Here is a 70,028-nt window from a genome sequence, read left to right as displayed (position 1 = left end):
AAAGCTGCAAAGGGCCGCGGCGGCCGCGGCTGCGATGCGTCCCCGGAGCTCCGCGGAATCCCGACGGCCTGACGCCCCCCACCCAAAACCCTCACCCTCCTCAGGCGCCGCCGCGACCCCGGCCTTCGATCCCTCAGTCGGGACCGGCACCCGCGTTCTCGCCGGACCCCACTCCTCGCCTCAGGACCCCCGCTCCTCCCGGACACCCCCGACCTCTGCCTCGGGCCCTGGCCCTCGGCCCCAGGTCTGACCTTTGCCCGCCTGACCGCAGCCCTCGCACCCCGCCCCTCATCCCAGACCCCGCCTCGGCCCTCGCCCCCATCCCCGACCCCCATTGACCCCCAACTCTGACTTTCGTCCCCTCCCTCCTGGTCCTCGCCACCGATTCTGACCTCTGACCCTCGAACCCAGAACCTGGCCCTCGCCCTCCGACCCAAGCCCTTGCCTGCGCCGAGGGCCCTCGCCCCAACCCCGGCCTTCGCTCCCCGACCCTTGTCCCCCAGCCCTGGCTGTTGGACCCCCTAGACTCCGGATTCTCGCGTTCGAGCGATCGCGGGGCCCTTGCCTCCGGACTGCGACCCTTGCTTCCGGACCCTGAGCCTCTCCATCGCCCTATGCTCGCTCTGCCCGACCCGCAGCCCGAGAAGGATCTGGACCAAGGGCGGAGATGCGAGGCCCAGCTCAGCGGAGGGAGGGTGGCTTCTGAGCCCCGGCCAGGCTAGACTCCGAGGCGCTCCTCCTGGAGACTGGGAGAGAGCGAAGTCAGAGTTTTCAACCTGAGCAGGAGGGCGACCCCGTGCATAGAGTATAGAGGCACCGACGGAGTGGACAGTGGAGTGGTGTTTTGGTGATGCCATAATTAAGTCTGTGCAACACAGGACTCATCCCTTTATAAATATAGGGCGGTGGGCCCGGAGTCATAGCCGAAAACGTTCCATGTGGTTGCAGAGGAGAATTATAATAGGAGGGAGAGGACCGGTGGGGTGGGAGAACGCTGTTTTTCTTTGCATTGTTAGGGCACTGTTTTGTTCTTTCTTTTGAAACTAGTTAACTAGAGAAAGAATCGTTAGTGACATTTAGTAACCCCAAAACCTAGATTTCCTAACAGGCCTACTAGCTGTGTGATCCTGGACAAGTCACTCTACCTTGGGAACTCTGTTAAATGAAACTTCACACACACAGAGTTACCATGAGGATTAGTGACAAGGTGGGCAAAAGTGCTTTGTCAGAGCCTGTGATGGGCACAAACTAGTTGTTCAATGAACCTTATGAGCGAAGTTATTTTAGAATGAATAAAGGAGCTTGCAGCCAAAAGCGGCCTCTCGCCCACAATACCTGGGTGCTGAGGGGCTGGAGTGGATGTGATCCAATTTCAGTGTGGGTTTTTCAGCAGACCAAGGCTGTAAAGGAGAGAGCAATAATAGAGCAGCTTGTGTGAACAACTTGAAGTCTTTTTAAATGTTAATTTGTACCTGGACAGCTCCCAGGTTGTGGAGGCTTGGGGTGAGATGGGGAGAAAGGGAGCAGGATTTGCGAAAGAGACAGAATATGCCCTATTTATTACTGGTATCTTATTAGCAAACAGATACGTTAGGGAGTGAAATCATTTCACCTTGCAAAATCTGTTCCTTACATGTAAAACAGATCACAAGTCCCTTAAGGCAGAATCTTCTCTGGCATTTAAAAACAATAATGTATAAACAAAAGCTGAGATTTTTCAAGCAATTGCTGTGCAGGGTCAGCCTGAAATTAAGATAAAGCAAATTTTCATTCTAATATCCCAAGTAACTCTAAAAAGTTGATGGAGCTGGGACTGGAACCAGAATTTGATTCTGAAGCCTCTTCCATTTTTTCTTTTCTGTGTAAAATATTTTATTTAAATAGAAATTACAAAAATAATATGCCTTTGTTATATTACTAACATACCAAGGTATAAATTCCCCATTCTACTTCTCAAAGGTAATGAATGTGTGAATGGTTTGGTGGGCAATCTCCAAACTTCTTTTATTTTGCTCATAACACACATATACACACATTTAAAATGAATTATACAATAACCACTGTCTTGCAACTTGCCATTTTTGATTTAATAATATGTAATTCCTGTTTTTTCATACACACACTAATTTCCTTTAGTAGTTGCATAGTAAACCTATGTATGGATGTACTATAATTTATTTAACCACATGCCTGATAGACAATTTAGGATTTTTCCAGTGTTTTGCTATTCCAGATCGTGTTTCAGTTACCTTTCTTAGATGTACGTTTGTGTGCTTTTCTTAGTATTTCTGTAAGGATGGATTTGTAGACATTGGAAATGCTGAGCCTTAAGACACATATGTTTAAAATGTTGGTAGAAATTGCCAAAGTGTACTCAGAATAATGCTGATCGTCTTAACCGTTATGCCCCACTGCCCCTCGAACAAAGTAGCGGGTGCATTTTGAAAATGCTGGCTTTCTCTGTGGTAGTAAACAGCTGTGTGGACCCATAGGAGAGGGCTACTAATGGAGAAGGAAAGAAAGATTGTGACCAAGTCCTTGAAGCAGAAAGCCCTTTGCCTTAGATGCTTTGGGTTTACGGAAGCCAGTGGTATTCACCAAAATGTAAAGGGAGAGCTTTAGGTTGGTGGCTCTCTTTTGGTCCATAAATCCTCACTGTTTAAAAGAATCTGGGATTTGAGGGTGCCTGGGTGGCTCAGTGGGTTAAAGCCTCTGCCTTTGGCTCAGGTCGTGATCCCAGAGTCTTAGGATCGAGCCCCACATCGGGCTCTCTGCTCAGCAGGGAGCCTGCTTCCCTTCCTCTCTCTCTGCCTACCTCTCTCTCTACTTGTGATCTCTGTCTGTCAAATAAATAAATAAAATCTTAAAAAAAAAAAAAGAATCTGGGATTTGAATTTCTAACAGTAAATTAAATAAATTTGTAATTTATTTGTAATAAAACTGATAAATAAAAGACTGTTAAAGGTGGCCAGGTAATAATCTATTGCTGTAAATCCAGAGAGTTTCAAATTTGTTTATAGCGAGGTACATTCACACTGTTAAGTTGATTCTAGTTTGCCAATGGAGTATGACTTTAAGGGAAACCAAATGGTTCCAAAGAGAACATTTTTTCCCCTGTACTTCTTAATAAGTGCTCAAAACTTCAAGGGTCAATATCATTTGGTCGAAAACATGAGAAAGCAATCCGCCCACACTTCCACCCGGGACGGCAACTGTAGGAACTGAGTATGGGATCTAGTAGGGTGGAAGGTTGTAAAGAACAGAGACAATTCCTTAAGACACCTCAAGGGATTAGGTCTTATTGTAAGTTGACACAGAGAGCAAGAAGGAGCTTTGAGAGAACTGTAATCAAAACATTTCAAAATGGGACCTCAGTTGCATGAGTTCGTCCCTCCCAGGTGCTCTTAATATAATTCAGTGACTCTGCATTGTCTTCTGGGTACTGTGTTCCTTCTTCTCCCACCCCCCTTCACTCCATGTACCTTTTCCATATTTCCCAGTTTCTACTTACTCATAGTTTCTACTTCCTTACAACTTGGCCTTGCCAAGTTCCTCAAGCTTCTACCTCTGACTCATGGATTCTCTTTGTCTTTAACTCCAACGTTCGCATCAAGTATTTCTTTTTTTCTTTCGAATTCAGAGTCCAAAGAGGGAGATTTAAGGTAGCCCAGTTCTTTTTTTCATGCCAGGTTTTTGGCCAGTCAGCAGATGGGTTGTCCTTGAATTAGGAGCTTCCTTGTGGTCTGATGAGTAATGGGAAATTGCCCAGGGTCAGGTTGTAAGAAAAAAGTAGCTGTGGGTAGATCAGTTTCCTTTAGGAAGGGTTTTGGGCATATTAAACACTGTGAGGGTGCCTGGGTGGCTCAGTGGGTTAAGCCGCTGCCTTCGGCTCAGGTCATGATCTCAGGGTCCTGGGATCGAGTCCCGCATCGGGCTCTCTGCTCGGCAGGGAGCCTGTTTCCCTTTCTCTCTCTCTCTGCCTGCCTCTCCATCTACTCGTGATTTCTCTCTGTCAAATAAATAAATAAATAAAATCTTAAAAAAAAAAAAAAACACTGTGAGTGACTTTTATAACAGGTGTTATGCATAATGTAGAGTTGTTTCTTTTTGGTGAATGTTTTTTGAGGATCTGTTGTTTTCCATTGCTAGATTCTAGGATCTTCAAACATAAATAAGCTACTAATTCTCTCTCTCATGGAAGTCACGGTGTTATGAAGTGTAGGCATATAAAGCCATAGACCATACAAATTAAGTAGTGCCACTATACAAATATTCATTCATTTATTAAACAGATATGTAATGAGCACTTACTATGTGCCTAACTCTGGAGATTGAGCAGCAAACAATTTCAGCTCCATGATTTTATGTCTCAGTGTATGTGTGAGGAGAGATAAATAATAAACACTACTATAGTTTAGATGGTGATCATTGATACAGAGAGGGGAAAAAAGCATATAGAATAAGAGTCATTGAGGGTAGGAAGTGCAGTTTTTTAAAAATATATTTATTTATTTAGAGAGAAGGTGAGCAGAAGGAGGGGTAGAGGGAGAGAGAGACAAAGAATCTCCAGCAGACTCCACACTCAGTGTGAAGCCCGGCAGGGGCGTCGATTCCAGGACCCCAAGATCATGACCGGAGTCGAAATCAAGAGTCAGATGCTCAACTGACTGAGTCACCCAGGCACCCCAGGAAGTGCAATTTAAAATATGAATGGTGTCTTTGAGACAATGACATTTGAAAAGATCTGAAGGAGGTGGGGTAATGAGCCATGAATTTATCTGGGAAAGAAGATTCCAGGCCTAGAGAATTCTAGCCAGTGCAAAGGCCCTGCATTGCCATGTTGAGGGGATAACAAGGAGGCTAATATACCTGGAGTGGAGAAAAGTGGAAAGGAGTGGGAAATAGGGCCAGAGAGGAAAGGCAAGGGCAGGGCACCAGACCATATGGTACTTTATAGGCAAGTACAAAGATTTTAGTTTTTACTCTGAGTCCAGAAGCTACTGCAGGGCTTTGAGCAGAACATGGTCTGACTTATATTTTATGGTCTGACTTACATTTAACTTTGGCTGTTGTTAAGAATAGATTCCTGGGGGCGCCTGAGTGGCCCAGTGGGTTAAAGTTTTTGCCTTCAGCTCAGGTCATGATCCCAGGGTCCTGGGATCAAGTCCCTCTTCGGGCTCTCTGCTCAGCAGGGAGCCTGCTTCCCCTTCTCTCTCTGCCTGTCTCTCTGCCTGCTTGTGAGCTCTCTCTGTCAAATAAATAAATAAAATCTTAAAAAAAAAAAAAAAAAAGAATAGATTCCTGTTCAGAATAGACTCAAGAGGGCCAGGGTGGACGAAGGGAGGCCATCTGGAGGCTAGAGCAAAATCCAGGTGAAAAGCAATGGCGTTTTGCACTAAGATCATAGCAGTAGCAATGATGGGGAGAAGTCATAGTCTGGCTATATTTTCTACAACAGACTGGATTGCTGACAAATTAAATGTGGAGTCAGGGACAACTCTCAGGCTTGGCCTGAGAAACCACAATAAAGGAATTGCCATTAACCAAGATGATGAAGCTGGTAGTAAGAGCAGGTTTGGAGGGAAGAGCATCAGCAGCTTGGTTTTGGACATACTAATTTTGAAATGCATGTAAGATCTCCAAGTGGAGATATTGAGTAGGCAGTTGGATGTACTGGGATGAGTCTGGAGTTCAGGGGACAGTTATTTATTTATTTATTTATTTAGGACATTATTCATTTATCTGAGAGAGAGCGTGCGTGCGAGAAAACACGAGGGGAAGTAGGGGCAGAGAGTGAGGGAGGAGCAGACTCTCCACTGAGCAGAGAGCCTGATGCGGGTGCCCGTGTTTGTTTATTTATTTATTTTTAAAAGGTTTATGGATTGGTGTTATGAAGTCGGCTGTCCAGGGACACCTGGGTGACTCTGTCAATTAAGCGTCTGCTTTTGGCTCAAGTCATGACCTTGAGGTCCTGGGATTGAGTCCTGCTTCGGGCTCCCTGCTCCGTGGGGAGCCTGTTTCTCCCTCTGCCTGCTGCTCCCCCTGCTTACTCTCTCTCTCTCCATCCCTAGTAAATAAATAAAGTCTTTAAAAAAAACTGGCTGTCCAATGTGGCAGTCACTAGTTCCATGTGGCAATTTAAATATATGATTAAATTATATAAAAATTCAGTTTCTGGGGCGTCTGGGTGACTCTGGTATTATGAGGCGTAGGCATTTAAAGACATAGACCATACAAATTAAGTAGTGCCACTATACAAATATTCATTCATTTATTCAACAGATATGTAATGAGCACTTACTTGGGTTAAGTAAGTGGGTTCAACCTCTGCCTTTGGCTCAGGTCATGATCTCAGGGTCCTGAGATCGAGCCCCACATCTGACTCTCTGCTCAGTGGGGAGCCAGTTCCCACCCCCTGCCCCCCCCCCACCCCGGCCTGCTTCTCCACCTACTTGTGATCTCTCTCTCTCTCTGTGTCAAATAAATAAATAAAATATTTAAAAAATTCAGGGGTGCCTGGGTGGCTCAGTGGGTTAAGCATCTTCCTTCGCTCAAGTCATGATCCCAGGGTCCTGGGATGGAGCACTGTATTGAGCTCTCTGCTCAGCGGGTAGCCTGCTTCTCTCTCTCCCTCTGCCTATTGTTCTTCCTACTTGTGCTCTCTATTTCTCTGTCAAATAAATACAATCTTTTTTAAAAATTCACTTTCTCAGTTGCTTTAGCCACATTTCAAGTACTCAATAACTACATGGGGCTCATTGCTACTGTGTTGGACAGTGAGGATAGAGAATATTTCCATCATTACAGAATGTTCTATTAGACAGAACTGAAGATGACATTTAACATTATGGGCCTAGATAAGATCACCTAAAGAATTAGTGAGAGAGGGGAAAAAGATTCAAAGACCAGGCCCTTTATATAAATGTATGTAAGTACACAAATTGTGGTGATGGTGGGATGGTGGGGTGTTAAGGTCTGGCTTACTTTCTAAAAAAATTTTTTTTTTCATGAACTTAATGGATACTAGGATACAAGACATTGAGGTGTAAGAGAATAGTGTGTGTTAACAGAAGTATAAAATAACATGTATGGTATTGTGGGGAAGTATAAGAAAGTTGGCATTTCTGGAGCAAGACCATTTTATTTTAGTATAGTTAAACACTCTCTCTCTCTGTCTCTCAACCTCTTCTTTGCTTAAACAATTTGGGACTGAGCAGCCATGTGGTGCTGAGGCTAATCAGTCCAGGTCTAATTGGAGGACAAAATGAGAAGGGGAAAAATTTTTCCTCATCAACTTGAAAATTGTGAATAAAAATGGATGTAGGAATTGAATTTAGGGAAATGGCTGTTTATCACATACCTGATGTCTCCTGTTTCTTTCTGCGAAAAAAATTAAATGCGGTAGTCACTTTCAAGTTTCTGAAGCTTTGTTTGATAAAGACCTGAAAGTTACTTCAGCAGGGACTGGGTTTCTCTCTGGATTAAGGGCAAACTGAAACAAAGTTGATGTACCTAATCAGCTCTGGCTTTGATGGAATGTATTCATACACAATCGCCAAGCCCCATCCTGGAAGCCAATCATTTCAGAACATGTTTTTTCAGGATGTCAGTTTGTTTTAATAATAGGTTGCTATCCCCAAACTACCATATTCTTGGTTTTCTTTTTGTTTTTCCTTTTTTCAGATTTGCAAAAAGCAATAACTTAAGCCACAAGAAAAAACCCACAAAAATACTTTTCACCAATTAAAAGAAACTCTTTCCATTTACATGTGTTTTGAACTAGAATAACCTAAAATTTTTTAAAAAAGACTTCATTAGAATAAAAAAACTTTTAAAAGTGGAACCTATTAGAATCTCACGTTGTCATTCTACGCTCCTACAGTTAAAGACTATGTCATTATTTCCATTATACTTACCTCCTAATTTTCAGGGCTTATTAGCCCGGCTGTAAAAACTTGCTTCAGTTGAAATTTGGCAAGCTGACAAGGCTGCGTGCCAGAAGTAATTTACTATCCAGTGTGGTTTGCAAAGTAAAAGAAGCTATATATAATAGAAAAAGAAATGAAAAGTTCCTGGTTCCAAATATTTTAATGTGTGTAATGTGTGTCACCTCAAACTTTTCAGCTTTTGTTGTTAGCAATGTGAGATAACATGAAAGGTTTGAAAAGTACAGATGCTTTGCATTCACATCAAACTGAGGGCTCCGATGTTCTTAGGCATCAAAGAGCAGTCTGGGTCTATCACTTCTGTTTGACTTTGAAGTCTCCCAGGGCTCTGTGTGGGAGAAGCGGGCAGAGGACTCAGAACAAGGTAGGGGGAGGGGATTCCAGGTGTCTCACCTCTCATTATCACTGAAATTAGGTTCTTCTCTTTACCTAATAATGATAATAATAATAATAATAATAATAATAATGGAATAAAAAGAGAGCATATTTTTGTTGTTTATAAGCACTAAGCTGTCCATAAACTTAATCTTTGGATGTGACAATGAATATCCTAAGGAAATGTTCAAGTTTATTATGAAGTTTACATGTAAGTACTTTGGGGACAAGAATAGATGTTTTAACTTGATTTTCAAACATCTAACTACTGTTCATCTGTTGGAGTCCTTACGAGATTGTCTTGGGACCTCCCCCTTTTCTGTTTTCCAAACTGGCTCATAAGCACTACAAAGGCACCAAGTGTCTCTCCAACATGGGGTGAGCAGTGTAGGTCCTTCTGGGATTACTCTTACTTGACAATCTGGAAAAAAAAAATCACAAACATTTATATTAAAATGAATACTAGGGCCTCCTGTTTGGCTCAGTCAGTAGAGTATATGACTCTTGTTGTCAGGGTTGTGAGTTTGAGCCCCACGTTGGGTATGGAGATTACTTTAAAAAATAAAATCTTAATGGGGCACCTGGGTGGCTCAGTTGTTAAGCATCTGACTTCAGCTCAGGTCGTGATCCCAGGGTCCTGCGATCTAGCCCCACCTCCCAGCTTGGAGGCTGCTTCCCCTTCTCTCTCTGCCTGCTTGTGATCTCTGTCTGTCAAATAAATAAATTAAATCTTTAAAAAAATTAAAAAATAAAATCTTAGGGCACCTGGGTGGCTCAGTTGTAGGGTGTCTGGCTTCGCCTCCGGTCATGATTCCGGATCATGAGCCCTCACATTGGACTCCCTGCTTGGTGGGAAGCCTGCTTCTCCCTTTCCCACTCCCTCTGTTTGTGTTCCTTTTCTTGCTGTCTCTCTCTGTCAATTAAATAAACATATGAAATCTTTTTTATTTGTTTATTTTTTAATTTATTTGACAGACAGAGATCACAAGTAGGCAGAGAGGCAGGCAGAGAGAGAGGAGGAAGCAGGCTCCCTGCTTGAGCAGAGAGCCGGATGTGGGGCTCGATCCCAGGACCCTGGGATCAGGACCTGAGCCCAAGGCAGAGGCTGTAACCCACTAAGCCACCCAGGCGCCCCTAAATGTATGAAATCTTAAAAAATATCTTAAAAAATAAATTGTAAACCAAAATTATTTAAAAAATTAAAATGAAATTAATATATTGTGGCTAGAATGTAAAATTTGTATGAACTTTTTTGCAGAGGGAGAAAGCTGTGGTCATTTGTGTTTCAGAATTTTGACCCACATAAAAATGATAGTTGAAGCTCTTGAAGAGAAAGGAATCCTGAAAGAGAGGGTCTGGTCATTAATGTTTTCTTTTAAAGTGTAGCTTTCATAAAGTGCACAAATTTTTTTTTTTAAAGATTGTATTTATTTATTTATTTGAGAGAGAGTGTGCATGACTGGGGGAGAGGCAGAGGGAGAGGGAGATAAACAGACTTGCTGCTGAGCAGGGAGCCCAATGTGGGGCTCGATCCCAGAACCCTGGGACCATGACCTGAGCCAAAGACAGGTGCTTAACCAACTGAGCCACCCAGGTGCCCCCATAAAGTATAGAAATCTTAAGTGTGCACCTCAATGGATGGATTTCTACATACGCATACACACACACACATATATGTGTGTGTGTGTATATAATATATATGTGTGTGTGTATATATATGTGTGTGTGTATACACATGTGTGTATATATATAATATATATGTGTGTGTGTATATATATGTGTGTGTGTATACACACACACACAATGACCACCCAGATCAACCAGGAATAGAACATTTCTAACATTCAGAGGCCTCCCCCTCCCAGGTAGTACCTGTTCACCAATCTGAGATCCATGGTGAGTTTTGAAGATCAAATAAAAGACTAAAAGAAATACCAAGTTTTCTAAGATGCACCTTAGAGATCCAGACTCAAGTGCACTTTTTCTCTGGACCTGTGGTTCCTTCACTAGGTGTGCTTATCTAGGAATTCTGAGACTCAGTTGGCATTATTCAAACACAATTTCCTCTGCTATATGGGATTTCTCTAACAGGTGTTGTTGTTCTTGTTTTTCCTCTTCAAAAGCTCCTTGAGTTGTTATTTTAAAATATTTGTGATCAGAGTAGGTGAGTTAATATATAAGGAGCTTAGAACAGTGCACATAATAGCTGGGCATCTAGAAGCCCTAGATAAGAGAGAGCTATTATACTGAGATGCAGAGGAAACAAAAGATAGCTTTGCCATTATTATTATTATTATTATTAATTAAGGATTTTGTTTCTGAGAGAGTGCATCTGTGCATGCTCATACACAAGAGGATGTGGGCTGGGGCAAAGAGAGAAGCAGACTTCCCACTGACTGGGAAGCCTGATGTCAGACTCCATCCCAGGACCCAGAGATCATGACCTGAGATGAAGGCAGGTGTTTAACTGACTGTGCCACCCAGGCGCCCCTGCCATTAACATTATAATAATTGTTAGAGCAAGATAAACATAGAAGCAAAATTTGAAAATAAGCGAGGAGAGTATTTATAGCTGGGTTGATTTAAAAACCATAGTTATCTATCAAATTTGCCTTGAAATGAAAGATTAAAATCTCTCAGCTTGCTGAGTCCCTTGGACCTAAAGAAATCTAGCAAGTGCCATTTGTTATTATGTCATGCATTTATTTATTGAGTGCTTATTATTTTCTAGGCACTGTTCTAAGCTCCCAGATGTCTAGTGAACAAAACAAGTATTCCCTACCTATTTGGAGCTTACTGTATAGCAGCATCCCTACTTTCACTGTTAACACAGGCTGGGGATTTTCTTTACAAGGAAATTTATCCTTTGCTTTACATCCATGAGTTTCTTCCCCTCTACAGCAGAGGGATCCAGAAATGAAGCCGAAGCCAACCTTTGCCTCAATTCTGAGACTAATGGGGTAAAATGTGAAAGGAAAAACAAGAAACCCCCCCCAAAACCCCAACAACCAACCATTAAAAAGGAAAGGCACAGAGGTGGAACATGGTTAATTGCTAAACCTATTCCCCTTTATAAATCACAAGGTGGTAACGCCAATGTTGAAATAAACAGGTCTAGCAAGAACTCCTGCTTTTTTTTTTTTTTTAATCATCTTCCAGAACTTAAAAAGAATTCAGTCATGTAGTTATTTTAGGTTTAGTAATTATACCAACAATGTCACTTCCAGGCTGAGTTGTCTGATGGTACCCTTAGAAATGCTAACTTGCTTGGGCAGTGGTTTAAAGAGAGTCTATACCTTACTGATTTATTTCCGTAACTCCCAAAGTTTTCACTACCAAGCTCCCCTCTTCTAAAAACATATACTTTCTGATACCCACCCAGGGCCACGTGTTTTAAAAGATCTTGGGGGTGAAGGATGAATTATTATTTAAATAATGAAAAGTCCTTCTATTTAAAAAAATTAATCGGCCAATTAGAGATTCTAATTGGCACGTGAAAAACCGGTGATATCACACTGGTTTACCAAGTCTAGTCGAAAGCAGAGCCCATAGTATCACGGACAGTCTGCCAGATACAGCGTCCTTTATGATTTTCATTACTGACATTTTCAGATGTTCGCTATTGGAAAGCGAGGACGGCCGCACAATAAAAGGGGACAATTTTTCGCAGAAAACGCAAAACACGTCTCCCTCAGGTAACCGCTCTGAACCCCCGCAGGTGTTTTCTCGGATCCCCGCCCACTTCTAGACCAGCGCGCGTTTAGGACCGCCCCCACGCCGGCTCCGTCCCTCCCCTCCCCTCCCTTCCTGTCCACGTGAGCACTCCTGCGTCTAAGGGGTCCTGCAGCAACCCCACAATCAGCCACAGAGAGGTGACAGCCGCCGTAGGGGCCAGAGGGCCTTCTTCAACGGTGGAGGCGGCGGAAGCGGAAGCGGAAGAGGCGGGACCTAGGACGCACGTTACGTCAGCACGTGCGAGCGCTGGGGCTGGGTCTCCGGAATAGAAGGTGGGCTCTTCCTTCGCGTGTTGGCGTTGGAGAAGTTCGCCGGTGGCTTGTGTGGGCTTGTGACCTCATGGCGGAGATAATCCAGGAACGCATAGAAGATCGACTCCCCGAATTGGAACAGCTGGAGCGCATTGGACTGTTCAGTCATGCGGAGATTAAGTGAGAGAGAGCTGAGGGGGGGCTGGGACGGGCGGAGGAGAGGGGAGGAAGTCTGTGGCGGGGGGCAGGGATGCGGGGGACACTTAATTGGGTTTATTTTTCTTAACCTGGAAGAACCCCATTTTCATACTTTGTTGATGCCTAGAATTTGTCATTCGGGGCAAGGTGGTCTGTCCACTCACCCACGAAACGCCTGACAGCTCTTCATGGAGCCGGTTCTTAGTGCTCTAAAGATGATAAAACTAGGATGCCAGTATCAGGAGCTACCTGCCTTGCGTGTGCTGGGGGAGACAAATTAAACATTCTGCTTACACTGCGGCGTGCTGTAGGTTGATTGTACTAGAGTGTACTGCCCTAGAGATGCAGAGAGTGCTGTGGGAGCCCAGGAGGAGCGGATAAATCTTCCTAATAAGACATGAAGGTGGGGGGACCATTTAATTCAATTTCGTGTTCTACCTCGGGGCGTGGCCAACAACATCTGGCACATGGTTGGCATTGAGTAATTTTTAGAATTAAGTTTAATGTTTTTTAATGGTTTTCTGTGATTGTTTCTGCATTTTACAATGGTTGTGATTGTAGTAATGTGATTATGGGAGCCTTAAACATTTGTTAGTGAAATGGCACATAGAAGTGTGGACTCTTAATGAGTGTTCAGTAAATGTTATTAACTGTTTTTTTTTTTCTTTTAAAGATTTTATTTATTTATTTGGCAGAGAGAGAGAGTACAAGCCGGGGAAGCAGCATGCAGAGGAAGAGAGAGAAGCAGGCTCCCTACTGAGGAAGGAGTCTGATGGAGGGCTCCATCCCAAGACCTGGGATTATGACCTGAGCTGAAGGCAGATGCTTAACCAACTGAGCAACCCAGGGCCCCTGTTATTATTACTAGAGACAGTTATTGGTCTTGCATATCTTGTGTTAAATTTCCCTGATACACATATTTTGTGTTCTCTCTAGCTAAATACAATGAATCTCTTTCTGTAAGTCCTTTGTAGTCTTATAAACCTGCCTAGGTAGAAACAGCAGGGACAATCTAGGTCTTTTTTTTTTTTTTTTAAAGTCTGCATGTTGAAAACTCATAAGAGGAATTTAGAAAAGATACTTTTTTTTATTAAAACCTAAGTGACCTGAATTTGGAGGAAAGTAAATCTTTACTAGTATCACATATAAATAATGTAAAGTACTTAACATTGTTTGCTTTGGTGGTGGGAATGTCAGTGGTTCTGGCAGTCTATTAAGATGATTTTCATGACAGTTTTAAAATACATCCTGATGCCCCTAAGCACACAGAAATAATGATGTGAGAAAATACTTGCTTACGAAGGTTAATTATGTGGGAATTTCAGGTTTTGGAAAATGTGTTTTAAATATATTAAAAATAAACTTAATGGGCGCCTGGTTGGCTCAGTCATTGGGCGTCTGCCTTTAGCTTGGGTCTTAGTTCCAGGGTCCTGGGATCAAGCCTTGCATCAGGCTCCCTGCTCAGCGGGAAGCCTGCTTCTCCCTGCTTGTGTTCCCTCTCTCACTATATCTCTCTCTGTCAAAGAAATAAAATCTCAACAACAACAACAACAACTAAAAACAACCTAAGAAAACCCCCAAAGTTCTTTAACTTAACGCTCTTTTCAAGTGTTACCTTTTTTTTTTTTTTTTTAATAAGTGTTGCATATTAAGTGCCTTTCTCCTCAGAGCTATCATTAAGAAGGCTTCGGATCTGGAATATAGAATACAGCGAAGAGCCCTTTTTAAGGAAGACTTTATCAATTATGTTCAAGTGAGTGAATAAGTTCATTACTTTTTATTCCCTTCACAAATTTTAAATAAGTTCTAGAATGGTGCACTTGATTGAGTTTTCTATGAAATTCTAGAATTGATGATTAAATGGTAATTTTTGAGCAGAAATAGAGGTGATTCAGGAATAGCATTGCTTAACTACGGCTTCAGTCCTTGGCAAACTGAACTTTTCTTTATTCCTTCTATAGTGTTAGTAGATCAGGTACTGCCAAAGATACTGTGTATCAGGATGTCAGCAAGAGAACTGACATACTATTTCTTGTTGGTGGGGGGAAGGAGGGTGGGTTTGACAACAGTAGGTGGTTGGAAAGTTAATATTTATGTGTGCTGCAAATTCTTCAGTACTATAAATGGATGAAAGATTTGAGTGAATATAAAGTGTTTATGCTGGACCAATTTTCAGATGGAGGAGAATAGCTAATATGTTGGATAAAAAAACCTAGCTGGACCCAGTAGTAAGATGCAGTGTTACAAGACTGAAAGTTCTGACCTAAGATTAAAAAAAACAGGTGAACAAATGAGACCTGACTACAAATCTTATATTTGGAAGAGGTTTGGAAGCTCATAGTGGAGCGTATTACATCACAAAATATAATCTCTATGTCAACTATACTTCAGTAATAAGTTTTAAAAAGGAAAAAGGAAAAAAAATAATCTAATTGACTGTATAACAAAAGTAGAGTATGGAGCAAGTTAACTGAGGACATTGCAAACAGTAGGCACTGAGAAGATGTTAGTTTGAATAAAAGTGTTTTGCACTTATCAGACCATGGCCGAAGCATTGTGTTAGGCTTGACACTACAACTTTAAAAAAAAAAAAGGTATTTATTTATTTGAGGGAGAGCGAGAGAGAGCACGAGCATGGGGACGGGCAAAAGGAGAGGGAGAGAATCTTAAGTGGACTCCTCCCTGAGTGTAGAGCCCAAAAGGGGGCTCAGTCTCATGATCCTGAGATCATGACCTGAGCTGAAATCAGGAGTCAGTTGTTTAAGCCACTCAGGTGCTTCCACCCCAATTTTGTTTTTATTCTTAATTTTTATTTATTTTATGATTTTAACTAAATGTATTTCTTGCATTTAAAAGGTTATAAATGTTATTGTTTTCTCTTTTTTTGTATGTTTTTCTTCCATAGTATGAAATTAATCTTTTGGAGTTGATTCAGAGAAGGAGAACTGTAAGTAGATATTCTGGAAGTTGGAAAAATTTATTTATTTGAGAGAAAGAGAGAATGAGCAGGGAGAGCAATGGAGGGAGAGGGAAAAGCAGACTCCCCACTGAGCAAGGAGCCCAATGTGGGGCTCAGTCTCAGGATGCCGGGATCATGACCTGAGCCAAAGGCAGATGCTTAATGACTGAGCCACCCAGGTGGCCCTGGAAGTTGGAAAATTTTAGAATTAAGTAGTGTGGCTCTATAACTGGAGCTTGGGTTTGGGAAGCAGTTGGCATTGATAAATTGTGTGGTGATGTGCTCATAATGAGTATTTGTAATTATTTGTTTTCTTTATCAGTACTGTTTAAGATCAAGTAGGAATGTTGCTGTAGATAAATGTGATTAATTTGAGGCTTTGTGTATGTCCTTTCTTAGCGCATTGGCTATTCATTTAAGAAGGATGAGATTGAGAATTCTATTGTACACCGGGTGCAAGGTGTCTTCCGACGAGCTTCAGCAAAATGGAAAGTAAGTGATCAGAACATCTTTAATTGTAAGAGATGTGAAGATTTGTATTGTATGTACTGAGATTTAAATATTCAAATGTATTATTTATTTTTGGGTGGGTCAATATTTAACCTAATTATGGTATCATTATTTAAAACCACTTAACCAAACCATTAAGAAAATTGATCTTTCTCTGAGGATGGTACTGAAAAAGGTAGGTTTGATACGTCATTATGGATTAGAAATTTGGGATTTGTTTGGGTAAATCTCTAAGTGAAGTACATCAAAGACTTGGAGGTAGAAGATGAATGGTTAGAGTACGGGCAGCACCTCGCTCACTTGATACTCTTCAGGTTGGGCTCTAGGGCTGCGATACAGTGTATAGGGAGTACTTTGGGAATGGCAGAGTACTTGGGAATGACAAATTTTGGGTTGCTACCCCTGACTGACATCATTTAAGACCTGCATTGAACACATTGGGTAGATAACACATTTTGTCTTAGAGCATGGTAGGTGGGAGTGGTGGCCAGATGGAGTTACCACATTTAAGAGATCTAAGGCCTCAGTGAGGAAGAGCATGTAGACTGAGCGATGTGTTGTAACATTGGCCTTTCTGAAATCTACCTCTGTTTCTAAAAAAAATTAGTGCAAAGTTGTATATGTATAAAGTTAAATTTCAGGCAGCTTACTACATTGTTTTTCTTGCAGGATGATGTTCAACTTTGGCTATCCTATATAGTCTTTTGTAAGAAATGGGTGAGTATTGGGCAGCTGTTTCTTGCTTCCTTATTCCTTCTTTCAGTTAGTCTGCCTTATAAGAAGGCTGAATTTCTGTGTAACCTTTATTTATCTGAATGACTGTATAAATGGCTTCTAAGCCAGAAAATGATTTTTGTGTTCTGTTTGTTCAGTAAAGTTGAAAATTTTTAGATATTTGGAATGTTTACATGTAGTGGTTTAGGTAGAAGAAAGCCATGAATGTATCCTGTATTTATATGTCTCTACAACAGCAGATCTTGCCCCATTGGATTTTAAGTTGGTAAGGAAACAGTACCAGATCACTTAGAGATTAGTAACAATGATTTTACTGGATAGGAAGTAGAATTGCTTTTTCTCTTTCAGGCTACCAAAGCTCAACTTAGCAAGGTATTTTCTGCCATGTTGGCCATTCATTCAAACAAACCAGGTATGGTGAGTTCTTCATCAGTTTTTCTTCTACCCTTTATGTAGACTCAAGCTATTTTGGAATTTATTTTTCTTAATAAACCTAAAAGAAATAATTCTGAGAACTTGAGTGTAGGTACTTTTGGTTTCAGAATAGCTGCCTCTTAGTTCATCGCTGCATATTGTGTGCCACTTATTGGGTCAGATATTGCATTTGTGCATTTGTGGGTAAGAGGGACTAAATTTCCTCTTATTTATTTGTTTGTTTTAAAAAGTATTTAATTATTTTTAAAAAACTATCTTTTATTTTCTGTTTTTTTTTTTTTTTAAGATTTTATTTATTTATTTGACAGAGAGAGAGATCGCAGGCAGGCAGAGAGGCAGGCAGAGAGAGAAGGGGAACTAGGCTCCCTGCCAAGCGGAGAGCCCCATGTGGGGCTCGATTCAGGGCTCGATCTCAGGACCCTGAGATCATGACCTGAGCTGAAGGCAGAGGCTTAACCCACTGAGCCACCCAGGTGCCCTAATTTTCTGTTATTTTTTAAGGGAAGCTCTATACCCAGGGCACCTGGATGGCTCCTGTCAGTTAGGGTCTGGCTCTTGATCTCAGCTCGGGTATTGATCTCAGGGTCATGAGTTTGAGCCCCGTGTTTAGTTCTACACTGGGTGTGAAACCTACTTTAAAAATCAGTCAGTCAATAAATAAAGTAACCTCTGTGCCCAATGTTGGGCTTGAACTCACAACCCAGAGATCAAGAGTTTCATGCTGTGTTGACTCAGACAGCGAGGTACTCCACTAAGTTTGTTTTTAGATGATGATCAAATAAACTCTGGTCCTTTGAGGGACATTCTGTTTGGATGCAGTCACATTTAAGAAGAGTTGAAAGGAGAAAACTTAAAAACATAAAGGGGAATATGTTAATACAGATTTTTCAAGAGTGGCTGGCCCAGGGAAGATACTCATGTTTTCTAAGAGATTTCTCTTTTGAGTACTGTGAAGTGGTACATCATTTTGTATTGGAGGTGCTCCAGTGTCAGGTATTAGGCTCAACCAAGTTCACACAGCACAGGCTAAGGTAGGCTACATATGGTACCAGTTAATTCAGAAGGATACAGCAGGACAGCATTAGGTAGAGTACTCTTAGCAATAGGGAGGTTGGTCTCTAGTCCTCAAGGTGACATTTAGGTATGAGGGAATGAGATCACATGAATCGGTAGAGGAGCCACTCTGGCTTGGAAGACCTGTGGATGGGCATAGATAGCTTCCAGGAATCCCAGAGAGCACTGTGCTCAGCTTCAGGAGTCATATGTTTAAGAAAGCCCAGAGCAGTGGCTCTGTCCCACTCACAACCCCTCTAGTCCAGACGTGGTTACCAACCATGAGTCATTTTTACCAAAATGAGTCTTGTCTGGTGACATAGTTGACTTATATTAAGTTTATTAAGTTGGGAAATAGCTAGAATGTTAAGGTTAATTTCTTGTGTAGAAAGACAAAGGTTTTTGTTTTTTTAAAGCCTTTATTCCCAACAGGTGTAATAAAATTTTTATCTTAAAAATTAAATCATTCAAAAAAAAAAAAAAAACCTATGAACTACTTAAAGCAAAAGAGCAAAATATTTTTATTTCATTGATTCTAAAATACATAATTTTCCAGCATTTTAACACTTCTAAAATTTGTGTGTGACTTTTAATGATGTTGATCTCAGATTGGATGAGGACACAAGTATCCATGGATACTATCATTTACATCTGTGCTTCAGAGTACCTAAATAAAGCAACAGTACTTTACAGATAACCATTAGAAACACCCTCTCTCCATCCCTTTTCTCTTTTGGTAAGATTAAAAAATAATCTTTTAAGTATTAAAATTAGAATTTAAAATTTCTGGTTTTTAAATTTTAAATTTTTAGAATTTAAAATTTTGGTTTTTCTCCATCGATTTACTGAAGTGAAGTCTGATGTTTTTCATTTATAGCTTTGTGGATTATGGCAGCCAAATGGGAAATGGAAGATTGTTTGTCTTCAGAAAGTGCAAGACAGCTATTTCTTCGAGCTCTGCGCTTTCATCCAGAGTGCCCGAAACTTTATCAAGAAGTGAGTTGCATACCTGTAAGATGAGAGAGTGATGTCTTAGTTTTGGACCTACATTCTTTATGAAGTTAAAAAAGACTTTGGACCTACATTCTTTATGAAGTTAAAAAAGACTTTGATTTATGGAGGCTAGGGATAAGTAGGGATTGCTGCTGGAAAAAAAGGTAACAAAGATATTTCTTGGCCAGCAATACATGTTGACCATGTGCAGCTTCCATCTTGTTAGTGAGAGATGGGAACTCTGACCTGCTCATTATGGTTGGGAGGGATAGGAAACTGAACCCTACCTTTTTTAGTTGTGGGGCCAGGGTTCAGCCATCTTTATGCTTTTTAAAAAAATATTTATTTGTCAGAGATAGAGGGCGTGCACAAGCACAGTGAGCGGCAGGCAGAGGGAGAGGGAGAAGCAGGCTCCCCACTGAGCTGGGAGCTGGATGTGGGGCTTGATCCCAGGACTCTGGGATCATGACCTGAGCCAAAGGCAGACGCTTAACTGACTGAGCCACCCAGGCACCCCAAATCTTTTTTTTTTTTTAAGATTTATTTTAGAGAGAGTGTGCGTCATGCATTTGAGTAGGAGGAGAGGACAGAAGGAGAGGGGAGAATCTTAAGCTGATTGTGCTGAGTGCGGAGTCAGACGCAGGCCTTGATCTCATGACCCTGACATCATGCCCTGAGCCAAGTTCCTTTCTATGAGCTGAGCTGAAACCAAGAGTTGGGCGCCCAACCAACTGAACCATCCAGGTGCCCCGGGGCATAAATGTTTTCTAAGAACTTATCATTTTCTGGGGCGTCTGGGTGGCTCAGTGAGTTAAGCCTCTGCCTTTGGCTCAGGTCATGATCTCAGGGTCCTGGGATCGAGCTCTGCATCAGGCTCTCTGCTCAGCGGGAAGCCTGCTTCTCCCTCTCTGCCTGCCTGCCTCTCTGTCTATTTGTGATCTCTCTCTCTTCTCTGTTAAATAAAGAAAATCTTAAAAAAAAACTTGTCATTTTCATATGTCTTATAACATAAAATTCAAAGTCCTAAAAATTCTGGAGAAGTCCAAGTTTATATGTTAGTTGTGCATTAGTTTTTCTTGTTATAGCTTGATTTTGCTATTGATTTTTAATTTTGAAGTAATTATAGATTCACAGGAAATTACAAAGACAGTACAGTGAGGTCCTGCATTCCACTAATCAGTTTCTCCTGATGGTTACATTTTATAATATTACATAATAAGGAAATTTAGTAAATTGACATTGGTAGATGTGTCCATATGGTTCTATGTCATTTTTTTTTTTAACATGTATAGATTTGTGTAACCACTACCACAATCAAAATACAGAGCTGTTTTACCACCACAAAGATCTTCCTCCTCATAAATGTCTGCTAGTTTCATATCAAAATATTATACTGCCCACAGACTTTCCCAGATCTGGTACTTAATAGGTGAAAAATGGCATCTAATGTATTTCTGATTAAAAAAAAATATTTACAAAGATTTTTAGTTTATTATTTCCCTTGTGTAGTATTTTAGGATGGAGTTGATGCATGCTGAAAAACTGAGGAAAGAAAAAGAAGAATTTGAAAAAGCCAAAATGGATGTGGTAAGATCCGAATGTGTTGTCATGCGTGAACAATTTGTAGTGTTTCGAATCTGCTTAGGAGTAAGAGAAAATTTTTGGAATCTATTTTTGTTCCCAATTTAATGTCTTAACTTTGAAACTTGAAGATGAATCTAGAGTGGATTTAATTAAATGGGCTTAGTAGTAAAAATGGAATTTTTGTGCCTTAAAAATAGACATTTGGAGTAATTGAAGTAGTCCTCAAAATTATTTATTACTGATGGAATGGTAAATGGTTTTCTTTACTCCTTTATGGTTTCATTAATGACATATTAACAGGTTGAAGGAGCTTGAGGGTTGTGAAATGTGTGGTTGCTAGCTTCCTTTTTCATTTTACACAATTTTTTTTGTGACAATAATTTTAAAGAAAGAAGTTTTAGAATGTTAGAGCTGAAAAAGGAATTTCGCTATCATCTGTTGTGGTTTCCAGCTGTGAACTTTGTTATTCAAATAAGAGTTGACACAGAGGGGTAAACATGGCATGTAAAACCTGACCTGTTTCAGTCTAAGTAGAGAGTCAGGCCTTAAGCCGTGTGATCTTGCTATCACTCTAGGAGCCTGAAAGAACACAGTTGGAAGATCAGTGGTCTGGTTCAAGCTGCACATTTTACAAGTGAGGGAACTGGCCCAGAGAGAGAGACGTGATTTGCCAGAGGTCATACATATGGCACAGGTAGTCTAGGACTGTTAATTTTCTCCTAGTGCTTTTTCTGGTTCCCGGCTGTATCTTTTAAGTTATATTTAATATAATACTCTTTAGGGGAATCTTGATTATCCTGAAGAAATCCTTAAGGGCGAGTTGGCACGGATCATCTATAAGAATTCTGTAAGCATAATTAAAGGTACGCATGTTTTGAAAATTTATTTATGATGGGAGAGTGAAACATTTTGTTTATAATAAGAAAGACCTTTAGCTAATTTGGAAAATTTCTATTAGAAATTCTGTTAGGGGGCGCCTGGGTGGCTCAGTGGTTTGGGCTGCTGCCTTCGGCTCGGGTCATGATCTCAGGGTCCTGGGATCGAGCCCCGCATCGGGCTCCCTGCTCCGCAGGAAGCCTGCTTCCCTCTCTCTCTCTCTCTCTCTCTCTGCCTGCCTCTCTGCCTACTTGTGATCTCTGTCAAATAAATAAATAAAATCTTTAAAAAAAAAAAAAAGAAATTCTGTTAGAACATGCATAAAAATTGTGTACGAATAGTGCCCTGTTTCTTTAAGAAAAGATTGATTGCCCCTTAGGATATACTTGAACAGTTCAGTAAGTTTACTGAGTATTTTATTCACATGGGAGTTTTATTCACATGGGTGCTTTAGAATAGTTCTTTATGCTGGGAAGAAGTTTAGAAGAAAGGAAATGTTTATGAATACTCCAGAATATCAGTAATGGTTTTGCTTGAGTAGTGGATGATGTGTTTTTCTGTTTTGTCTTATTTCTCAATTAAAAAAAATAACCAAACAAAATAACTCCAGCACATCAAGAAAGTAGTACTTTCTTGTAAAAAAGTGAAAGTGATACTTTAGAGTAAAATGATACTTGAGAGTCTTACTCCCCTCTCCCACTTTATTTAAATTTTAGGTGCAGAATTTCATGTGTCCCTGCTTTCAATTGCACAGCTGTTCGACTTTGCCACAGATCTGCAAAAAGAAATTTATGATGAGTAAGTAAAGTCATGGAAAAGTGAATATGTCTACTTCTAATCTTGTGGTAAAAGTTTGAGATTGGGTGTTTAGAAAGGGGGAGAGAAGATGCCACACTAAATCCTTGGAAGAAAGCGAAGTTTTAGGACTGTTGTATCATAGTAATTTATATTAAAAAAACACACACACACACACAAAAAAAGCCTTCTGGAGAAATTATTTGACTCCCTTATGGGCTTCCCTTGGGAAATAATTGGCCTTTATTCAACAACAAATATCCTACAGCTTATATCAAAATATTTGCTGGCATGTCTTTTGTCCGTAAAACCAGTGGTCGTCGTGAGTGTTTACAGTTGATGCTGCAGGCAGTTACATTCTTCAGTGTTTGAGCTTATGGTTTAAGAATTATTTGCAGCCTGCCTCATGAGTACTTCCCTCTTAGGTAGCCCCCCTTACTTTCACAGAAGATAAAATAGAACTCGGATCAGTTTGCTCTTTGGATTTTTCAGGGCTTTGGTAGAGGGTTAGGTTGTGCTGCTTCTTTGCCTCTATTATAGAAAAATCAAGAGCCTGGATATAATAAGGTTCTGCAGGGTTTGAAGAGTGTTGTCATGTCACACATACCTGTTGATTTGACTTTGAGAGCTAACTTGAAAATTAACATTTGAGAATGGTATCTGAAACATTCCGAAACCTAAGAAATTTGCCACAACTCTGATCAGTTGACAGAATTTATGCAGTGAGTGTGAAGCTATCAGGAGGGTCTTTTGGGAAGTTGTCTCATGGTAATGGGATTGTTAAAGGGGTGTCTGTCCAGGGTACATTTTTAGAGCATAGGGAACTGTCTCTGTTTGATACTCTGAGTTAGTCTTGTGTCATAGGGCTGAATGCCAGTAAACTATTTTTCAGCCTTCAGGCCCTGCACACAGATGACCCTCTCACTTGGGATTACGTGGCACGGCGAGAATTAGAGATGGAGTCACAGCCAGCTGGAGAGCAGCCTGCCACAAAACAAGCCAGAGCAGTGGAGGTGGGCCGGAAGGAGGAGAGGTGCTGTGCCGTGTATGAAGAGGCGGTGAAGACTCTCCCTACAGGTGAACTTCACCAGACCTTGTTGTGGTATAGCAGGGATAGTGTTCACAAACGTGAAACTAAAGCTTCTGTTCCTGTCACCAAAAATCAGTTTTCAGGAATCTCTCTCTGGTAGTTGACAGTGTGCCTGGCATTCCAACTTGTTCTTTTGTGGTTAAAAATGGAGCTTTTATGACCTTCCTTGACAGTAATGATGTTTATATTCATCTCTTTGGGGGAGATGATACTTAGGAAATAGTAATTTAGAAGATTGTCCTTCCTTAATTATCTTTTAACATAGGTTTACTTTCAAATTTTGTAATATAGGGGTATTAAGGTAGAGGGGATGTATAACATGGATGAAGTTTTTAGTTTTTACAGTTCATTGGTTACTCAGTTGCTTTTCCCCCTACTATTTGAGATGATTGATTGGCTGTGATGGGAATGACTAGTTTTTTTCACCAGACTCGTTTAAATTCTTCTTCTGGGGAATATTCCACTCACAGAAAAAATGTATGATGACTGTTAAATGGAGAGACTGGAGATTTGATCAGTGTAATCTCTCTGACTTTCCCAGAGGCCATGTGGAAGTGTTACATCAGCTTCTGCTTGGAAAGGTTCGCTAAGAAGACCAGCAATCAGTTCCTCAGAGACAGGGTAAGGGACTTAAGGTACATTGCTTATAGTGGCTGATGAGAAGGTGACTGTTTTCTGGAAGAAGAGCAGACACATGGCTCCTTTGGGGCCTGGGATAGCTTCTAAGAACTTCATGCTTAACCTAAGGTCTTTTTCTTTGTGGGTGACTAGTCATTCTGAAGGTCTGAGTCTGCTGCATCCTTATTCGGGCCACCTGGTTAGGAGGCGCTCTCTTATTGGACTGTCTTGGTGTGGCTTTTTGACTGGTCTAATTATAAGTGAAACCACCTCAAGTTCCTTCTCTCAGTTTTCAGAAATGTGCAAAACTGTACTTGTTCCTGTCAGAGGCCAAAGACTCCCAGTGGGTTGTTTGTAACTAAGTGAAGGATTTTTCTGATTTCAGAGGCTGGAAAGAACCATGACGGCATTCAGGAAGGCACATGAACTCAGACTTCTACCAGAATTCCAGTATAAGCAGTGGGTAAGGACACATTCACTGCCAGTAACACGTACTTAATTCCAGTTGGTTCGTGCTGGTGTCATGTGTTTTAATATATAGTTATATGACTAACCCCATTTGGAAGTTTGAAAGGGAAGATGTAGAGACATGATGTTTGTCTCTCAGTATTTGGTGAATGTCAAAAATGAAATGTTTACCAGTAAAGGGAGGTATGTTATATAGTGGAAAACACTCGGAACAAGGGGTCACAAGTTGGATTTATTTTGTCTACCCATTGATCTTTTTGTGAATATCCTTTTCTTGAATGTGTGCCTAACCCAGATTAACCATCAGTATGATAACAATAAAGACAAACCAGAAGCTGACATTTCAGTAAGAAGCTTATTAACCCATTCCTGTTCTCTGGGGTGGATAAGGATTTTAGGGGAACTAGGATAATGTGCTCAGGGAATATGTGGTCTAGATTGGGTTTTGTTGCTTAATAGCTAGGTAACTTGGGCAAGCCACTTAGCCTTTCTGAGTTTGTTTACTTGATTTTAAAATAGTGATAGTGATCTTTGTTTTTGACAGCTTACAAAGTTCTTGACATGTGTAAAAATGTTCATTCATTAACATTTAAAAAATATTTTTTACATACAGCTAGGTAATGCATATACTGTGTACTAGTCTGCTGCATTACACCATGACTAAGGTGCCCCTTTCCCATTATGGCATCTATCTGGGAAAAATCCCAGGCTTGGATGAGTTCAGCTGCTCGCATTTGAGCTATCGAATACCGGCAAGATAGTCACCTCCTATAAAGTTAGGTGGACTTTGCTCTGAGTATTGTTTTGGGAGCCCTGCTCTCTTTCTGTTGTGACTGTTTGGTCATTTACCACTCTGGCTATTTAGACATCCTCTGCTCCCTAAATCTCTGATGCTGCCCTTGCCAAGCCTACTACCTCACCACTCTTGTGCCTTTGCCTTTAGTTGAGAGTTCCTCAGTATATGGTTTCTAAACTTAAAATGCTTACCTGACTCCTTCATCCATCGTTTTTCCAGATTATTCTCCACAGAATGATCTTTTAAAATTGATGATCAGATTGTTCTGTGGCTTCCCACTGTCCTTTGGATAAAGCTTGTCATTCTTCCTAATATGGCCTTGGCCTCACCAGCCAGTTCTCTAGTATACATTCTACCTTCTACATTCTAACTTCAGCCAAGTTGAACTTGGATTTCCTTTTGTTTCCAAATTGCCTCTTATCTTTAATTCAGCCTCTTGCATATGCTGGTTGGGAGAGCCTTCTCTAACTAATGCCTAACCTTCCTTAAGCCTCGCATAAATTGTGTTTCCTGTCTCATCGTTGCTGTAGACCGTGTTGGGTGCTCCTGCTTTGTACTCTTGTAACATACGATTCTTTCTTTGTCATGGCAAGTGTTAGACCGTCTCTGTTGCTAGACTAGAGGCCCTCAGGCGGTGGAGAACATGCCTGAGTTCCTCATTATTGAATAAAGCATATATAAGTGTGCGATAATAATGCTTGCTGAATGAGCAGATTACATATTGCCATTTATTTATTCTTTTACAATTTTGTAAAATTAAATTGGTTTTAGGTTTTTTTCCTCTTCCGTTACAGTAGTGTCGATTTAAGCATTTTTTTTTTAAGATTTTCTTTCTTTATTTGATGGAGAGATCACAAGTAGGCAGAGAGGCAGGCAGAGAGGGAGGGGAAGCAGGCTCCCCAGTAGAGAGCCTGATGTGGGGCTCGTTCCCAGGAACTTGAGATCATGACCTGAGCTGAAGGTAGAGGCCTAACCCAATGAGCCACCCAGGTGCCCCAGATTTAAGCATTTTGAACACATATGATTTCCTTGTGCTTTGGGTCATCTTTGTTAAAATAAAATTTCCAAGTTTAGATAGGAACACTTCCATGACTCTTGTTGCATAGTGTCAAATACATTTCAGAAAAATTGTACCAGTTGATTGTATGCCCAACTCCATTTGAATGAATAAACCTGTTACATTATCAACCCATAAATACTGGTTTTGTCTGATTTTTATATTCTCTTGGGTAAGTGAGGGTTTTAGTATATTGAACTATTAAAAACATCCAATCTAAATTATTTAGGCCCTCTATTTTGTACGTCTTCCCTATTTTTTGGTAGCCTTTTAGCAATAAGAGCAGGCGGTGGAAGACATTTCAGATAATTCACTTTGTGCCCTTGTCAGAAGTTAAGTGGAGATGCTTTGAAATAACTGCCTTAAATGAGGTCTCTTTTTTGTCCCCCCAGCCTAGATGATCTAGCTTTCGGTAGTTAATTTTCCAGTGATCTTTTATCTTCTCCAGATCGAGTTGTTGCTGCGTCAGGACTTCTTAAAGGAAGCTCTGGAGGTGGCAGTAGCTGGGACTGAATTGTTCAGAGACTCTGTGACCATGTGGCAGATGAAGCTGCAGGTGCTGATTGACTCCAAGAGCCCTGACATAGCTCGGCTCTTTGAGGAAGCTTTTGTGCATCTGAAAGCCCAGGTCTGTGAGTTGGGTCTTTTGTATTTCATTTTGTTTGGGAAACCTTTTGAGACTGAGCCAAAGCTCATTTGAAGTGTGCTTATCTGATGAGGGCTAACCCCAAAGTACATATGTGCCTGTGGGTCAGGTGTCAGGAGTGGAAGAATTTCCTTCCATTTAATAGCTGATTTCTAGTTTGTTATTTGAAAAATGACTACATCAAATGAAATTACCTGTTTTATTTTGATATCTTGTAAGTAAGAAATATTGAAAGTATGGTTTTCCCTTGCTTCCAAAGCTGTACGTACACTTAAGTCAGAGTTATATTTTTTATTTTTTTAAAGATTTTATTTATTTATTTCAGAAAGAGAGCAGGGCGGGGAGCAGTGGGGAAGGGACAAGCAGACTCCTTGCTCATCATGAGCCTGACTTGGGGGCTTGGAATCAAGAGTTGGACACATAACTGACAGAGCCAGTCAGGTGCCTTTCAGAACCTTTATTTTTTAAAATTGTATCAAAGATTTGGATTTTTTGTTTGTTTGTTTTTAAAGATTTTATTTATTTATTTGATAGGGATGACAAGTAGGCAGAGAGACAGGCAGAGAGAGAGGGGGGAAGCAGGCTCCCTGTTGAGCAGAGAGCTTGATGTAGGACTCGATCCCAGGACCCTGAGTTCATGACCCGAGCCCAAGGCAGAGGCTTTAACCCACTGAGACACCCAGGTGCCCCGTCAAAGATTTGGTTTTTAAAGTAACCTTTACACTCAATGTGGGGTTTCAACTCACAACCCAAGATTAAGAGTTGTACACTCCACTGACTGAGCCATCCAGGTAACCCCTTTTATATTAGTAAGAGGCATGAGCAAAGGTCAGAAAGTTGAGTCTGGATTAGGTAGTACTTGTGTCGTGGGTCCTAGACAGCAGAGATGTGACCTGGGTAGCTGTGGGTCTGACCAGCTATGGACCCTTCAATACTTTATTCACAGATACCTGAGGGTAGTAACTGAAGGCAGTATTCCAACAGATGGGAGCTGGGACTGACAGAAGAGTACCACTTTGGGGGTCTTGGTCACAAGTCCATCTGTGCTCTGGCATGCCATCCCTACTGGGCCCTGAGAATTTGGTTATCATGAGGACAGACTGGAAGTGAATCCATATTTTACATACCGAGTATTTAATTTTATTTATTTATTTATTTATTTATTTTTTAAAAAGATTTTATTTATTTATTTGACAGATCACAAGTAGGCAGAGAGGCAGGCAGAGAGAGAGGAGGAAGCAGGCCCCCTGCTGAGCAGAGAGCCCAATGCAGGGCTCGATCCCAGGACCCTGGGACCATGACCCGAGCTGAAAGCAGAGGCTTTAACCCACTGAGCCACCCAGGTGCCCCCATACTGAGTATTTTAGTAGGAGCCTGTCTTTATGGTAACTAGTTTTCAGAGTGTAGAGCTAAGCCATCATTTTCTAACTTTTATTTTTTTTTCTTTCTCACTATGACCAGGTCTGTCTGCCATTGTGGATTTCTTGGGCAGAGTGGAGTGAAGGTGCCAAAAGCCAAGAAGACACAGAAGCCATTTTTAAGGTCTAGGCCCTATGTTCTGAGTTTTGTGGTGGGTGGGGAGTGAGCAAATAGGTTCCCTAGTTGGCTAGTTGGTTATTTTTATAGCAGATGTTCTTAAAGCACTGTTAATTGAGCAGCCTGGGATGGTTCTGGGAAAATATGCTTTGATACTTATAAATTTCCTCACACAGCTTTTGTCCTTTTTTCTTTTCTTTTTTTTTTTTTTTTTAAATCGTAGAAAGCTCTCCTAGCTGTCAAAGGTGCTGACTCAGTCACTCTGAAGGATAAGTACTTGGATTGGGCTTACCGAAGCGGTGGCTACAAAAAGGCCAGAGCTGTGTTTAAAAGGTGCTCACAAACTTTCATCACCATTACTTGTCTTTCAACCATATATTCAGCCCCCCATACCTAGATTATATGAATGGCATATAGTATCTGAGGAAGTAATCCAAGAGATTTTTTCAAAAAGTCTTTTTTTTGAACAATAAAAGCAGTTCATACCCATTGGTGGAAAATTAAAAAATAAAAACCATTAATAATAATAATAATAACTCTTTATAATCATGGGGAAACACATGCTTAATATATCATTTAAAAACTTTGTTTCTACATATTTGAGATTCTATTATAATCACATTTTGTATACTGCTTTTGTTGGTGAACACTGCACTCGCCTTTCCGCTGTCAGTAACAGTTCTTCATGCACGTCATTTCATTAGAAATGGCTGTGTGGCACACCGCTCTGTAGATGTGCCGTTATCTAGATGGTCATAGTAATACTGCTTTGGTGAACATTTCTGCACCAATATTATTTATCCGTATTAAAAATTACTTCCTTAGAATATATCCTTAGAAGTGGAATTACTGGTCTCCTTCAGAACAACCTTGAGATGTAGTAGAGGGAACTTCAAACTGTAAAAGTGAGGAAGAAGAGAACAGGAAGAAAACTGGATAGGAAAGAGCTTGGTGGGGGTGAAGAGTAAGTCCCTGGACACTGGAAGTGTTGAGAGTGACTGGCGGCCAAGTCGAGTCCTCGTGTTGCCTTCTGGCTGGGTCTTTATTAAACCATGCATTGTGGAGGTGCTGGCGTGGGGATTTAGATTCCTGGGATATAAGAGGCTTTCTGTCTCTGTGGAAGATAATAGTTTTCTCCTTTTTAGTTTACAGGAAAGCCGTCCGTTTTCAGTTGATTTTTTCAGGAAAATAATCCAGTTTGAAAAGGAGCAAGTAAGTATTCTGTCTTTGCATTTTTTTTTTTTTTTTTTTTTAAGATTTTATTTATTTATTTGACAGAGAGAAATCACAGGTAAGCAGAGAGGCAGGCAAAGAGAGGAGGAAGCAGGCTTCTCGAGCAGAGAGCCTGATGCGGGGCTCGATCACAGGACCCTGGGATCATGACCTGAGCCGAAGGCAGAGGCTTAACCCACTGAGCCACCCAGCCGCCCCTGTCTTTGCATTTTTTGTCTGGGAAATTGAATTAGTGGTTCCTCTCCTATATGGCAGCATTTTTGTCATTTAAAAAGCTTTCATATGTAGTATAAATTTCCAGTCCCTTCATCTAACCACTTTTCATAGAGATGGTTAAGGAGTGGTAATCGAGCAAAGAAGAGAAAGTCCGTATCTGGAAAATAGAATACTCAGATGTCACCTCATAGGGGAGACCTTCCCTGCCAGGTGGGGCGAGGTGCTGGTTCTCTGTCTTGGGAGCACCCTGTTTGTCTTCTGTATTGGGTTATGTAAGGTAGAGGGTAGGGAGTAACTCTTTCTGGTGTGGTTTTTTTGTTTTTGTTTTTTGTAAGATTTATTTATTTATTTTAGAGAGAGAGAAAGAGAATTAAGTGTGTGTGCACGAGTTGCAAGGAGGGCAAGAGGGAGAGAAGGCCCAGACTCCCTGCTGAGCGTAGAGCCGGATGCAGGGCTTGATCTCACAACCCATGAGATCATGACTTGACCTGAAACCGAGAGTTGGATACTCAACCAACTGAGCCACCCAGGTGACCCATGTTTCTGGTGTTTTTATCTGAACTTGTGAGTGAGGGAAAATACGGGAAGGTCTCTGTTTAAAAAATAATACATGAGGGGCACTTGGGTGGCTCAGTCTGACTCTTGGTGTCAGCTCAGGTTATGATCTCAGAGTTGTGAGACTGAGTTTCGTGCTGAGTGTGGAGCCTGCTTAAGATTCTTTCTCTCCCTCTTTCCCCTCTCTGTGTCTCTCCATCTTTCTGTCCCTCTCAAAAAAAAAAAAAAAAGTATAAAAAATAATACACGAAAACCAACCATATTTAAACACAGCCAACCATATTTAAGTCTTTATTGTTTACTTTTTTTTTGTTTACAAGTGTACACTCAAGTTTTATTTCTGGTTTATGTGCCATGTGGAGATTCTCTCTTTTTTGCTTAATGTTAATTTGTGAACACATTTCTGTGTTTTTCCCACGATGGTCATCTTGAATGGTTATGGTGTTAATCTTAAATCCACAGTTTTCATAACTAGTCCATTATGTATAGATTGTTTCCAGATTTTTGATACTGGAAACAAGAGTGCTGTAAGCATTTTGTTTATACAGCATTTTTTTCTTTGAAATTCTTAAGATAAATTCGTTTGACTGGAGAGAACAGTTCTTTTTATGGTTCTTTATATATTATAAGATGGTCCTTCAAAAGAAGTGTACTACTTCAGAGCAATAATCAGCAAGTATATCAGTATATTTTATTTCCTCACACCCTTTCTAAATCTGTTAGTTTTAGAAGTTTTCTAAATCTGTTAGTTTTAGAAGTTAGAGAAAAAGTTTTGCTTTTTCTCCTTTATTTGTGTATTTTGATTGGTGTTTATTATTTTTACTTGAATTTTGAAAATTACTTATGAGGTTAAACTCTTATTTTTACAGTTTTAATCATTGTGTGGGTCATTTATCTGTTCTTGTCCTTATAGTGCAAGAGGTAATATAACAAAATAATAACCAGGCTTTGTGTTAATAACATAATAGGTATATGTCTTGGGCAGTTCTCAGCTTTGGTATCACCCTCCATCGAGGAGGTGATAATACCTGTTGCAGGGGTGTGCGGGTTACAAGGCCAGGTACTGCATAGAAAGGACATTCTGAGAATTTAACAAAGTGTGATTCTGGGGCACCTGGGTGGCTCAGTGGGTTAAGCCTCTGCCTTTGGCTCAGGCGTTGATCTCAGGGTCTTGGGATTGAGCCCCGCATTGGGCTCTCTGCTCGGTGGGGAGCCTGTTTCCCCATCTCTCTCTGCCTACTTGTGATCTCGCTTTCTGTCAAATAAATAAAATCTTAAACACAGTGATTCTGCTCTTCATGCATGTGTTTTATAGTATGATAGTCTTAGGGAAGAGAGATTTGAATGAGAAATCGTTAACTTGACTGGACAAAGGTCCTTTTTTTAATTTTAATTTTTTTATGATTTTATCTATTTGACAGAGAGACACAGCGAGAGAGGGAGCACAAGCAGGGGGAGTGGGACAGGGACAGGCTTCCCACTGAGCAGGGAGCCTGATGTGGGGCTCAGTCCCAGGACTCTGGGATCATGACTTGAGCTTAAGGCAGCCGCTTAATGACTGAGCCACCTAGGCCTCTCTGTATAAGAGTATTTTTAAACTGTAGATTTTACTCTCCTTTGAAAAATGAAACAAAAGAGAATACATTTAAATGGAGATGGAGGTAAAGAATGAGTATTTATTGTCTGTAAAATTAGTACCAGCTACTCTGGTAGGTGCATAATTAGCCAGCATTTTGATTGAATCTTTGTAGTTGCTGTAAGAGATAGCATTATCCTTGTTTTATGGGTGAGGAAACTTTTAAGGTCAGAGGGTTAAAAACTTGGGGAAGGTTATATAATTAGTATTTATATATGCTTTGCCTTCATATAAAAAGTTTGAAGGTGCACATAGCTAATATGTGCCAGGGCCCAGACATACAAAAGAAAGAAATCGTTAGCCACAGGGAGTAAACCTTCTCCATTTATTTATTTAAATCCTAGTCTTCCTTCAGGGCTTTCAAATGTATTTCCCTATGAAGGTGCCCATGTTCCCCCAGCTGAGAATCAATTAGGCTATTTTCTGTGCTACCAGAGCAGAGTGCTCTATCACTGTTTGACATTGACTTCAGTCTGGTGACTGCTGCATTTGACTTTCCTCTGGATAAGGGGAGGGGTGTATTAGTCCTAAACCTGAGCCTTTTCCCATTCAGATACCTAGTAGGTGGTAGCTGTTTTAACAGTGTGATTGAAAGGAACTTGTGACATTATTGATTAGCCTTTTGAGTCAAGATTGTCCTTTTACTTTTGTTAGGAATCCTGCAAAATGGCGAACTTAAGAGAATATTATGAGAGGGCTTTGAGAGAGTTTGGATCTGTAGATTCTGGTAAGTAAACTTCAATTATAGACCTATCTGTTTCCAGGTGTGGTGTGTAACCCATCAGTATGATAAGAACAGTCTTTAACTCTTTCTAGCCTTAATCATCAGTATGATTAGAGCAGTCCTTAACCCTCTTTGAGAATAAAACTTGCCTCCTTGCCCTGCCTCCTCCCTTACTTTGTGCATAAATACTGCAGATGTAATTTGGCTTATAATTCCAGGTTCACAAGGTCAAGAGTTCATGGGTCTTCTATTAAGAACTCTGGAGTAGAGAACAATTTGCTTGGTTTGATCCTTTAAAAAACATGTGATACTTGTAAGGGAAAGCTTAATAATATAGGTCAGAGTAAAAGTGGGACTGATAGAAGGGGGAGTGGGATGCTAATTAACATAGTTGTCTTTGGCTGTTGCCATATTGCCCTATTTTTATAGGACTTGTGAAACATATTTCTGAGTATTAGGTATGTTATATAAAATCTGTTTACTTACGAACTCAAAAACAATGTCTAGTAGTTAAATTTAGGTTAAAAAAAAATGTTAGCTTTTACAAAGTTTTAGCAGACCTTCTGGTGAAATTAATGAAAATGGCGTTTTTAATAACCCAGGCAGGTTTTATTAGGCGTTGGTAACAAAGTTACAGTGAACGCATTGAAACTCGGTTTCACCTTCAAAGAGACTCAGCAAAATCTTCCCTCTAAAATATTTAGTATTTTCGGTTTTTGAAATACACAGACTGTCATGATTTATTTATTTATTTATTTATTTATTTATTTTGAAGATTTTTTTTTTATTTGTTTATTTGACAGATAGAGATCACAAGTAGATAGAGAGGAAGGCAGAGAGAGGGAGAGAGAGAGAGAGAGAGAGAAGCAGGCTCCCCGCTGAGCAGAGAGCCCAATGTGGGACTTGATCCCAGGACCCTGAGATCACGACCTGAGCCGAAGGCAGTGGCTTAACCCACTGAGCCACCCAGGTGCCCTGTCATGATTTAAAGTGAAGTTTTCCATTTTAAAAAAAGTTTGATACACCTTAGTGTAAAGAAGCTGAGAGAAAAAAAAAAGGAAGAAGCTGAAAGGTATTGTTTCATACAGGGCTCTTAGGGAAATAATAGCAATAAGTTTCTTAGAAATCTTACATTAAATCAGTATTAAATAGTGAAGTTTATATAATAAAGCCTTGTCAATGATCTAATTGTATGTTTACAGTAACTTTTCTTTGTTCCCTTTAAAGATCTTTGGATGGATTACATCAAAGAAGAATTGAACCTTGGTAGACCTGAGAATTGTGGACAGATCTACTGGCGAGCCATGAAAATGTTACAGGGAGAGTCAGCAGAGGTTTTTGTAGCTAAACATGCTATGCATCAAGCTGGCCATTTGTGAGAAGAGGAAAAACAGAGCCAACTTTGTGAAATCGTATTTTAAGCCCTCTGGCCAGATTTGTATTGTGAGTTCATCTGCAATTTGCTGAGAGATGGCAGACTAGATGGCTGTCTGATTTTGGGACATGTTTTAATTTAGTTAGTGCATTAATCCTTAATTCCAGAAAAGAGAATTGCTATTTAGTGGCCAGAGGCTACTTGTTAAGGCTGAACTTACTGTAAGTCCTAAATGTTTTCCAAGATAATATGGAAATCATAAACTTGAATTTCTTTTGTTATACCTGGTCAAGAATGAGTATCTCTAATCTGGACCTAGGGGCCTGTGAAAGTAGAGGAGGAAGTACATTTGCATTTTTTATTCTCTCCTTATTAAAAAAGTATACATGGTGTCCATTTGTTGTAGGAAATATGGAGGGAGCAGAGTAACGGGAAGAAAATAAAAGTACCCCATAATCTCATCCTTTGGAGTTAAACTTCATTTCCATTATGAGAATTAGATGTATACTATTAGATCATTTACTCAATCATTCATTCGCTGAGTGTACACTATGAGCAGGAAAGAAGAGAAGCTTTCTCACAAGGAGGTAGGGATCTGGACATCCTGAGAGAGCTTGTTGATGCCACAGAAGAGGATTCTGGGTATTGGGGGCAAAAGTTGACCTTTGAGAGAGAAAAGACATTATATTATATGTAAGTGTCTTCTATCTCTGGGACTGATCTTTAGAAAAGTGTCTACAGTGGGGAGACCCAGCAACAAAAGGAGGGCAATGGATTGGGAGTAGATTAGAGCAGCAGAGAAGGCCTTCAGCAGCAAGGGTGGAGGATGGCCTGGAGCAGAGAGGGCATTCTGGGAGCAGGGGAGGCAACTGTTTGAATTTTATATTCCTTAACTGAGCATTGATGTCTCTGGTGGAAGCATTCAGTGTATTTTTAATTAGCATTGTTTCACTTGTGTTATTTTTCCATGTTGTTAAATAGTCTTAAAAACGTTTAACGACTTTTTAACATTATATTGTATAGATGAGCCATGACTTATTTTACTAATCTTTTGTGTTTGGACCTTGTCATTCCTAATTTTTTTCTTATAAATGCTGTTGATGAAAATTCTTACAAATCTTTGTCACATCCCTGGTCATTTCTTCAGGAGATTGACGGTTGATGGTAGAATACTGAATTAAAGGCTATAAGTATTTTAAAGAATATTGACATGTATTCTTGCAATGTAGGAGAATACTTTGAAGCAGCGTAGGAAAATGTCAGACCTTTACCTGCAATGGGTATTATATTTTAAATTTTTACTATTTGAATAGGTGAAAAATGATATGTCATTGTTTTAATGTGCATTTTTTAATATTAATGAAGTTAATGTGTTTTTCCTGATTCTCTTCTTTTTTCATGTTGACAAACTCTTTTCTTACTAATTTGAAAGAATTTTTAAAATACTACTTTTTAGTTTGTCTCTCCTTTATTGCAAATAATTAGCCCTAGGGTTTTTTTTTTTTTTCTTTTGTTTGTTTGTTTTTTTGTGGTGGTTTTGATTCCCAGAGGATAGTTTGGTGTGTGTATGATTTCTTTCATTGAAAACTCTTCCTCTTGCTGAAGACAACTCATTTTTTCCCCCCAAGGAGTTAACTAAATTTTCTGCAACACTGTGGCCAGTCATTTTTCTATTAATTTGTGGTACCTTTTTTAATTTTTTTTTAAAGATTCAATTTATTTGAGAGAAAGCGCACATGAGCAGGGAGAGGGGCAGAGGGTGAAGCAAAAGCAGACTACCTGCCTAGTGGGGACTCCATTTTGCTGCTTAATGCTGGGACCCTGGGATTATGACCTGAGCCAAAGGCAGATGTCCAGTCGACTGAGCCACCCAGATGTGTCCCCCCACCTTTTAAAAAAGATTTATATAATTTGTAGAGAGGGAGCTCATGAGTGGGAGGTGCAGAGGGAGAGAATCTCAAGCAGAACCCCCCATTGAGTGGGGTACCTGTCATGGGGCTCAGTTTCATGACCCTGAGATCAAGACCTGAGCTGAAGGCGTGCAGCAGTTGAGTCAGATGTTTAACTAAATGGACCACCCAGGCACCCTTGTGGTACTGCTTTTACTACATAATAAATTCCTATATTAGAGTCTGTTTTAGGACATTTTAAAAAAAGATTTTATTTATTTGACAGAGAGAGAGATCACATGTAGGCAGAGAGGCAGGCAGAGAACAGGGGAAGCAGGCTGTCTGCTGAGCAGAGAGCCTGATGGCGGGGCTCCATCCCAGGACTCCAGGATCGTGACTCGAGCCGAAGGCAGAGGCTCAACCCACTGAGCCACTCAGGTGCCCCAGGAAAAATTTTTATTTAAAATTATAAATTGAGTGTAGTTGACACAATGTGAACATCAGTTTCAGGTGTACAACACAGCCCATTCAACAACTCCATATGTTAGCTGCGCTCACCACAAGTGTAGCTCCCATCTGTCATCATACAAGTCCACTACAGTATCACTGACTATATTTCCTATACTGTAGCTTCTGTCCCCATAATTTATTCATTCCATGACTGTAAGCCTGGGTCTCCCACTGACCTTCAACTGTTCTGCCCATTCCTCCTGTACACTATGTTTTCAAATGTCTTATGGGTGACATTTTTTGAGGGAGATGAAGGAATAACCTGTCTAATGTCCCAAAAGATTGTCCTCGTGAGCAGGAATCCCCGTTTCTAACTTTCCTGCTACTTCATTGTTAAAATGATTATCACGCCCTGAGCAGGTTTGTTATGGAGAGTTCAGGCAGTCTGGGGGAAGGCAGGGAAGGGTGACTTTGGATTTGTCCCCAAGTCAGGACCTGCCCATCTGCTGCTGCCTTCTAGCCGCAGAGGGTCAGGCTTTGACAAAGGCATTAAAAAAAACAGGGCGCCTGGGTGGCTCAGTGGATTAAACCGCTGCCTTGGGCTCAGATCATGATCTCAGGGTTCTGGGATCGAGTCCTGCATCAGGCTCTGCTCAGCAAGAAGCCTGCTTCCTCCTTTCTTCTCTGCCTGCCTCTATGCCTACTTGTGATCTCTCTCTGTCAAATACATAAATAAAATCTTTAAAAAACAAAACAAAACAAAAACCAGGAAACCAGAATAAGCTACTGTGACAGCACAGAATGTTCAGGGTTATGGAGACTGTCGTATGGTGTGTGCACATTGTTTTCATCATCTGTCCTGATTTCTAATCCATTACCTTTATAAGAACTATCATAATTTAGGGTGGAGAATCCCCGGGCACATCCATTTGTGGGTCGGTTATGGTCCCATTCCAGCCTGAGTTCTACAAACACCTATGATGGAGAGTGAACTGAGGTTGGAGCTCAAATGCATTCAAACTTTTGAGAACTGAGCTTTGTAGACTTAGCAGGTAGACTCGGGTGATTGAATGACCTAACAGGAATTCGAGGTTCGGTGGCCGAAGCACACCCAGCGTGGTGGGGTAGGGATCCCTGCCGGCACCGCAGACCCAGCTAGCCATCAGCTGGGACGGGCACCGGCCGGAGCGACGAAAATCCGATCCCGGGACCCGTAGGTAGGAGGCTGAGGCTGTCGCGCGCGCCCCGCCTCTCCCGCGCCGCCCCGCCCCTGGCTTCCTCGTGACCTGGGTCCCGCCCCCCTCGGCCGCAGCACCCCCGGCTGATTGGCCCCTCCGCGGCGTATCCTCGGGCTGGCAGCCAGGCGGGCGCGTCACGTGGCCGAGCAGCGTCCAGGGCGCCGAGCCGCGGGCCGCCAGGCATGGACCGTCAGGCCGCCGGAGCCCGGGGGCCGGGGGCTGCTGAGCCGCCTCGGGGTCCGCCAGTGCCGAGCGCGCGGGAGTCGCCCCCCAGCCCGGGGGTGAGCGCGGCCGCCGGCAGCAGCGCGGGGCGGGAAGTTGCGGGGCTCGCTGGCCGGGCGAGGCGGGGCGAGGCGGGGCGAGGCGAGGCGAGGCGAGGCGGGGCGGGGGCCGTGGGGCCGGAGGAACGCCGTTTGGGCGCGCGCTGGCGCTGGAAACTGCCGGGCTGCGGCTGCCTAGGGCGTGGGAGGCGGCGGGGGAAGGCGAGCGGGGCGGGGGGGGGCGGGGGGGGCGGGGGGCGGGCCGGCCATCGCGGGGGCGCCTCTGCTTACTCGCTGAATGGGAGGTGATGCTGATGGCCAAGAACTGGGGGCCGCTGCCGGGGGCCTGGGCCGGGGCCAGGTGAGGGCTGCGAGCAGCGCGCTGTCCCCACTGGACTTGGGACCATGGGTGGGGATGCACGGCTCAACCTGAGCACCACATGACGTCTGAGGCGCGCTCTCCTTTTCTGTTTGCTGAAACCCAAGGCCCGGCTTGACGCAGGGGTTCCAGAAACTTGTTTTCATTTGCGCGCCAGACAGCTCCTGCTGTTTCAAAAGACCGTTATTACTGTCATCACCTGTCCCTGTTTACAGTCAGTCAGTCCTGCTGGATGGTGAGCTCCGTGAGGGTAGGAACCCTCTGCTGAGTGCTGTTAACCCGGCGCCTAGTGTCCTGCCGTGCCACGATAGACGCGGCTATTAATGGGAGAGAGGACAGGAAGACGCTGCTGTTAATGGGAGAGAGGACAGGAATGCTTGTTTAAGCATCAGAGATGGTACTAAACCCGAGTAAGATAACAAAAATGCAGTGATAGACATACACAAATTACTTTGGAGTGCGCATAGGATGATAGTGATTCCATCAGGATGTAGCAGGAAGGATGCGGGCTTTTCTCTCCAAGGGGACAGGTTGGTGGCGCCTGCAGAGGTGGGGAGCAAATGGGTGGGAGCTTCGGTGGCACAGCCTCAGGGCAAGGGGAGAGGACTATGCTCAACAGGTTGAGGGGTGATGATGGGTTGGTGTGAATGCCATGGCCAATTTTATGTGCCCACGTGGAGGGCTGTTGAAGATTTTTGAGCAGAGTGGTGGTTGATACTGTTAAGGCTGGGCAGGGTGGGTGAGTGGGGAGGGCAGGGACCTACCGCAGTGGTGCACATGAGAGATGCTGCCAGCTGACCTGTAGCCGTGACCAAGGGTTGTCACTGACTACAGGAGGTACAACTTATTCATTAAGGGAGGACTAGGTCATGAGCTAATTGGGGCAGGTGCCAAGTGCACTTTAGAGGTAGGCACAAAGAAGATGGGTTTAAACTCTACTGGTATTCCATTCCTGCAGGGTGTCAGGTGTTGTCATAAGTGTTATCATAAGCCCCTTGCAAGGTCAGAACAGTTATCCCCAATTTCTGGAGAAATTGGGCATGGTGGTTGAGGTTATCTCTCGGAGGTCACACTGAATGAATGGCAGAGCCGGGATTGAAACCAGATCTTTAATATGCGGGCTGTGAACATTTCTTGTTCTGTTTACAAAGCGATCTTGGAGGGGATGGGATTTCAGGAACTTTTGAGTGATGGGAGCAGAGAAGCAGATGGTTGGCAGTACGGGAAGAAGACTTCCCTTCAGCATCACTAAAGAATTACAGCTCTCTTGCCCCCATGTATCAGGAGACAGAATTTGTTAGAAAATGAAGTCACTGGAAAGGTAAAAATGAACATGGTGCACGTAGCAACTGCAGGAAATGGCTACCAACTGAGGGCTTAGGGAACGAAGGAATGAGGTTGGAATGATTACAATTTACAGGCTCAGAAGGGAGGCTTCGCAGAGCTGAAGTTCCAACTTCTGAGGAGGCGGCGCTGCCCACAGCCACGGCTGGGGTCTCCGAAGGCACAGGAGGGGGCCTGAGGGCCTGGGCTTCGGACCCCTGACGAGAGGGCCCAAAGAGGAGGTTGGCAAACTCTAAACTGGATGGAGCGGCCCCTGTAGGAGGGTGCCACGGGGCCCCGAGTGTCGCTGGGGGCCGAGTGTCACTGGGGTGGTGTCCACAGGAATAAGAGGGAGCAACGCCCTTCCCCCTCAGGCCTTGCCGCTGCTCATAGGGCAAAGCAGAAATGGGGGTTGCAGAGCCACAGCCCCATCCTCACAGAGGTGAGGGCGCGAGATGGTAGTTTAACCCCGGGGACATCCCACACAAATCCAAGTCCTGGGTAACCGTCTCTCCTTCTTGCAGGCCAGCTTTGCCCTCGCCGACCATTCCGGGCAGGAGCGAGAGGCCGAGAAGGCCATGGATCGGCTAGGCAAGTAGCCGGTGGAGACGGTGAGGGTGGGGTGGGGTCGGATGTGGGGACAGACCAAGGGAGTAAGGAAGAGAGGGACCGTCCCTACATCTTGTTGGCCTCCTCTTCCCAGCCAGTTCTCTTTGCTGCTGAGTTGTGTTTTCTGCCCAGTGTTTCCACAGTGCCCCTCTGTGGTAGCCCCGCTGGAGCTTCCATTAAGGAGGTCATGAGCTTGTGTTCAAACCCTTCCCTTCTCCTGAGAAAGGCAGCTTAGGGCAGCGTGGGCTTTGGAGCCAGGCAACATTATTTTCACTTTGAGCTTCAGCTCTGAGTGCTGGGTGAGTTTTGAGGCCTTAGATAAGTCATTTATCCTTTCTTCCTCTTTAAATAATAATGCTTAACTTCAGAGGCTGGTTCTGAGGTTGGGTGGGAGGATCTGGAGCTGTAATAGCCACCAGCTACTGCTACTCTTTAAATCTAAGCAAATTATAATTAAACACAATGAAAACCTCAGTTCCTTATTCACTTTAGCCACATTTCAAGTGCTCAGCAGTCCCACGTGGCTCTTGCTAGCTAGCCTGTTGGAGCACAGATGAGAGAAAATTACCATCATCACAGGAACTGCTTAGTGCTGGTCCGGAAAAGGCACTGTGCCGGCATGTAGGTATGGTCATAACTGACACTTGCAGAGTCAGGGCCAGGGACAATTCAAAGTGTTTCTTTTCCTGTTAGCCTTTTTTTTCTTTTTTCTTTTTTTTTAATTTAAGATTTTATTTATTTATTTGTCAGAGAGGAAGAGAGAGCACACGCGCACGCTCAAGCACACACAAGCAGGCAGAGCGGCAGGCAGAGGTGGAGAGAGAAGCAGGCTCCCTGCTGAGCAAGGAGCTGGACTTGGGACTCCATCCCAAGACCCTGGGACCATGACCTGAGCCAAAGGCAGTGGCTTAACTGACTGAGCCACCCAGGCATCCCAGTTAGCCCTTTTTTTCAAACAACTCTCACAATACTCTTGTCTTGATATTTACAGATGAGAAAACTGAGGCACAGAGTAAAAAATTAAAAGTGTGGTCAAACACATATAAGGTGTACATTTAGCAATTTTAAAGCATACATTTCAGTGGCATTTAGTCCCAATGCTGTGTAACCAGCATGGCTTAGTTCCTGAACATTTTCAGCACCCCACGAGGAAACCCTGTACCTGATAAGTAGCTACACCCGCTTCCCTGAACCTCTGGCGACCATGATCAGCTTTCTGTCTCCATGGATTTCCCAGTCCTGGACAGGTGCATGTGAGTTGCATGATATCCTGTGTAACCTTTTATGTCTGGCTTGTTTTGCTCAGCATAATATTTCCAAGATTCATTCATGGAGCATGAATCAGTACATTCCTTTTTATGGCTGAATCTTTCCATCATCAGGATGCGCTACATCTTGCTTGGTTATTCATCCTGTGGATGGGCATTTATTTGGGTTGTTTCCACCTTCTGGTGGTCGCAAACAGTGCTGTCAAGAATATTTTTGTATCAGTCTTGTTTAAATACCTGTTTTCAGTTTTTTGGGATATCTGTTTAAGAGGGGAATTGCTGGGCTGTGTGCTAGTTCTGTGTTTTAAGTTCTTTTTTTTTTTTTCTTTTTAAAGATTTTATTTATTTATTTGACAGCTAGAGATCGCAGGTAGGCAGAGAGGCAGAGAGGAAGGGAAGCAGGCTCCCTGCTGAGCAGAGAGCCTGATGCAGGGCTTGATCCCAGGACCCCGGGATCATGACCTGAGCCGAAGGCAGAAGGCAGAGGCTTTGAGCCACTCAGGCACCCCATGTGTTTTAAGTTCTGGAGGGCTTGGTGGAGTCCGTTTCCACTCAGTCACACAATAATAATTGGCACAACTGGCATTCAGACCGGGGTAGTCTGGCTTCAAAACCCATGCCCTGAACTATTGTTTTTTTGCTTATAGCTACCATTATTTTACAGTGTTAGTAGCATAGCTGTGTTTAGGCTAATTCTTTTTCAGCTCTGACCTGCCATCACTATAGCTCAATGTGCTGGGAGGCCCATTATCCTCCCCCAAATTTTCTTCCATTATTTTGAGACCTTTTGAAATTATACCTTCCAGCCCTCCCCAGTATTGGGAGGAGGAGACGTGGCTGTCTCTTGTGACTGGATGGGTTCTGCCCTTCTGCCCGCTTTCCTCTTGCTGTCCCCTTGCCCTGTGCTCCCTGAGGATGAACAGAGAAATAGAAGAGTTCAAATTCAAGTTTGTATTGTGAAAGCTTGTCATTTGTCTACATGCCTTTTGCCTCAATTACCTGTAAACTACCAAAACACATAAACTATAATTGATTTGCTTGATTCCCTGTGTGAATTACAAGACTTTTCAATTGCCTCATTTAAGGCAAAATGTTTTATTGAAAAAATGATCAGCCCTTGTTTGAGAAAGATAAACAGAACATTTTATTTTTTAAGTGTTCAGGTGGCTGAGGAACTCTGTACCCTTGTTTCACTCTTGCCCTCTGAGTAAGTCTGCCAGACATTTTCCAAGCACACAAGTAGCCTTGTATTGTTGCTAGTGTTTTTTTCAGACCTTCTTCCTTCTTCCTTCCTTAGCCAGTGGAGCACAGAGCATCCCTAATGGTAGTCCTACCCACGGTGAGGGCACCCACTCGGAAGAGGAAGGGTTTGCTGTGGATGATGAGGATTCTGACGGGGACCTGAATACCTGGGAGCTGTCAGAAGGCGTGTCCGACCGTCCGCCCAAGGAACAGGCTGCTGATCTTTTTAATGAGGACTGGGACTTGGAGTTGAAGGCAGATCAAGGGAATCCGTATGGTAGGTATGGCGTATCTAGGGTCCTAGACCAAGGTTCGGAGAGCCTCCTACTGTATTACCCCAAAGGCAGGCAGTTTGGAAGACGGACCCAGTCTCTGAGCCTATCCTGATACCTGGTACAGGGCTGAAAGGTCTGTGACAGCTTCTCTTCATATTGGGAAAAAAAATGCAAATTTTGCAGTTGACTCTTAAAATATCTGTGTGAATCTAGCAGCTGCAGAGAGAAGTGCTGTCTTCTGCATTTGCAGCCTCTGCACTGCTAAGGGCTCTGCTCTGAGAAGCACCACCCAGGGGGGTCCTCAGACCGCAATCCAAGGAGGGCTCTGTGTGTGTGCTTTTGAACTGCAAATGTCTGTCTCCCCTCCCCTCCTGCCTTTAATTTTTTTTTTTCCTTTAAACTGCTTGCAGATGCTGATGACATCCAGGGTTGCATTTCTCAAGAGGTCAAACCTTGGGTCTGCTGTGCCCCGCAAGGGGACATGGTCTATGACCCCAGTTGGCACCATCCACCTCCGCTGATACCCCATTATTCCAAGATGGTCTTCGAAACGGGACAGTTTGATGATGCTGAAGATTGAGTCTGCAGCTGTTTGCCTGGTGGGTGGGCCTGCCCTCCAGATGAAGGTCTCTCTTCCTTTCATTGAGGTGAGAGGTCACATTTGAGGACACATTCCCAGTGATCCCTGAGTCGGACACACAGACTGGTGTTAACTAAGGCCCCGATGTCCTCCAGTTCTGTTGTTGTTGTTGTTTTTCATGAGGTCCTCCTTGGGACATGTGAGTGTTTGTGTCTGTGTCAGGAGGAGTTGTGTTCTTTATAAATAAAGGTAGAAAAATTTGAAACGCTTTTGTTTACTACCCCCCCTTTTTTAATTGGATACTTACCAGCAAAGCCTTATTTCTTCAGTTAAAGTCCCTAGCTTACATTTTAAGATTGGAGGTACTTGGACCCTTAAAATTACTCTATGGAAGAAAATAATTTTTTGGCCAGAGAGTAGAATCCAAGTCATGTTGGTGACTTTGTGGCTGATTTCTATTCCTGTTGATGAAGAGTTGACCATTTACTTAACAAGGACTTTCAGCGAGCTAGAACACGAAATGGCAAATAAATTAAACCAGCAATTATATAGCTCTCAGTTGATGAAAGGATTTTGAACCTTATTTTACATTTAATTTTTTGCTCTTTACAATTACTACATGAAGTCACATTTTTAAAAAATGGCCTTATTTTATTTTTTCAAGATTTTATTTGTAAGTAATCTCTACACCCAACATGGAACTTGAACTCACAACCCTGAGATCAGGAGTTGCACACTCCCCCTGACTGAGCCAGCCAGGCACCCCTAAATTGTGTCATTTTAGAGATGAGGAAAACAAGACTCAAAATGTTTTGACTTCGGCAGGATCCCAGAGCCAGGAAGTGGCAGAGCCATGCCGTAACCCCACACATGAGTCTGAGGTGTGCTTTCCTCAGCTGCTCAACCCCTTGTGAGTACCATCCTGGAGGTGGGTTCTGGGGCTGTGCCTTGGCAGGTCTGTGATGCACCAGCCTAAGTTGCCTTTGCCTCTCTGGCCAGCTCTGGGATTGCTTCTTCCCTCCCTGCCTCCTTCTTGAAGTTGAATCAAGAACAAAGTGTGTGAACAAAGTGTGTGCCCTACAAAGTGTGTGAGCAGGGCAGAACCTTATGAGGGATAGTGGTGGCTTTCGCTATGAGGGGCCTCCTGACCAAAACCATCCCAGGGAGAAAAAATGTTCCCTCTACCACTGTTGCTAAAGGGACAGTCGTAGACCATATCACCACACAACTCTTTCTTTCCTCCTCCTCCTCCTCCTCTTCCTCCTCTTCATCTCAGTGGCTGGAGCTGATTAGACCAGTGTGAAAATGAGCATTTTGGTGTGAAAACGTGAACTTGAGAAACTGAGCCAAGAAATGTTGGGGGCTTGAGGAGGATAGATGGCAGAACGGCAAGGCTGTGCTGTTGATGGGATGTGTTGGCCCATGCATGAGCTGGAGCAGCAAGGCAGCTGAAACTGAATAAAAGTGAATAGAGGTACAAGTCATGAGGTGAGGGAGTATACGGGTGTTGGAGGGAGGAAAGAAAATGGGGTAGGAAAAGCCCATGTGTGTGAGAGGCTGAGCAAAGGAGATTCACCAGGTCTTGCTGCTGTGATCCAAGGAGCAGCTGAAAGTCTAGGACACTTTCGTTTTGTAGTAGTTAATCTTTGCAGTTCCTCCTTTAGGTTGTTTCCAACAAAGTGGGTTAGAGGGCAGTAGGGTCTACTGGAGGAAGGATGTAGAAATTTGGGTATGTCAGGAGTGCAAGAGAAAGAGGGAGCTTAGTCAGTTGTTCTGATTCAAATAGTGTTCTGGTGCCCCTCACCCCCACCCCTCATTGGGTGAGCCAAGCACAGAGAGATGTAGAAGGTAATTCTCCAGGCTGTGAACATTGGTTATCTTGGGGTGAGGTGGGAAGTAAGGGGGAAAAAGTAATGAGATGGAAAAATACTAATGAAAATACATACCATAAAGCTGCTCTGATAATACTGTAAAGATGAAAACGTTGCGTATGCAAGTGACAAGGACTAACACGAACAAATGGAAACGATTATGTGATGGAATTGCAGGGAGTTCCTTCTTCTTTTTTTTTTTTTTTTTTTGAAATATTTTATTTATTAGAGTGTACGCAAGTGGCAGGAAGGGGCAGAGGGAGAGGGAGAGAATCTCAAGCAGACTCTATGCTGAGTGTGGAGCCAGATGTGGGGCTTGATCCCACGACTCTGAGATCAGGATCTGAGCCGAAACCAAGAGTCAGATGCTTAACCGACTGAGCCACCCAGGCGCCCCTTGAAAAACTTCTAAAAATAAGAACTTTCCAAAAGCCTTTGTGTTAAATTAGATTAGGATTCAATTAGGATTCCTTTTTTTTTTTAATTTTTAAAAGTAACATATAGGAATGGAACAGAGAGAAGTGTCCAGAAGCAGTGAGTTTTCCAGCCATGGTTTTTTTTTTTAAAGATTTATTTATTTATTTATTTGACTGAGAGATCACAAGTAGGCAGAGCGACAGGAAAAGAGAGAGAGGGAAGCAGGCTCCCCACTGAGCAGAGAGCCTGATATGGAGCTTGATTGCAAGACCCTAGATCATGACCTGAGCCGAAGGCAGAGGCTTTGTCTAACCCACTGAGCCACCCAGGCACCTCCCAACCATGCTTTAATGTGAAAGCCTTCAATCAATGACCAAGTAATTTTTGTTCTCTTAAAACTATAGAGTGTGTATGACAAATGAGTTTGTAGGATAAATTGTTAGATAGACAAAATTGTGGTTATTTAAAAAATAATGGAATAAAAGGAAATATTGCAATGATTTCTAACCAGTGTCCTATAATGAAGAATTCCAGTTTTTAGGTACTCAAGAAAATGAAAAACAAAACAAAACACCAGCAAAACTTCTGTCTATTCAAATCCCTGAATGCTGAGCTGAGAAGCGTCAATCTCATGGGGAAATGTGAACTTAGATGTTGCTTAGTTTGGGCTTGTACTATGTGTAGGAATTCTCTCTGCCCACTTCTAGTCGTGGGGAGCTCAGTACCTCAGAAGGGGCCGATCCACTGCTGGCTAGTGCTCTTTGTTAGAAAATTCGCCCTTGTATTAACTTGGAATTTACCCATTTGGTCCTGGTCTGCTCTGTGGTTCTGTCCTTCAAATATAGAAGATTAGCAATCTTCTCCTCCGCCCCTCCGGCTCTTTGTTTCTAGCTAAATAATCAACAGGCAATTGCATATGTGTGTCTGGAATCAGAAAAGGGAGAGGAGGAGAGAGGGCAGGAGGGAGGGGAAGGAATGTGGTGGGGATCTTTGAGGTTTTGTAGGTGTTGCAGCGCTGACAGAAGTTGAACTTGTTCTGTGCAGGCTAGTGGGAAGGAGAGGGCCAAGGACGGGACCTTGTGGCTTATTAGCAACGAAAGGTTAGAGGGAAGGGTGGGATCCCAGAGCCAGGCTGTGGCAGGGAGGAGGAGGAAAACCAGGGGAGGATGGGTGCCTCCCAAACCAAATCTGAGAAGAGAGTTGTAAGAAAGGGGGTTGGCAGGGCGCGTGGGTGGCTGAGCTGTTAAGCGTAGGCGTTTAGCTCAGGTCATGATTCCAGGGTCCCGGCATCGAGCCCTGTATCAGGCTCCCTGCTCAGCGGAGAGCCTGCTTCTCCCGCTCCAGGTCCCCCATGCGCTTGTGTTCTCTCTCTTGCTGTGTCTCTCTCTGTCATAAATAAATAAAATAGTAAAGAAAAAAGGAAGGAGGACAGCGAGTCCTCTTATAGAGAGACACCAAGTAAGGTGAAGGCTTCAAAGGACTTTCTGGGATGCGGGAGTAAGAAAGTGTTTGTGTAATGTACTGACTTGGGGCAGGTGCGGGGTGGGGAGCATGGGCATTTCAGGCTTAAACATTTTGGGGGATTCATGCGGCCACTTGACCTGCTGCCTTTGGTTACTCTGGTTTTTCTTGACTGGGGGGTGGGGGGAGGGTTGGGCAATGGTGTGTCCCAGCCAGCTTCCCTCAGGATGAGATGTGAGCTAGCCTGGGAAGAGTCCACAGAAGTGGACAGAAGCCACTGGAGAAATGTAGGTGCTAAGGGACTGTTAGGAGGAACAAAAGAGAAGCTTTTATTCTGACATGTCTTGCAAGCAGTATCGTTTGCCCAGAAAAGAGTCACAACTGACTGCAGCAAAGTTTTGAGTGAGGGAAAGGAGAGTACAGACGTGTTTTTCAAGTGACTGGAGGGCATTTGTGATGTGCCTTTGTTTCTCTCACGCCGGCCCTCTCTCCGTGCAGGCATGCTGTTCATTGCCTCACTGGGGGCATGTGACAGGGTTGAAGACAACCAAGACATTTTTCTATCTTTTGTTTTACAAAAAGGGACTTACTTTGTTTTTAAATGTTTCTTTCTCTTTTCCCTCCCTGCCTCCCTTTCTTCCTTTTCCTTGTAAAGAGGCAAGGGGATTTTGGATCAAAAGACTATGTGTCTTGAAGAAATTTGGAGGGAAAGAATGATCCTCCACCCCCCTTCCCCAATCCCCTGGGTTGTGAGAAGAAAGATAGGAGAAGACACGTGAGCCCTGCTTCCTGCTGTGTCCCTGGGAGTTAGATCCTCAGAGAGTGATAGATGTTGATGCTTCTGTTTTTTTTTTTTTTTAAGATTTTATTTATTTGAAACAGAGCATGAGCAGGGGGAATGGCAGAGGGAGAGAGAAGGCTCCCCGTTGAGCAGGGAGCCTGATGCAGGGCTGGATCCCAGAACCCTGGGATCATAACCGGAGCTGAAGGCAGATGCTTAACTGACTGAGCCACCCACGTGCCCCTCTTTGTTTTTATATATATATATATATATATTTTTAAAGATTTTATTTATTTATTTGGCAGAGAGAGACACAGTGAGAGAGAGCAGAAGCAGGGGGAGTAAGAGAGAGAGAAGCAGGCTTCCCGAGGAGCAGGGAGCCCAATGCGGGGCTCGATCCCAGGAGCTGAAGGCAGACGCCTAACGACTGAGCCACCTAGGCACCCCTGTTTTTATATTTCTCTCTGGATGAAAATCTTTCAGTTTTTGTACTGTAGCAGAAGAAACAGAACCATGCCATTCACAATTTGTATAGATAATTCTGGGTTTTTTTTTGATGACTCCACTATATGTCTGTTACGACTTTCTTCTCTGTGGGAAATTCTGGGGGGAATGTACACTTTCACTCTACCCCTAAATTAGTCTGGGGACAGTTTGGTCATCATGAGACCACAGGATGCTATGGTAGGTGGAGCTTCCCCTAGCTTTGCTTTTTTTTTTTTTTTTTTAAAAGATTTTATTTTTAAGTAATCTCAACACGCAACATGGGACTCAGACTCACAACCCAGAGATCAAGAGCTGCACGCTCCATGACTGAGCCAGCCAGGTGCCCTACAAGCTTTGCTCTTAAATGTCTGAATGGCTGGGTGGATTGACTGTAGAAGCTGCAGATGACCTCTCTGTGTATAGAAGTAACCGGTGGGTCTGCACGGAGGACCTGCCCTGAGGAAACCCGAGAGCCCCTTCCAGGGAGATGGAAGTGCACTCATCCGCTAAGTAAATACCGTGGTGCTACAGTACCCGTGTTTTTCCAGACTTTGCCTTCTTGGACCCAACTTTTTATAAGATGGTTGGAATATGGAAAAAGAAAAAAAAACCCCTGAACCCTGGCTGGAGCCTATCTGGATTCTGTCTCCCAGTTCTCCCCAAGTAGACTCCCCACCCAAATAGCTAAAAATGCTGGATCTGGAGGGCTGTGCCTGTGTGTGCATACACATGTGTGTGAGCGTGGCTGGCCAGGGAGAAGAAGCTGGAGGGTGTAACAGGAAGGCAAGCGGCGGGGCTGGCTCCCACTTTGTTGACTTAGTGAGTCTGGCTGCAGAGCGGAGGTCTTTGGAAAATGGCTTCGCTGCTTCTGGCAGGTTCTACTGAGCTGGTTCCGGGGCTGAGCTAGATCTTGCAGGTGTTTATGGGCTTGGGGTTGGGGGGCACCAAGGTTTGCAGAATTCCACCAGGATCTGTGGCCTGTGGAGTAAAATATAGGCTTGGTTTCTGAAGACGCTATCTCTCTCCAGGATTTTGTGGTCCTCCCCTTTGAGTTGGAGAAATGTCCCGAGGAAGGACACTTCCATTTCTGACCATTGCAAGGTGCAATTTTTTTCCTTTTTTTTTTTTTTAAATTTCTGGTGAGATAATTGTGATTTCAGAAACAATTTCCTCTGACCACGTCTTAGCTGTTCAACAAATGGGGCAGATGTAAGTTAGAGCCATGTGTTTGGCAATTCTGGGCGGACGGGGGAGTTTCTCCTGGCTGTGGCCTGCGACCCTATTCCATTTTTCCAGCAGGTGGCAGTAAAGACCCACGCACTGTCTTCTGCGTGACCCACTGGGTGAGGGGCCCTGGAGGAGGTGAGGCCTGGCTCAGGGTTACCATCCTGTTAGTGGGCCTCCCGCCGGCTGGCAAACTTCCCCCTGAATTCACGGGCAGGGTTTACTCCTGATTTTAGACGTGACGTTTCTCAGAAAAGGTTGCTGTGGAATCTAGGGTAAGGGTCACCATTGTTAACTGCCCCCTACACCTACCTGGGAGGCTGGCTTATGGTGAGTGCTTAGTACATGCTTGCTGACTTCAGCCAGAGTGTGCATATATGTGAGGGAGAGTAAAACACATCCTCCCTCTGTCATATGGTGCATCAGGTGGTTTTCCTTATAAAGTCAGCCTCATAAATCTCATTTTACAGAAGAAGTTGAGGCTCGGGGAAGAGGAATAATTGGCCAAAGATCACAAAGACAGGTTCTGATCCCTTATCTGGGCTTCTGTGCTTGCTCTCCCAAGTTGGGAAACACGGAGATGTACCAAACATCTAGGACAAATTTTGTTTCAGAAAAAGCAAGGAAATGCAATGCAGGTTTGATCTTTATTCATCCGTTTATTTCTGAACACCTGCTATATTCTGTGTGCGGAGGCTGGAAGGTTGGGGGACCCGGTTCCTGCTCTCAGGGGGCTCAGAGCCTAGGGCGAGGGAAGTGGCCCTGGAGGACTGCGCATGCCCAACGTGCAGCGGGCTCCTGGAAAAAGGGCGGGACGCTCGGGTGACCCCTCCAAGGCTAGAGGGCCCTGGTGCTGAGTCCTTGAGGATTTGGCCAGGCAAGAGGTGGCAGGGATCGTCCAGGTAGTGGCACCGTATGTGCCCAGGCCCTAGCTGGGAGCGGGCTCACATATATGGGGAACTGACAAGGGACATTGTGAAGGCGATGTGAGGTGAGCCAGGGGCCCTGGAGCCCAGGTGGCTTAAGAGGTGCAGGAATGAAACACGGGCAGAACTTCATTTTCAGAAGATCCCTCTAGTTTCTGGTGGAGAGCATGGCCAAGAGGGAAGGCAGGGAGGGTATCTGGGGCTGTAAGCTAGTAAGAGAGGACGGTGACCACAAGTAGAATGACAGCTGTGGAGCGGGAGGGACACTGACAGATCTGAATATAGTGCCGGCAGGAGTGGGGATGGAGTGAGGGTAGGACGAGGGAAGGGAAGGAGCCTGGGGAGACCCTGGGTCCTGGCTTGGGCAGCTGGGTGGATGCGGTGGGCTCTGGTGTGCAAATTATCTTGGCAGTTCATGAGATGTTCCCACCCAGTGTTTGTAGAGGAAGGTGCCATGTGTCCCAGATGTTCACCTTTGTTCTCAGGTTTTGGAGGACGCCTCTGCTTTGTGCTGCCCCGCACCCTGAACATTGGACAATCATGCCTTAGGTACCCTCTGGCTTTCCTCTGCTTTTCTCTCCGGGAGCATCCCCGAGTGCTCAGGAGATGGTACTGAGGTGTGCGTTCTGGTTGCCTCTCCTGCATCTATCCCGCTCCTCTGGAAGACCACCCCTTTCTCATGCTACCTGTGAACCCTGGGGAGAGCTAACTCCACCCTTGGAGGTAGGGACGAGGCCTGGGGTGGAGGCCCAAGTTCACCTGCATAGTGGAATCTCTCCCCCTCTGTGTTCGTCTCCTAGGCTGCCTAACAAAGTACCATGAACCTGGTGGCTTAAGACAAAAGAAATTTATTTTCTCATCATTCTGGAGTCCAGAAGTTCAAAATCAACTTATCAGCAGGACTGTGTTCTCTGCGGAGGTTTAGAGGAGATGAGGTTCTTGGATTCTTTTAGCTTTTGGTGGCTTCCCCCATTCCTTGGCTTGTAGCCATTCACTGTAGTCATGGTTTCGTCTTCACGGGCTTTCCTCTCTGGGTCTTTCTCATCTTCTGTCTCTTTTAAGGATATTTGTTGTTGGACTTAGGGCCCAGCTGGTACTCCAGGATGATCTCATTGTAAGGTCCTTAGCTTCATTGCATCTATAAAGACCCTTTTTTTTTTTTCCCATATAAGGTCATATTCATGGGTTCCAGAGGTTAGGAGAGGGGCACATTTTTGTGTGTGTGTGTTGGGGGGAGCTGCCATTCAACACAGTACAACTCTGTGGATGGCAGGAAAGAATGAAATTGGGACCAAGATGACATCACTGAGCCCCTCTATCAAGCAGCCCAGCTGCCTGCCTATTTCAGGACTTCTGGTTATGTTATTCAACAAAACCTCCTTACTGCTCTAAGCCAGGCTGATGGACTTTGTCCCCTGGCACTTGGTGCTGAATGTGGACCTCTGGAGTTCTGCGTGTAGGCAGTTGGGAGTGAGGGAGAGATCACGGAGACTGGAATTTTCGGCCGGGCTTTATTGTTGACTCTGTGTGACCTTGGGCAAGCCGCAGCCCCACGGACCGCTGGTATGAATATATAAATGGGGTCCTGGTCCCTGCAGAAGGCCCTTCAAAATGGAAACCACTGTGGTTTCTGGTGTTACAGCCTCTGCATTCCAAGAAGGACATACTAGAACTGGAAAGGGGCCAGACAATGGAGCGATGAAGGGCTTTTCCCATCAAGGCATGCTCCACGGTTGGAATTCTTTAGCCTGGAAAGATGGAGGCCGAGGAGGAGGCATAATCCCAGTCCTTTAGACAATAAGGCTCATCGACAAGGTGGAAGAACAGACTTGCCCCTTACGTCCCAGATTCCTTAGCCCCGAGGGTGCCGCTCCTAACGCTTTGAGAAGCTGTTTGAGGGCTGACCATAGAAAGCGCTCCTTTACCCAGTGGGGAGGCGAACGCGAGGCTCTTGGGCAGTCTGGTGTAGTGCCCTGCGGTCAGGTGGGCCTGGCTTCCACTCCCAGCTCCAGTGGTGTGCTTGTGAGCCATCTGCTTTTCTCCCCGAGTCTCGAATTGCTCATAGGTAAATTGGGGGCCGTAACTATAGCCTTATAGCTCCCAGCTCTGACACACACATGATCAACTTCCTGCTTGTTCCCGCAGGTGGCCCCCACGCATGCCCGAGACCTCTTTCCTCTGCCTCGCTCAGGGGCCGTGGAAGCAACTCCTACCCACCTTTCCCTCCTTGTCTGTTTCCCTCTTCCTTCCTCGTTATTCTTGTATGCACAAGAACCCTGATCGTCTCTCCCATCTGAAAACAACCCTCTCTTATCCCACTTCCCCTTGAGCTCCTGCCCACTTTATCAGCCCCACTTGGCAGCAAAACTCCTTGGGAGAATTGTTGGTACTTGTCTCCTTTGCTCAAGGAATCTTTGCACGATGGATACTCTTATTTCATATAAATGGAATCATACAGTATATGGCCTTTTGTATCTGGCTTATTTTACTTAGCAGGATGTTGTCAAGGTCTCTCCATGTGGTAGCAGGTCCTAGAACATAATCCTTTATGATAGCTAAATAATATTCTCTTACATCACTACACCACATTTCTTCATCATCACCTTCACTCATCACCTCATCAGCTGATGGCCACTTGGGTCCTTTCTACCTTTCGGCGATCACGAGTAGTGCTGCCGTGAGCGCTTGTGTGCAAGTTTGTGTGTGAACCCGTTTTGTCTGTTGTTGAATAAATTGGCCACGAGCATTGTATTTTCTTTCTGTCTGATTTTATACTCTGCAAAGATTATTTCTGTGACCTGAGATTCATCCGTCTTCTTGCAAAGCAGTAGCTTGCTTATTTGCATTCCCAGGTAATATATCATTATGTGAAGATATGTGAAGATTTACTGAAACTAGTGTTGATGGATTTTGTCCAATTTTGGGTTGTTATGGGGACCGATGCTATGAGTGTTCTCGATCTTGTCTTTTGGTGAGCACATGTACAGTTGGCTGTCAGACGCACCTAGGAGTGGAGTGGCTGGGTCGCAGTTGGTGCACCTGTTGGCTTTAGTAGGAAACTGTCAAAGGGCTTTCGGAGTGGTTCCAATATTTTTACTTTATTTTTTGTTTTTTATTTTTTAAAGACTTCATTTATTTATTTGAGAGAGAGTGAGAGGGAGTGCGTACAAGCCGTCGGAGGGCAGAGGGAGGGGAGAAGCAGACTCCCCACTGAGCAGGGAACGTGATGTGGGACTTGATCCCAGGACCCTGGGATCATGAACTGAGCCCAAGGCTGACGCTTAACAGATGGAACCACCCAGGTGCCCCCCAAGGAGTGTTTGGAAGTTCCAATTGGTCTGACATTTTCACTGACACTTGACATTTCCACTTGAGTGTTTAGTAGACATCTCAAACCTGGCAAGTCCCAATCGCAACTACTTATTGTGTCCTATAAACCTGCTCCCTATTAATCTGACGGCAGTGTGGTCCTTCCAGAAAGCTTGGAGTCATTGTGATCTATCCTTTTGCTATCTTACATCCAATGTCAGGAACTGATTTGGCTTCCAGACACATCTGAACTATGACCTCATCGCCCGTCCTGCTACCAGCCTTGTTGGAGCTACCATCATTTTTCATCTAGATTGCTAGGAATAGAAATAACAATCTTTCTTTCTTTCTTTTTTTTTTTTTTTTTAGAATTTTATTTATTTGACAGAGAGACAGTGAAAGAGGGAACCCAAGCAGGGGGAGGGGGAGAGGGAGAAACAGGCTTCCCGAGGAGCAAGGAGCCTAATGCAGGGCTCGATCCCAGGACACTGGGATCATGACCTGAGCCAAAGGCAGATGCTGAATGACTGAGCCACCCAGGTGCCCTAGGAATACCTTTCTGTTTGGGTCTCCAGGCTTCCATTCCACATATTCTGAGCACAGCAGCCAGGATGATCTTTTTTTTTTTTTTTTTTTTTAAGAAATTTTGGTAAATGACACAGAACATAAAATTTACCACTTTAAGCACCTATGGTGCAGTGGCATTAAATACATTTACAGAGTTGTGTGGCCCTTACCACTGGGTGATCCTCTTAATATGTAAGTTAGATCACCTTACTCCTTGGCTCTAACTCGGGGGACTCAGCATTGCGGAGAAAGAGTCCACGATTTTAAAATTTTACAGCGGCCCATCAGTCCTTGTCCAGCCTGGTCTCCTGTTACTTCCGTGACTTCATCTTCTCCTTGGCTCTCTCCATGCCAGGCCCTGAGGCCTGCTCGTGTTCCTGGAACAAGCTGGGTATGGCCCTTAGGACTTTTGAGTTGGGGATTGCCTCTGTCTGTCTGGAGTTCTCTGCCCCTAGATATTCCTGTGGCCACCTCTCCTGCCCCCTTAAAGCTTTGCTCACTTGACTTGAGGAGTTTTGCCCACTATATGGATTTAAATATGAGAGCAGGCTTGTGGTTCAAGAATGCTCCGGGTGAAAGGTTTTTTTTTTCCCCCCTACTGTCCACCCACTTCAATGTTTATTTAACATGGGCAGTTTTCCTTGCTACTCTGTGGGGAATTTTATTCTACAAGCTGATTGCTAGCCCACTCCTGTCCTGGGGAGGTAGCCCAGCCTGACAGAAGGCTGTCGGTCAGATTCTCCACCTTGACTGGGAGTGGCTCTGTCTCCCCTTTCATGCTTTCTTCCAGGCCTTGAAAAGCCAAGCTCAAGGTTGCTTGGCTTTGGCATGTTTCCTCAGGGAGAAAGCCAGTTTCCACATCCTGTCCGGGTTCCTGCTTTCCCTTCTTTTTTTGGCCTCTGACCCTTTTTGCCAGCTCACTTGGTGCCTTTAAAGGAGTGAAACATTTCATCCAGCACTTTTAATGTTTCAGCAGGAAGTAGTTCAGAGTGTCTAGTCTGCTCTATTGCCAGAACCAGAAGTGCATTTAATGGCAGATTCAGGAAGGCAGCACATTATAGGAGAAAAGACTGGGGTTCAGGAATCCTTGGGCCCAATCCCAGCCCTCTGCCTTCAACCAGCTTGATTTTAGACAAGTCACATGGACCCTCTGGGCCTCAGCGCCTTCCTCAGAAACATAAGGGCTGATGGGGTGGGTGGCCATCTAGATTCTGTGACTCTGTGGTACTGAGAGACTCTCTGTTTTGAGGGAGCACATGACTGGGGGTGGGGAGCAGAAGCTCACTCTTCAGGTGTCCTCTCTGTGTCCTCTCAGTGGTCTGCCAGGCCCTGGGTCTGGTTTTGAAGAAGAGATGACAAATGTATAGTGTTGGTGGTAAGAAATATGAAATGAAGAACAATAATCAATTCCTCACAGAGGGGAGGAAGATTGGGGAGAGCAGAGGGAGACCAGTTTATAGCCAAGGCCATCGTTTCTGGGTTGGTGGGCTGGACAGGGGCGACAAGATTGTGGACTCAGTATGTCATGGGTGAGGATTTGCCTTTGTGCTGGTGACTAGACCCCCAGTGAGAGGAAGGTCTCGAAAGCAGAGGCTTAAGACCTGGCCCACATCCCTTCTTGCGCCCTTCCCTTCTGATACCTTACATTCATGTCAGGAAGCTTCCTTTGTCTTAAATATATGTGTGTGTCTATAAGGTTTTCTATTTTGTAATTTCGTATATAATTATATGGATTTACATAAATACCTTTATTTATATATAAGTTCAATTAATAGACTTTATTTTTAGATTTTCAAAAAAACGGAGAAGACAGTTGAGTTTCCACGCACCCTACGCCTGGTCTCCCTTTTTACTAACATCTTACGTTAATGTGATACTTCCGTTACAATGAATGAAGCGATGATGCATTGTGATGAACTAAAGCCTATAGTTTATTTAGATTTTCCTAGGTTTTGCCTAATGTCTTTTTCTGTTCCAGGATCCCATCCAGGAAACCATGTTACATTTAATTATTAGGTCTTTTTAGGCTTTGCCTGGCTACTGTTGTGACAGTGTCACTTTTTTTATCCAGTTTATTTATTTATTTTTTAATTGCGGTGAAACCCACAAAACACACAGTTTAACCCTTTTTCGGCATACAGCTTAAGTACATTCGCATTGTTGAACAGTCATCACACTGTCCAACTTCAGAACTTTGTCGTCACCGCTGATGAAACCCCGGAACCTGTGTTAGTCTCCCTCCTCCCAGCCCATGGTAACCTCTACACTACTTTCTTTCTTTCTTTTTTAAAAAAGCATATTTATTTATTTTTTTCAGTCGTCTCTACACCCTGCATGGAGCTTGAGCTCTTGACCCTGAGCTGGAGAATCGCAGGCTCTTCCAACTGGTGCCCCCTGTACCGTTTTCTCTGTGAATCTGACTATTCTAGGTACTTCCCATAAGCAGCACCCGACAGCATTTGTCCTTTTGGTGACTTCCTGTTTTTGTTGACCTTGACGGTTTTCACGGAGAACTGGTCAGGTGTTTTGGAGGATGGCCCACTATTAGAATCAGTTGGATGTTTTTCTCATGATGAGTCTGGGTGTTTGAAGTATGTTTATTTAACTCTGTGCCACACAGATCCTATTGTGCTAAAGATTCAGAGAGAAGAGCCTCGGCTCTCAGCTTATGCTCCTTTTACAAGTGACACTGAATCTCAGATTTTACTTACTTGTCAGAGTCATGCAGTCCATCAGTGGCCAAGACGGCCCTTGAACTCATCCTTCTGACTTCGGAGCTGCATGTCCTCCTCTGTCCTTCCTTTCCAAGGCCAGCCAGTGCCTGCTCCCCTCCCTCCTTCTGGGGGGCCTTCACAAGCAGTGGGACAGGGCCGGTCAGAGCTGGGCCGGCCGCCAGGTTCAGGGAAGGAGCGGGTAGGGGCCCTTCTGCATAACCAGCAGCAGCTCGCCAATGAGATTTTTTCTGCAAGTTTTATTCTTGAATTTGAAATACTTTATATACACACATGAGTGTATATAATGCATGGGGTCCGTTTAAAGAAAAATAAGCAAAATAAATACCCAGTGCCCAGCGCCTAACTTAGCAAAGACAGTGTTTCCGGTACTTTCTAAATGCCCTGTATGCTCCACATTCCACCCTTGCTACTCAGCACTCTGCAGGTGGTCACCATCCCGAATTTTGTGTTTGTCACCCTCTCACATAAGCCTGTGTCCCTAGTCAATATGTTGTTTCATCTGGAGGGTGTTTTGGACTTGTAGTAAATAAAATCACACTGGATATATTATATTATTATTTGCTTTATTTTAAAAATTTTTTAAATGTATGGGGTGCCTGGGTAACTCAGTCAGTTGGGCACCTGACTCTTGATTTTGGCTCAGGCCATGGTCTAGGGGGCATGGGACCGAGCCCCACATCCGGCTTCACCCTCTGCATGGGGTCTGCTCGGGATTCACTCTCTCCTTTTCCCCCTGCCCATCCCACACTGGTATGTGTGCTCAAGCTCTCTCTCTCTCAGTAGATAAATGAATCTTAAAAAAAAACCCAGTGTGTTTACAGTGTGATGTTTGACATTGTGTTTGTGGCGTTCACTTACGTTAGCGCTCTAACAGTTTTTCTTGAGGCCTTTTGGCCGGTTAACATGAGCACTATCAGCACGGGGAGGAGGATGTGACATCTGTGCGGCCCCAGGCCAGGCCACATGGACGTTTCTGTACATCACACCAGTTCCTCCTATCTCGGGCGGAAGGTGTGTGAGTGTGCACAGAGCTGGCCCCACCGAGCCCAGAAAGCCCCAGAGCCCAGCTCCCACTGCATTCGCCTTCTTGCCAGATTCTTCCTTTTCAGCAGTGGCTGTGCTGGGGATGGTGCCCTGTGTTCCAGGCTCAGAGCGTCTGCTATTTGCCAGTGGTGGGGAAGGTGCAACATGTGCATTATGGTTACCGAGACAGGCCAACTTGGGTTGGAATCCTGGTTCTACTTCTTACCAACTATGGTATCGTATGCTGGTGACTTAATCTCCCCTCGCTGCTGTTTCCTCCTTTACCAACTGAGAACACCATCTATGTCTACAGGGTCATTAAATGAGAAAGAGTACATAAAGCATTAGCATTGTCCCTGGCACTCTGGACCCTAAGAACTGTTTTGGTTAGTTATTTTGACATGGGGGGAAGAACTGGGTTTGAAGCCAGAAAGACCTGGGTTTCGTCCTGATGCTATCACCTCTTCTTTGTAGTATTTACCCTGTCTGAGCCTCAGTTTTCCCCATCTGCAAGATGGTAATATGAATTTCTACTTCACTGGATTAATTGAACTAAAATATGTCACCACCCCTTGGCAGAAGGTAGTTGCTTCATAAATATCAGAGACTGTCATTATGTGAGACAGAGGGCCTTTGTTTTCACTAATGGGACACAGAGACTCAGTGACACACAGAGTAATCATTTCCTGTAGAGCACCCCAGATGTCAAATTTTTGAGTATTTATAGGGACGCCTGGGTGGCTCAGTTGGTTGGACGACAGCCTTCGGCTCAGGGCCTGTTCCCGGAGTCCCAGGATCGAGTCCCGCATCGGGCTCCCAGCTCCACAGGGAGTCTGCTTCTCCCTCTGACCTTCTCCTCGCTCATGCTCTCTCACTGTCTCTCTCTCAAATAAATAAATAAAATCTTAAAATACATATATATTATTTTTAAAAAGAATATAAACATTTCAGAAAAGAGAAAAGGAGAAAACCCCCCAGAATTTCCCCAAGATCCCACCACCTGAACACGTTTTTTCATTGTGTGATGTACTTCTTTCCAAGACACTTTCGTGTGCACTTAATGAAATGGTTGTAATTGTCACCTATATGCATGCATGTCTGTGTTCTTTTTCCTTTGACGTGGAAATACTGTGTCACGAACGTTTTCCCATGTTGCTACATGCTATTCATACTTGTGATTTTTTAATGGTTGCGTGCCTCTCTTAAGTAAGATCTTTTAGCATAAACTTCTCCAGTATTTCATCTTTTCTCCTAAGGATTTCAGAAGTCAAATCACTGGGTCACCTTTTATGGCTTTGGATTCAAAGAACCAAATTGCTTTCCGAAAAGGTGGTATCAATTTGCAATGCAGTCATGTCTGATAGAGCTCATCCAGCTGCATAGTCGTAGATATTGGGTATTATAAGTAGCTTCTTTTGTTTTTTGTTTTTGTTATTTTTTTAAAGATTTTATTTATTTATTTATTTGACAGAGAGAGAGAGAGACTGAGATCACAAGCAGGCAGAAAGGCAGGCAGAGGCAGAGAGAGAAGCAGGCTCCCCACTGAGCAAAGAGCCTGATGCAGGCTCCATCCCAGGACCCTGAGATCATGACCTGAGCCGAAACTAGAGGCTTTAACCCACTGAGCCACCCAGGTGCCCCGGTATTGGGTATTATAAACACAGTTTTCTTTTGGCTGATTTATGAACTGTTTTTTGTCTATTATTATTTTTTCCAGCAGTTGCCAAGCTGGAGAAAGTAAAAAGGGTTTAAGAAATCACAACAAACTTCATTAATGCAGAGTCATAGAGTCAAAAACAGCTTAGGTAGTATATTAACTTCTTGTCTCTCTGATTTTACCCTATGCATTTAGACTGCAAAGATGGATGGATACTATATTTTAATTTAACATAATTTTATTAAAGTTTGTTTTTTCTATTATAAGAAAAAATGTGATAAAAAAAAGATTTATTTGAGAGAGAGCAAGAGCACGAGCAGGAGGGGCAGAGAGAGCGGGAATCTCAAGCAGATTCCACACTGGGTGTGGACCCCAGTATGGGGCTCGATCCCACAACCCTAAGATCAAGACTTGAGCCGAAATCAAGAGCTGGATTTTAGCCAACTGAGGCATCCAGGAGCCCCGAGTAAAATGTGGTTATTAAAGACATTTTGGAAACTACAGAAAAAGTTGAAAGATCAATCATTTTTAGTCCTAAGGTTAACATTTTGGTACATTTCTTCATTTTCTTCCAGTATTTTTTCTCTAATATTTTCCCTTTTATGTAACTGAATATACTATATGTGTAATTTTTAACTTAACCTTTCTCACTTAACAGTATAATATAGGTATTTATCTATGTAACTATAAACATATAGACATCCTTTTCATAGCTCACATATTTTATTTTGTCTTTATTTGTAATTATTTTTATTTTTTTTAAAGATTTTTAAAAATTTATTTGAGAGAAAGAGCATGAGCAGAGGAAGTGGCAGAGGGAGAGGGAGCCAGTCTCCAGCAGACTTTGTGCAGAGCATGGAGCCCCACGTGGGGCTAGATCTCACCACCCAGGGATCAAGACCTGAGCCGAAACTTAGAGTCAGAAGCTTAACCGACTATATCACCCAGGTGCCTTTAGTCTTTTTTTTTTTTTTTTTTTAAGATTTAATTTATTTATTTGACAGATCACAAGTAGGCAGAGAGGCAGGCAGAGAAGGAGAGAGGAGGAAGCAGGCTCGCAGCTGAGCAGAGAGCCTGATGCGGGGCTTGATTCCAGGACCCCGAGACCATGACCCGAGCCTAAGGCCAAGGCTTTAACCCACTGAGCCTCCCAGGTGCCCCACCTTTAGTCTTTTTTTAAAAAAAAGGAAATACAGGGGCACCTGGGTGGCTCAGTAGGTTAAGCCTCTGCCTTCAGCTCAAGTCATGATCCCGGGGTCCTGGGATTAAGCCCTGTGTTGGGCTCTCCGATCAGTGGAGAGCCTGCTTCCCTTCCTCTCTCTCTGCCTGCCTCTCTGCCTACTGGTGATCTCTGTCTGTCAAATAAATAAAATCTTAAAAAAAAAAAAAAAAAAGGGAAATACAGGGCATCTGGGTGTCTCAGTTGTTAAGCATCTGCCTTCCGCTCAGGTCATGATCCCAGGGTTCTGGGATCAAGCACCGTATCAGGCTCCCTGCTTGGCAGGAAGTCTGCTTCTCCCTTTTCCTCTACCACTCCCCCTGCTCGTGTTCCCTCTCTCACTGTGCCTCTCTCTGTCAAATAAGTAAATAAAAATATTTTTTAAAAATTACAAAGGAAACACATACTCATAATTAAAAAAAATTCACACAGTGCCAGGTGTACCTTGAAAAGTCTCTTTGCCAACCCTGACCTCAGTCACCCACCCTAGAGGAATCATTGTCATTGCTTGTTTGCACTTCCTTAGAAAGTCTATGCATAGTCAAACACAAATGAGCTTTTTTTCCCACACACGTGGTAGAATACCAGACATACTGTTTTGCACCTTGCTTTCTTGATTTTTTTTCACTGAATATATCTTGGCAATCATCCCCCAAATGCACATATGGTTTCGAGATGGTCTTTCTGTTTAACAGTCACTAGTATATATTGCACTGTAATGTATTATCCAGTCTCCCATGGGGGATTAGTCCTTCCTTTTGTTCTCACAGACAGTGTTTCAAGCAACAGACTTGCTCTTGGTACACATGGGTCAGTAATAGCTGTAGGATAAATTCCTGGCAGTGAAACTTTGCCATGTCAGCAGATTTGTTTTAAAAATGTATATTTTAGGGGCTCCTGGCTGGCTCTGTCAGTAGAGCACATGACTCTTGATCTTGGTGGTGTGAGTTTGAGCCTCATGTAGACTTTACTGAAAAATAAAATCTTTAACAAAATAAAATGTACACTTTAAAGTTTGATAGATACCATCAGGTAACCTTTCATAGGAGTTGTGCCAACTTAAAAACTCTGCCCAAGAACATATAAAAGTATGTGTTTCCCCATACCAGCACCTCCACAGCGTTAACAATGCCTTTGATCTTTGACAAACTGGAAATCAAAAACGGTATTCCAATTTTACTTTAATATACATTTTTTTTCTCATAAGAAAGGCTGAATCACCTTTCAAAGCTGGTTATCTTTTGGTTCCTGAACCGACTAGAAACCATTCTGAAATTGCTGAAAAACTTCCCGTGGACAGAATTCACTGTCATGCATCTAACCGTTCCTCATGTTTCCCTAAATTTTCACTGTTATAAATGATACCATAGTGAACAGCTTTTCTTGCATGAAGCTTCTTTAGCATTCTGTATTGTTTTCTTAGAATGAATTCCTGGAAATGAAATTTGTGGGTCAAAAGTTTCTGGCATTTAAAGACATTGCTCCTGGAAAGGCTTGTGCTCGATGGACCCCCCCCCCGCCCAACAATGGACACGTGGGCCAACTCACTTTCCCATCGCCAGCACCGACTTCCCATATTTCAAGGATCTCTCAGGACGCAGCTTCTGAAGACACATTGTGTGCTCTAATCCAGCATTAGCCTAACGTTAAAGCCAGGAGACTTTTTCCCCCTTTGTATCAAGAACCGAATCCTTCCTTGTCAATCTGAGGCCCAGCTTTGTTCTGGAAGAACTCAGTTCTGCAGCAGAGAAGTCAGGGTCTGTTTTCCTTTCTTTGTAAAACTCCACGGCCAGGTTCGTATGAATCATTGTGGAAGAAAAACATTGCCATTGTTCCAAGAAATGCTCAAATGCTTCTGTACTGGCTTACCAATTGGAATGGATTGCCTATGGCCCAGGAGGCGTGGGGTGGTGGGGGGCAGCATGGGATGCCAGGCTCTGGCCAGGGAGGTGCTGTTAGATTCCCCCTCTTGCTGGGTGCGGCAAAGCCAGTGAGGGTGACCCTGGGCCAGGTGTCCTGTGTGCTAGGCGGTAACAGAGCCAGTGTCTCTTGGGAGAATAAAGAGACATTTCCTTTTATCTGCTCAACATCTTTTCCCTCTTTTGGTAACAGGGGCTTCTCCTACTCTTGCAAACTACCATATTGTGACCTAGCCCTGGCCTGTTAGACTCCCCCTTCCTCTTGTCTGGACCCAGAAAGGACCAGTCATTGTCCCTCTGGGATTTTTTTTTTTTTTTAAAGATTTTATTTATTTATTTGAGGGAGAGAGAGAGAGCAAGCGAGCCTGAGCTGGGCAGGGCTGAGGGGCAGAGGGAGAAGGAGAAGCAGATTCCCCGCTGAGCGGGAAGCCCAATGTGCAGCTTCATCCCAAGACCCTGGGATCATGACACAAGCCGAAGGCAGATACTTAACCGACTGACCCACCCAGGGTGCCTCCCCTCCCGCAAACTGGAACTTTGATACGTATGAATGCCAGGAAAAAGAAACTTTGTTTTCCCATGAAGTTTGGCAATCTGGGATGCTTGAGGCTTAAGGCTGCTGGTAGTCCTTTTCTGCGCCATGTGGGAAATGCCATCTGCAGCACAAACCCGGGAGTACAGAGCTAAGGAAAGACACGCAGAGGTGAGGGAGGAGGGGCAGAAAAGAGCCCATCCTCATGTCAGCCATTTGAATGCCTGTCTGAACTGGATTTCTTTCTGCATGTACCCGGGTGGGTGCGGGGAACTATAATTCACCTGGAGAGGCCAGAGAACTTGCATCTGAGAGGTGAGCAGAGAGTTCTAGAAGAGGGAGCCGAGGTCTGCTACTGGAGGAAGATATCAGTTGCCAGATTCAAACATCTTAGCTGCGTGAGATGATAGTTGGTATGGGGCAAGGGAAGAATGGGTGGCCGGGAGTCCGAGAAGCAAGTCAGGAAGTACAAAGCCAGAGAGATGAAAGAATCAGTTGCATTCGTCTGGGCCCAAGATGGCCTTCAGTCATGTTTGCAGTGGGAATGACAAGGAAGGAAGCCAAGATTGTGAGGAAAATTGCAAGGAAAGAATCAGCAGGACTTGGTGACTGACTGGCAGCCTGTATTAGTCTGCTCGGGCTGCTGTAACAAAATACCACAGACTGGGCTGCTTAAACAACAGATATCCAATGGCACATGTCCACGATCGAGGTGGCAGCCATGCTGGCTCCTGGTGAGGCCTCTCTCCTCACCTTGAAGATGGCTCCATCTTGCTCTATGCACACTTGACTTTTTCTCTGGGCATGCTTGGTGAGAGGGAAAGAGACCTCTGGTGCCTCTTCCTCTCTCATAAGGACGTGGGTCCTATCTGATCAGGGCCCCCACCCCTGTTAACTTGACCTCCATAAAGGTCCCATCTCCAAATATGGTTACCCTGGGGGTTAGGGCTTCAACATATGAATTTTGAGGGGGCCACAGCTCAGTTCAAGACAATAACCAAGTAGAAATAAGTTTTTGGAGCAGGATGACTGATTTGTTTGCTTTTTTTTTTTTCTTGTGCCTTGAAAAGATACTTGTAATCCCAAGTACAGGTGATTTTAAAAATTCTGTTCTTGGGGCACCTGGGTGGCTCAGTTAGTTAAGCGGCTGACGGTTGATTTCAGCTCAGTTCATGATCTCAGGGTCCTGGGATGGAGCCCTGTATCAGGCTCTGTGCTCAGTCGGGAGTCTGCTTGAGGATTCTCTCTCTCCCCTGCCCTCTCCCCTTCCTGCGCAGTCTGTCTCTAAAATTAATAAATAAATATTTTTTAAAAATTCTGTTCTTTTTACTTATCGTAATATGATAACCATTTTCCCATATTGCCATGTAGAGTTCATGATCATCATTTTTGAAGGCTACATTGCATTCCTGGGAGTACCCTATTGTTATTCCTCATCTTTATCTTAACTAGTTTCCCTCAGCTAGCCAACTAAAGTCAAGCCCTGTTGTCTGTCCTTCCTTTATCAAGCTCCTAGTCTGCATTGCTTTCTTCCTGATGGCCAACGTCCTGCCTTAAGGTTAGGTTATTGCGTAGCAGGGGCTCACTCACAGGCCCAGGGGTCATTCTGCCCTTAATTGTGCCCAACCCCACTCACCCAACACAGAGAACACAAATAAATCTTAATGCTATGTTTTTCATGGCCCTCTTCTACCCTAACATTAACTGGATGATAAAGTCCAAACTCTCTCGTTAGTCAATTGATGTCTGGCACCATCTAACATTAACCTAACTTAGTTACCGCTCACCCACTCTGTTTCCGTATGAACCTTTTCTGGAGTCCCATAGACGCCTGACTCTCGATCCAACATAACCCGTTCCCAGCTTATTCACTTAACTTCATCTAGATGTCCTTATTGTTGATCTAGCTCTATACAGGTTGGTTTATCAAAACATATTTACCTGCATATTTGACTTTCCCACTAGACCATGACGTCCCTGCAGGTAAGGACTGTGACTGACTCATTTCTATAATTTTGGTACCAGCACACAGCCCGGACTCCAATCCTGGGTCTGTTGTGTACAAGCTGTATGACACTGGACAAATCACTTAAAATCAAGCATCGGGGGGCAACTGGGTGGCTCAGTGGGTTAAAGTCTCTGCCTTCAGCTCAGGTCATGGTCTTAGGGTCCTGGGATCAAGCCCTGCATCAGGCTCTCTGCTCAGTGGGGAACCTGTTTCCCTCTTACTCTCTGCCTGCGTCTCTGCCTGCTTGTGATCTCTGTCTGTCTAATAAATAAATAAACTCTGTAAAAAAAATACAGTAAAAAAAAATCAAGCATTGGTTTCCTCCTCCATAAAACTGGGAACACAATGGCACCTATTTCCTATGGCTACTGTGTATAATGTGCATTGTGTAGGGTTGTATATAAAAGTTACCTCATAGGGACCCATCAGGACAGCAGCGCTTTAATAAATCTACTGGTTTTCATGCTGATGCTGATTAGCACTCTGGAAATGTTTGTTGAATGAATTTCAGACTTTGCTCCTGCACAGACAGAAAGAAGCAATCTCCCCTCTCTCCTGATGCCTGGCCTCCTCTCTAGAAGCTCCTGGCAAACATGCCCGTCACCCAGCCCTGATTCAACAAAGCAAGAAGCCTCAAATGCCAAGGAGCCTCTCCTGGCAGCTTGAGTTGGTTTGCCTTCAAGGCCTCCCAGCTTCTTCTTGGGAACCAGCTTCGTGGGGTTTGACCTTCCCAAGGAGGGCACCCTGACTTCCCTGGGCTGGTGCCCTCCATGAGGGTCTGCAGGTGCCAGTGATGGGTTCCCTGCCCACAGCCAGGACCCCTGCAGCGCCTCTGGTCAGGGCTGCCCCTAGTGTCCCAGGGGCCCGCAGACAGTAATGCGTCCAAATATTTAGAAGTTATGAGTCAAATGAACAAAGTGTTCCATGTGTTCCATCCTCCTACCTTGACAATTGTGCCCTCATAATGACAGGTTAAAAATATGTGTAAAAATATGTGTACAGTGATGTCATTTCTATTCCTGAGAGGGGTAGGTAACAGTAGGTAACTGTGACCAAATTTAACCCTAATGGTTTCTGTCTGGTTGCTCGGCAGATGGACCAGCAGTGTTTGAATGAATATAATAGAAACATTGAAAATTAGAATTGTTTTTATGTACATTTTCAAAGAGTTAATTTTGAACATTTTAGAGGAAAAATATATAAAAATTAAAAGATATCCGGGAGTGCCTGGGTGGCACGATCAGTTAAGCCTCCAATTCTTGGTTTTCAGCTCAGGTCGTGATCTCGGGGTCCTGGGACCAAGCCCCACATTGGGCTCTGCACTCAGCAGGGAGTCTGCTTGAGGACTTGCTCCCTTTCTTTCTCTCTCTCTCCCTCTGTGCCTCCCCACCCTGTGCGTGCTCTCTAAAATAAATAAATCTTAATAAAAAAGGATAGCCGTGAAACTCCCCATTTTTTAGATTTTCTTTAATGTGTTTTAAAAGGGTTTATAGTTATCTCCATAAAGCACTTACATAGTTTTTGTTAGGTTTACTCATTTCAGTTTTTATTTTTGGCATGATTATCTTTTCAAAAATTACTTTTTAAGTTTGTTGCTGATTGTAGAAATTCACTGACTTTTGTATATTGATTTTTTTTTATTCAGCAACCTTGCTGAACTCTTACTAAAGCTAGTAATTTCTCTATAGATTTTTGTGTTTTCCACGTAGCAGATAATATATACGAATAATGAAAGTTTTATTTCTTTTTTGCAGTCTTATGCCTTTATTTCTCTTCTCTTCCTCCAACAGTGCTGAATGAAAATATAAGCTGTTACTCTTTTTTTGGTATCAAAGGGAGGCATTCAATGTTTCACTCTTACGTGGGATTTTTGCTGTCAGTTTTCTGTAGATTCATGGTAAGAGGCTAAGGAAATTCTGCTTCTAGCTTTGTAAGGATTTATTTTTACATTTATTTTGTCATAAATGGATATTTAAATTTATCAAAATGTTTTACTTTATTGAGATGGTCATGTGATTTTTGTCCTTTAACTGTGTGAAATATAGGAATTGGTTTTCTAACATAAAAACAATTTTATATTCCTGCAACAAGCACAACTTGGTCACAGTCGTTTCATGCATTGCTGGAATTACCTCACTACTTTTTATTTTTATTAGTTATTTACTTTTTCTTCAAGTTTTTATTTAGATTGCAGTTAACATACAGTGTAATAATAGTTTCAGGTGTAGGATTTAGTGACTCATCACTTACATACAACACCCACTGCTCATCACAGGTGCCCTCCTTAATCCCCATCACCCAGCTAGCCCATCCCCCACCCACCTCCCCTACAGCAACCTTCAGTCCTTTTTCTGTAGTTAAGAGTCTGCTTTATGATTGTCCACTCTTTCCCCCTGTCCCCATGTTCATCTATTTTGTTTCTTAAATTCCATGTATGAGTGAAATCATATGGTATTTGTCTTTTTCTGATTGACTTATTTCACTCCATCCATGTCCTTACGAATGACAAGATTTCATTCTTTTTTTTTTTTTTTTTTTGGCTGAGTAATATTCTGTTGGGTATATACACCACATCTTTCTCTATTCTTCAATCAATGGATACATTTGGGCTCTTTCCATAATTTGGCTATTGTTGATAATGTTGCTATAAACATCAGGGTGCATGTATCACTTTGAATCAGTATTTTTGTATCCTTTGGGTAAATACCTAGTAGTGCAGTTGCTGGGTCATAGGGTAATTCTGTTTTTAACTTTTTGGGGGAACCTCCATACTATTTTGCACAGTGGTTGCACCAGCTTGCATTCCCATCAACAGTGCAAAAAGCGTTCCCCTTTCTCTGCATCTTCACCAACATCTGTTATTTCCTATGTTGTTAATTTTAGCCATTCTGACAGCTGTGAGGTGGTATCTCACTGTGATTTTGATTTGTATTTCCCTGAGGATGAGTGATGTTAAGCATCTTTTCGTGTTGTCTGTTGGCCATCTGTCTTCTTTGGAAAAATGTGTGTTCATGTCTTCTGTCCATTTTTTAACTATATTATTTGTTTTTCGGGTGTTGAGGTTTTTTTTTTTTTTTAAGATTTTATTTATTCATTTAGAAAGAGTATATGAACAGGGGGAGGGGCAGAGAGAGAAGGAGAGAGAATTTCAAGCAGACTCTGGACTCAGCATGAAGCCTGATGTGGAGCTCGATCTCACCACCTGAGCCAAAATCAAGAGTTAGGGGCTTAACTGACTGAGCTGTTGTTTTATAAGTTCTTTGTGTATTTTGGGTACTAACCCTTTATTAGATATGTCATTTGCAAAGGTCTTCCCATTCGAAAGTTGCCTTTTAGTTTTGTTGATTGTTTCCTTTGATGTGCAGAGGCTTTTTATCTTGATATAATCCCAGTAGTTTACTTTTGCTTTTGTTTCCCTTACCTCTGGAGATGTATCTAGTAAGAAGGTGCTATGGCCAAGGTCACAGAGGTTGCTACCTGTGTTCTTCTCTAGGATTTTGGTGAATTCCTCTCTCACCTTTAGGTCTTTCATCCATTTTGAATTTATTTTTGTGTCTGATGTAAGAAGTAGTTCAGTTTCATTCTTCTGCATGTAGCTGTCCAGTTTTCCCAACATCATTTATTGAAGAGACTGTCTTTTTTCCATTGGATATTCTTTCCTGCTTTGTTGAAGATTAGTTGACCATATAGTTGTGGGTCCTGCTAATGTCTGAAAAAACCTTTTGCATCTATGTTCATCAGTGATATTGTCTCTTGATTTTCCTTTTGTGCTCTGTCCTTGTCAGTTTGCGTATTAATTTTATGCTAGTTTCATGACATGAATTGGGGAGTATTTCTTCCTTTACTATAATTTGAAAGGATTTGTGTGATATTGGAGTTGTTTGTTCCTTGAATGATTGGTAGAAGTTACTGGTAAACTGGTCTTTTCCTTGTGGCAAAATTTTTAACTGCTGATTCCATTTCTTTAATGGTTACAGGACTACTA

At 43.3% G+C, this 70,028-nt stretch overlaps 3 protein-coding genes across 10 annotated transcripts in view; 2 read left to right on the top strand and 1 right to left on the bottom strand.

Moving 5' to 3' along the window:
• Positions 1-454, bottom strand: part of LOC116577852 (translation initiation factor IF-2-like) — a 4,334-nt gene extending 3,880 nt beyond the window's left edge. For both annotated transcript variants that reach the window (XR_004280636.1, XM_032321599.1), the window contains exon 1: positions 1-454. This exon is cut by the window's left edge and continues 272 nt beyond it. Coding sequence is in view for 1 of the 2 variants with exons in the window: in XM_032321599.1 (XP_032177490.1) it covers positions 1-335 (335 nt within the window). In the remaining variant the exon portion in view is untranslated.
• Positions 455-12,200: 11,746 nt separating this feature from the next.
• Positions 12,201-35,512, top strand: UTP6 (UTP6 small subunit processome component). 2 transcript variants are annotated; one of them, XM_032321450.1, is made up of 19 exons: positions 12,204-12,487; positions 14,174-14,258; positions 15,411-15,452; positions 15,864-15,956; positions 16,644-16,691; positions 17,058-17,121; positions 19,075-19,193; positions 20,700-20,777; positions 21,556-21,637; positions 22,367-22,448; positions 23,338-23,522; positions 24,077-24,156; positions 24,539-24,616; positions 26,923-27,102; positions 28,582-28,662; positions 28,880-28,989; positions 29,802-29,868; positions 32,951-33,023; positions 34,248-35,512. In XM_032321450.1, exons 1-19 carry the CDS (start codon positions 12,396-12,398, stop codon positions 34,397-34,399), a joined length of 1,791 nt encoding a protein of 596 aa, XP_032177341.1. In that variant the 5' UTR covers positions 12,204-12,395; the 3' UTR covers positions 34,400-35,512. The 2 variants fall into 2 exon arrangements, with proteins under 2 accessions (XP_032177342.1, XP_032177341.1); XM_032321451.1 differs by lacking the exon at positions 32,951-33,023 and having other exon boundaries at positions 12,201-12,487; positions 34,248-34,387.
• Positions 35,513-38,078: 2,566 nt separating this feature from the next.
• COPRS (coordinator of PRMT5 and differentiation stimulator) lies at positions 38,079-44,173 on the top strand. 6 transcript variants are annotated; one of them, XM_032321936.1, is made up of 5 exons: positions 38,079-38,253; positions 40,459-40,525; positions 41,683-41,796; positions 43,109-43,330; positions 43,739-44,173. In XM_032321936.1, exons 1-5 carry the CDS (start codon positions 38,155-38,157, stop codon positions 43,906-43,908), a joined length of 672 nt encoding a protein of 223 aa, XP_032177827.1. In that variant the 5' UTR covers positions 38,079-38,154; the 3' UTR covers positions 43,909-44,173. The 6 variants fall into 6 exon arrangements, with proteins under 6 accessions (XP_032177827.1, XP_032177831.1, XP_032177828.1 ...); XM_032321937.1 differs by lacking the exon at positions 38,079-38,253 and adding an exon at positions 38,373-38,593; XM_032321938.1 differs by lacking the exon at positions 38,079-38,253 and adding an exon at positions 38,626-38,846.
• The last annotated feature ends 25,855 nt before the right edge of the window (positions 44,174-70,028 follow it).

This window comes from Mustela erminea, chromosome 18 (assembly GCF_009829155.1).
Source record: "Mustela erminea isolate mMusErm1 chromosome 18, mMusErm1.Pri, whole genome shotgun sequence".
Classification (NCBI taxonomy): domain Eukaryota; kingdom Metazoa; phylum Chordata; class Mammalia; order Carnivora; family Mustelidae; genus Mustela; species Mustela erminea.
This window is presented reverse-complemented; position numbering and strand designations above follow the sequence as displayed.

What these genes read in the sequence shown, in the direction of transcription:
- UTP6 (XM_032321450.1), top strand. Translation starts at nt 12,396, where the DNA reads ATGGCGGAGATAATCCAGGAACGCATAGAAGATCGACTCCCCGAATTG. An exon ending in AAAAAGCCAAAATGGATGTG is followed by an intron (nt 20,778 to 21,555) that starts GTAAGATCCGAA and finishes AATACTCTTTAG; the next exon opens with GGGAATCTTGATTATCCTGA. An exon ending in GGTGAAGACTCTCCCTACAG is followed by an intron (nt 23,523 to 24,076) that starts GTGAACTTCACC and finishes TGACTTTCCCAG; the next exon opens with AGGCCATGTGGAAGTGTTAC.
- COPRS (XM_032321936.1), top strand. Translation starts at nt 38,155, where the DNA reads ATGGACCGTCAGGCCGCCGGAGCCCGGGGGCCGGGGGCTGCTGAGCCG. An exon ending in AGTCGCCCCCCAGCCCGGGG is followed by an intron (nt 38,254 to 40,458) that starts GTGAGCGCGGCC and finishes TCCTTCTTGCAG; the next exon opens with GCCAGCTTTGCCCTCGCCGA. An exon ending in AGATCAAGGGAATCCGTATG is followed by an intron (nt 43,331 to 43,738) that starts GTAGGTATGGCG and finishes AACTGCTTGCAG; the next exon opens with ATGCTGATGACATCCAGGGT.